This window comes from Myotis nattereri, assembly GCF_964212035.1.
Source record: "Myotis nattereri genome assembly, chromosome: 5".
Taxonomy (NCBI): Eukaryota; Metazoa; Chordata; class Mammalia; order Chiroptera; family Vespertilionidae; genus Myotis; species Myotis nattereri.
In genome coordinates this window covers 90,091,659-90,153,500 of record NC_138080.1, presented here as the reverse complement: position 1 = coordinate 90,153,500, position 61,842 = coordinate 90,091,659, and the positions used below count along the sequence as shown (strand labels likewise).

Below are 61,842 nucleotides of genomic sequence, written 5' to 3'. Positions count from 1 at the left end.
TTGACTGGAGCTGAGGAATCCACTTCCAAGCTCGTGTACTGGTTGCTGGCAGACCTCAGTCCACACTGGCTGTTGCTGGAGGCTTTAGTTCCCTGCAACAGAGCTGCTCAAAACCCAGCAGCTTGCTTTTCCCAAGCAAGTGATCCAAAAAAGCACCCAGCACAGGAACTACAGACTTGTATCATCTCAGAAGTGTCCTACTGCTACTTCTGTTGTGTGCTATGGGCCACAACCCTGGTATAATGTGGAAGGAGTGCACACAGGGGTATGAATGCCACCGGGGGCAGATTTGGAGGCTGGCTTGCACGGGTGCGCAAGAGTAACAATACATCCCATTGAACTTCCTTCCCTGTGAGGGCAGGAAGGTTTTCAGATGAGGCACAGACAGCTCCAAGTCTAAAAGAGCTTCCCAGAAATGAACTGTAAGAGGCACCCAAGATGGGAGTGTGGGCAAGACTGGAAATCCCAATCATCCAAACATAATAAAAGAAACCAATTTAGTGCTCATTAAGTAAGCGGGAGATCCAGTGTAACTTCAGGCGAACCACTTCCTCTCTCTGAACCTGTTTTCCCACTTGTACTACTGACTAATCGCTGTGGCCTAATAACAAATACTTACATAGCAACTTATGATGTTCTATGTTCTACCCACATTAACTTTTATTAACTCATTTTGCCTTCACAGCAGCGGACAAAGCTTGTTTGTTAGAGCCCTTGGCACCGTTCCAAGCAGGCTGGGCTCTGTCCCACATCAGTTTCTCCTTCTCAGCCCAAGCTAGAGCCCTAACCATGCGATTAATGTGTTTAGGGAGGACTGGCTTTTTCTCTGAGCCTCTTGTGAAATATGCTTTTCTGTGGGGTAATCAGAATGCTTTGTGATTTGGAACAAAGTAAACTAGAGACTTAACAAGTTAGCGTCATCTCCTTTCCATGATGTTTTCTTTTTGACCTCGGAGAGAAAAAACAGTCTTGATAATTTCTGAGCAAATAAACTCCCAGTGGCTGAATTCGGCCAAACCATGAAATTGATTATCCCCTAGCCCATCAAGGGCCTCCCTGGTGTGTGGCTCCAAACTACCCTTCACATGGCAGTCTACGTACATGTCCCCCCCCCGCCACCACCCCCCCTCCCCGAGTTGGGCCTCAGGCTCTACCTTCAAAATATAGTCAGAATTCCTGGTTCCTGGCACTGTCACCTCAGGCCTGGATCACTGCCGTAATCTCCAGACTAACCCCCTGCTTCTGTTCTTGTCTCTCTGCAGTCCATTCTCAAAACAGTGTCCAGGGTGACCCTTGTTAACTGTCGGTTCAATCATGTCACTGCACTGCTTACAATCTTGTGATGGCTCCCCAGTTCCTTCAGAGCAAATCCAACATCCTTAAAATGCCCTTGAAGATATTACATGAGTGTACCCCCCACCCCTTTACCTCTGAGACTTCGTCACCTATACCTACCTCTCCCCCTTGCTCACTCTTTAATGCCCCCCCCCGCCACCTCCTTGCTGTTCCTCAGTTAAGCCTTAGAGACTTTGCTCAGCCTCTGCCTGAAGGGCTCTTCTGCCCCATCCACGAGGCCCACTCCCCTCCTCCTTCAACTCTTCCCTCAAATCTTTCCTTCTCACAGGCCTAACCTGACCACCCTATTTAAAATTGTGATCTACTTCCCTTCCCTTGATTCTTCTAAAAAAAGGTGCTGCTTAAAAATAAAAATAAAATATTTTCCAGTTACCGTCTTCCATCTGCCAGCAAGTTTCAGAGAGTTGAAGATGGCATTCATCCATCCAACAGATACTTACTGAATGCCTGCTCTGTGCCAAGCACTGAGCGAGGCAAGAATTCAATCTTCTGCTATTTTATTCAGCTCAACAAGCATTATACTGGTGGTCTCCAGGAGCAAGCCTTTGGGTTGGTTGGGGAATTGTGTCAAGATGGAGATCCAGCCAAGTCAGTGAAGACAACCAACTTGACAGGAAGACCTGTGTTTAAACCCTAGCTTCACCTCTCACTTCCTCAGTGGCCTTGGGAAAGTCCTTTCCTTTTCTGGGCATCAGTTCTCCATCTATAATAATGAAAGCGTGATATGCTAATTAGACCAGATAGCCAAATGACCTTCCGGACGTCATTCTGGGACATCCTTCTGGACGAAGCCACGGCAGCGGGGGCTGAGGCAGAGGCAGTTAGGGGTGATCAGGCAGGCGAGTGGTTAGGGGCAATCAGGCAGGCAGGCAGAGTGGTTAGGGGTGATCAGGCAGGCAGGCAAATGATTAGGGGTGATCAGGCAGGCAGGCAAGTGGTTAGGGGTGATCAGGCAGGCAGGCAAATGATTAGGGGTGATCAGGCAGGCAGGCAAGTGGTTAGGGGTGATCAGGCAGGCAGGCAGGTGAGTGGTTAGGAGCCAGCAGTCCTGGATTGCGAGAGGGTGCAGGCCGGGCTGAGGGACCTGCCCCCCTGCACAAGTTTCGTGCACTGAGCCTCTAGTCTTTAAAATAAAGGGAGTGGACTAGGAAATCTCTACGGTTACTTCTGGCTTTACTGTTTCATGATTTTACTCTTATTTCACTAAGAACTATGGTCTCTTGAGTTGGTTGTGAATCTCAAGGGTGAACAGGCAAACAAGCAGGAGGAGAAGAGTAGAATAGTGTATGGCCATGAACTGTCTGTTATGAGTCAGCACTTTTGGGGCCAGAGGTCTTCCTTAAGCACTAGCAGCCATTGGGTAACAGCTGTGGTGGTTAACCCAAGGCCACCCTGTGCATCCTCCAGCCAAAATAGGATGCCCAGCTCATGTCTCTGTATCCTCAGTAGAGCACAGAGCAAGTGTTCCTTGGTGCCACAGAATTGACATTAGCTTCCAGTTAGTCCACTACGCACAGAGAAGGGAGCATGAGAACAAGCTTTGGTTAGGCTTGAGGTACCCTTGAGAAATTCTTATTAAAACCAAGGGGAGAGCATTCCAAGGATGTTGAAACTCATGTGCCCAAATTGACACAATTCCAGCAAACTTCAAGGGCAAATTGAATAGGCTATCCATTAGCGTCTCATTTTCCCTTGCAGCTGCTTTCTTTTCTTTATTTTTTTAATATATTTTTATTTTTATTTCAGAGAGGACGGGAGAGGGAGAGAGAGACAGAAACATCAGTGATGAGAGAGAATCATCATTTGGCTGCTTCCTGCACGCCCCACACTGGGGATTGAGCCTGCAACCCAGGCATGTGCCCCAACGGGAATCGAACTGTGACCTCCTGATTCATAGGTTGATGATCAAACACTGCGCTACATTGGCTGGGCAACTTTCTTTTCTTTTTAAGTGTTGTTAAAAGAGCAACAAGTTTCCTACTTGGCTATGGGTATGAATGAACTGATATGGTGGGCAAAGAACAGCATTTACAGAATTAGAGAACAGAATATGATACTAGGAGTGAGAAAACCTGTGGGCATGTTCCTTTGACTCTCTGGGCCTCATTTTCTCCATCTGAAAAATACAAGGGTTGAACTAGGATCTTTTTAGTGCGTGATGATTGTAAGCCACCTAGTCTACTCCATCAGGATATTATGGCAATAACAAACTCCAACCCATGGCTTATGTTTTTGTAAGCCTGCAAGCACCAGGGAAGCAGGCTGGCACCGCGCACCTTGGGAACCAAGCCAGGCGTCCTCCTGGGTTACTTCTTTCTCCCTCTGAGCCTCAGTTTCCCGCACTGTAGAATAGAGATGATGATAATAATAACTGCCTCTGTGAAAATTGAATAAGATGATATATATAAGGTTTTGACACAGTGTTCTGCACTCAATAAGAGCTCAGTAAATGTTAGCTAATGTTCAGTTCCATTTGTTCTCAATCACCAAGTCAAATGTCAGACAGTGTTGTAACAATACAGCACTAATACAGCGAGAAAAGCATAGAACTGGTGTCAAGTACTGGTAACATGGGCTCATCTTTGCTAGGTCAGTTCCAAGTGGTCACGTTAGCCCTGACAGGTTTGGCTCAGTGGATGGAGCGTCAGCCTGCGGACTGAAGGGTCCCAGGTTTGATTCCGGTCAAGGGCATGTATCTTGGTTGCAGGCACATCCCCAGTGGGGGGTGTGCAGGAGGCAGCTGATTGATGTTTCTCTCTCATTGATGTGTCTAACTATCCTTCTCCCTTCCTCTCTGTAAAAAAATCAATAAAAATATTAAAAAAGTGGTCATGTTACATATCTAAACCTTAGTTTATGCATTATAAAAATGTAAATGACACCTAAGTTCACTCATTAGTATCATTCCATCATTAATCAATACATATTGAACATCCGCCATACAGTAGTCCCCCCTTATCCATGGAGGATACATTCCAAGACCTCCAGTGGATGCCTGAAACCACGGATAATACTGAACCCCATATATACAGTACTGTTTTTTCCTACATATACATACATTTGCATTTACAGTAAGCACTTTATGGCTTCTCTTTAGCATATCTGAACTGCCAGGATCACTATTCTTCCACTTCAAGGTAATTATTAAGTAAAACAAAGGTGACTGCAATACCACAACTGCGATATCAGTTGATCTGATAACCAAGTCTAAGTGACTAATGGGCTGGTAGTGTATTCAGCATGGGTACGATGGACAAAGGGATGATTCACTTCCTGGGGAGATAGAACGGGACGGAATGAGATTATATCGAACTACTTGGAACAGCTCATGTTTTAAAACTTATGAATTGCTTAATTCTAGAATTTTCCGTTTAATATTTTCCGACCAAGGTTGAAACACAGAAAGTGAAGCTGCAGATAAGGGGTCTACTGTGCAGACTTAATCCTAATGCTAAGTACTTGAAACCTGCAAATGAATGAGTTTTGGCCCCTGCGTGGAAGAGCTCACAGTCTAAGAAATTTCAAATTGTTAAACAGCGAAATAGCACCAGATGTTAGACCAAGGTCCTTGAGTGTTGGCTAAGAAAGAATTTAGAGTTAAGACTCAAATATAAGCAAAAGTTTGTTTAGAATGTCACAGAGATAGAAGAAATGAGCCGTGAAAGAAGTGAGCCAGTAGGACTGTGCGGGCTCAGGAAACAAGTTACAGAGGCAAAAGAAGGGACTTGGAGAGTAGGAAAAAGAAAGTGAAGGTAAGCGCCTCGAGGGAAGGAAGCGGGGAGGAAAGGTCCTCCAGAGAGAAAGAGCCGCCCTCGCCGGTTTGGCTCAGTGGATAGAGCTTCGGCGCACAGACTGAGGGGTCCTGGGTTCAATTCAGGTCAAGAGCACGTACCTCGATTAGAGGCTCAATCCCTGCAGCAGACAACCAATCGACGTGTATCCCACACGATGTTTCTCTCTCTCTGTCTCTCCCCCTCCATTCCACTCTCTCTAAAAAAAAAAAGTTTGGAAAAATATCCTTTGGTGAGGATTAACAAAGAGAGAGAGAGAGAGAGCCGAGTCCTCTATTTTAAGGGCTTATCTGGAGGTTGCAGGGGAGGATCTCAATAGAATATTTATCAGCTTCCTAGGTGCGTCTCCTCAGGGTCCCGGTGTCCACTGGTTGGCTGGTACGAGGTAGGAGGTCATTGAGTCCTTGCCGCTGGTCTTGATGTCAGCCATGGTGTCACCCCGCCTGGCCTTGTTGCTTTTTCAGGCCTGGAGCTGAAACACAACCGAGGCCTATTTGTTACCTCCAGCAGTGGTTCTCAACCTTCCTGATGCCGCGACCCTTTCATACAGTTCCTCATGTTGTGGTGACCCCCAACCATAAAATTATTTTTGTTGCTACTTCATAACTGTAATTTTGCTACTGTTATGAATCGTAATGTAAATATCTGATGTGCAGGATGTCTTTTCAGGGGTCGGAACCCACAGGTTGAGAACCGCTGCCTAGGGCTTCATGCTTAAGGGAGTGGTCCTGCAAGGGCCTGTATAGGAGGCATATGAGGCTATTCTCTGCGCCGCCCCCTTCCTCTTCCAAAGGGGTCAACCACATGACTAGACATGCCAGGGGAGGACGGGCAGGGCAGGGTCTGAACCGCATGACCGGGAGAGGGACGGCCAGGGGGTCTGAACCACACGGTCAGTGATACGCTAGGGTAGGAAAGGTTGCCCTGGGGGTGAGGTCCTTCTAGATACCTGGGGCTTTCGGTGGTACGGGGCCTAGCGTTCCTGCTCCGCTCGTTTGTCTCACTGGCTACTGTACCATTATGAGATGAAGGCTGTGAAAGTCTCCTACAGGCCGGTGACAAGACTATCAGAAGAACGTGCTGGGGTGACTCAGCCTCCGGTTCCCATGGAACTCTATCCCTGAAACCTCCCATCCACCTCTGGATGTGTGCCTGGAAGGTGAGGGCAGGAGAGGCAGCTGTAAATAAAACAAAAGAGCAGCTGCCTTCCTCTGTGCAAGCAACGAAAGGATGGCACTGAGCTTGTCTGGCTTTGATCTGAGGTTCTGTACTTAACCGTAGGCAAGTCTGAGATCCACACAAGCCACTGACGCTCCCTGAACCGCTGAGGGGGGCGGGCCCGCGGCGGGGGAGAAACCGGGGAATCCCTGCTGCGCAGGCGCGTTCGGACTCTCCCGGATGCGTCGGAAACCTGACGTCAAAGTTGACGTAGAAAGACGTAGGGGAGGTGGCGAGGCGAACGCCGGCTCTCGGGTCACGTGACGCGACAGGAGCGTCGTCGGCTCCTCCCTCTCCAAGATGGCGTCCTTGCTGCAATCGGAGCGGGTCCTCTACCTCGTCCAGGGAGAAAAGAAGGTTCGGGCCCCTCTCTCGCAGCTTTACTTCTGCCGCTACTGCAGCGAGCTGCGGTCGCTGGAATGTGTGTCTCACGAGGTAACGCCGTCGTCCCAGGAAGAAGATGGGGAGGGCGGAGGGGGAGGGGGAGGGGGAGAGGCCTTCATATTAGTCACCGCGGCGGGCGGGGAAGTCCCACCGGTCGGAGGCGGATACCATTTTCCTACCTTGCTGATTGGGCTGTTTTCCGTCACTCAGATTTGCCCGAGCTTTAATTTGCTCATAAGTTGTCACTTGGAAAGAAGGGGCGGCCTTGGGTGGGGCTGAGCGGCTCGGCTGGTGGCCGGGCACCCTCTGATTGGACGAACTTGACTTCGGGAAGCCTGGCCGTCTCCTGGGGGTTTGGTGACAGGGTGGGTCCGAGAGAAAAAGGTGTGGGCGTGCTTAGTTCGCGCCACTTGCGGGCTTAGACACTGGCTTTCCACGCTTAATTTGCGTGGAGTGGACGCAGGCATTGGATTCATGCCCCTCCCATCCTGGAAGTTCTGCCTCCACGTTGGCCGGAAACTGGCCCCTGTGTCCGGGCTCAGGCCGAGGCCTGCCTGCCGCAGGGATGGGGCGAGCTGAGCGAAAGCGTTGCGAGTCGGGCAGGCCGTGCAGGAAGCTGGAAGTGTTTCATTAACAGCGCTTCCCCCGGGAGGAGGGTGCTGTCGTCTTTCCCAGCAAATGGGCGCTGGGGTGGGATTGTTAGAAGGTAGAAGACCCCACCCCGTGAAAAATCACCCAGTCCTGCAGCGCAGGGCACATGTCCGTTATTCAGGAAGCTCTGCGGATTCAAAGACGAGAAGACATAAATCCTGCCGTGGAGTAACTCACAGTCTCCCGAAGGAAATGCTAATAGTAATAACAGATACAGTTTATCCAGTACTCTGTGCCATATGCTTTACTTAATCCCCTTTATCTTTCTACAACCCAATGGAGTGGATACCTTTTAAAAAAAAAAGATCATTTTTACAGGTAAAGAAATAGACACATAATGTTAGCGCTAAGTCACACTGGGAGGACCAAGATTTGAAAACGAGTATCCTGACTTAGAACTTCAGTGAAGATCCCTGGACTCTTAAGAAACGCATATGAAAAACATATCCTATACTATAAGCCACTTTACATATTATTATTAATTATTTTGAGGGGGGATATTTTTCACAATATTTTTTTTTTAAATATATTTTATTAATTTTTTATAGAGAGGAAGGGAGAGAGATAGAGAGTTAGAAACATTGATGAGAGAGAAACATCAATCAGCCACCTCCTGCACACTCCCCACTGGGGATGTGCCCGCAACCAAGGTACATGCCCTTGACCGGAATCGAACCTGGGACCTTTCAGTCCGCAGGCCGACGCTCTATCCACTGAGCCAAACCGGTTTCAGCTTTTTCACAATATTAAGAATGGTCAGGCCCAGCTGGTGTTGCTCAGTGGTTAAGTGTCAAACCCGGAGGTCACTGTTTGACTCCCAGTTCATTCCCCGATCAGAGCACATGCCCGGGTTGTGGGTTCAATCCCCAGTGTGGGGCATTCAGGAGGCATCCATTTATATTAAAAATAGATATTTTAAAAGGTCAGGGGAATTATTTAAATAATACAAGAGAAATAAATGCCATTTATGTATAATGTGGTATTGGTTTTTCATGTATTTAACATGGCATTGATTTTTCATGGATTTCTTAACACGTGTGGGGTGTGTGTGTGTGTGTGTGTGTGTGTGTCTGTGTGTATGTATGTGTATGTACACGCACGCCTGTACCTGTGTGTATCTCCTTAGCAGTTCCTTTCTCATTAGATGCTTCCCTGCTCCAGCTCCACCCTTACAATTTGTTGGGTTAGATTCTCCTTTGGTGGTTACTAGGGAGCTCAGTCTTCATGATCTCCAAGGATGTCTTCAGCTATGACACTCAGTCTGTAACTGCATCTTTTACAGACGGTTGTGTACCTGTGAGATACAGGCCGTTAGGGCTTGGGGAAGGATAATACCCGTGAGCAGTCCAGAAGGTTCTAATGGAGAACCTGGATTGGAGCTGCACATGAAGGGACAAGCATTCTTTGGAAAGGGGACGCAAAGGAATGACTTACAGTTTGCCTTTTATGATGAGTCACGGCAAATATTTGTTAGCAATACTATAGCTTATGTTCTGGAAGGTTATTTGAGCAGCAATTGTATTCATCTTTTCAAAGATGGTCCTGTTTATAGCAGATGATGAAAAGAGAAACCAGTTTCTATAGTATTTATGTTCAAGTGAATCTGTCTTTCCATCTGCAGGTGGCTACAGTTCTAGAATTGTCAAATAGAATCTGCCTACATTTAAGAAAATAATTATTCAGACCTTAAAAAGTACAATGAATTTAATTTGTATACTGTGTTTTTGAGTTAAATACAATAGTTTAGCTTAATAGTTTAATTTGTCGTTTAAATATCTCTAATTGATTGGCTGTAGCTGACTTTGTAAATGATAATTTATACTGCTCTTCAGTGAACATGTATTGCTTCAGTAATGAGAAAACCTTTAAAGTATCTCACAATTTAAGTGTGGTCAAATTACTACAATCCAATAAAGCTAAACCAGGTAGAAGAATAATTGATCACATTTTTACAAATTAGGTTATTTTATTTATTAATCTATTATTTAGGTTATTATAGAGTTCTTCTTTTACATAGGTAATTTTTAACACATCTAATTCATAAAACCCTGATGAAAGGGCACAGGAAAGATCATAAAGGAAAAATAGAAGGTTTACAAAATGTGGATGGTTTGAAAAAACAAAGGTGATTGAGGAATAAAACCTGAGCTGAAAACAATTTAGGTTCTCTGCCAGGTGAGTGATTTCTCACCGTCTGCTTCAGTATGATAATGTACTTCACATTTTACTGCTTGGCAGAGACATACACACAAGCTAAACTGACTTTCCTTTCCTCTGATTTTTTGATTTCTTGTTTCTTTCTAGGTGGACTCTCATTATTGCCCCAGTTGCTTAGAAAATATGCCATCGGCTGAAGCCAAACTAAAAAAGAACAGGTAAGACCAGGATTCATTTTTTGTTTTCTCAATTATTATTATTATTTTTTAAAATATATTTTATTGATTTTTTACAGAGAGGAAGGGAGAGGGTTAGAGAGCCAGAAACATCGATGAGAGAGAAACATCGATCAGCTGCCTCCTGCAAGCCCCCCACTGGGGATGTGCCCGCAACCAAGGTACATGCCCCTGACCGGAATCGAACCCAGGACCCTTGAGTCCGCAGGCCGACGCTCTATCCACTGAGCCAAACCGGTTCTGGCATGTTTTCTCAATTATTTTTGTAACAGCTGGTAAGAAAACACATGGAACTAACTCTTTCTTAACTAGCTCTTTTCATTTTTTTGCATCACCTTTGCCACAGATAAACTATCCTTTAAATAAACTTTCCATTTTAGAACAGTTTTGGATTAAGAATTATTGTGAAGATGATACAGAGAATTCCCTTTTACCCCATACCCAGTGTCCCCTACTGTTAACTTCTTACATTAGAATGGTGTATTTGTCTCAATTACTGAACAATACTGGTACATTATTGTTAAATAAACTCCACATTTTATTCAGATTTACTTAGTTTTTTTCATAATCTCCTTTTTCTGTTCCAGGATCCTATTTAGGATATCCATGTTATGTTTAATGGTTATGTCTCCTTAGGCTCCCATTGTTGTGACATCCTCTTAGACTTTCCTTGGTTTTGATGACCTTAAAAGTTTTGAATAGTGGTCAGATACATTGTAGAATGCCCCTCCGTTGAAATGTGTCTGTTTTTCACATCAGCTAGGGGAATGTATTTTGGGGGAGGAGGATGACTGAGGTAAAGTGTATCTCTCAGCATATCAAGGAAACAGACTTTCAATATGAATCTCAACTGTTGATGTTAACCTTGATTACCTGGCTTTATCTAGTGCATGTCAGGTTTCTCCCATGTAAAGTTACTCCCCTCCTCCCCTCCTTTTCCCTGCTGTACTCTTTAGAAGGAGAACTATCTCAGCCCACACTTAAATAGTAGAAAGTTATGCTCCCCCTCTTGAGGGTTGTCTATATAAATTATTTGGAATTCTTTTGCATGAAAGATATTTCTCCTCTTCTCCACTTATTTAAGTAATCATTTACTTAAAGCAGACCAGCTCCTGGATATTTATTTTATACCTTAGGATAAGTTATAATCCAATACTACTTTTTTTTTTAATTTTTTTAATATATTTTATTGGTTTTTTACAGAGAGGAAGGGAGAGAGATAGAGAGTTAGAAACATCGACGAGAGAGAAACATCGATCAGCTGCCTCCTGCACATCTCCCACTGGGGATGTGCCCGCAACCCAGGCACATGCCCCCGACCGGAATCGAACCCGGGACCCTCCAGTCCGTAGGCCGACGCTCCATCCACTGAGCCAAACCGGTTCCAGCCCAATACTACTTTTTTTTGCTCAAATTTTCTACCTTTGGCTGTTGGTAACTTTTCAGTAGACTATTGTATCCCTTTGACTTAACCCCGGTCATTGTTTGTGGGGGGTTGTTTGTTCATTCATTAGAGCACTTCCTTACTTTCTGGTACTACAAAATACTCTAGGCTCATCGTGTGTACTTTCTGCCTCACTCCTAGAATTAGCCATTTCTCCAAGGAACCCTGGTTCCTTTTATTGGAGAATGAAATTAAAAACCAAGATCTGGCCCAGCTAGTGTGGCTCAGCGGTTGAGCATTGACCCAGAAACAAAGAGGTCACCAGTTCCATTCCCCGTCAGGACACATGCCCAGGTTGTGGGCTCAATCGGGGTGTGCAAGAGGCAGCCGATCGATGATGTTTCTCTCTCATTCATTGATGTTTCTATCCCTCTCCCTTTCTCTCTCTCTAAAAATTAGTAAAAACATATTTTAAAAACAAAAACCAAGATCTGGATAGTAGGCATGCTCGTTGCTCCTGGGAGCCATTTGGTTTTTTGCTTGATGTGAAAGTCCGTTGCCACACTCACACGCCTACGCCTCCGTGGATATGAACCACTATTATTTGTCTTTCTTGTCTCTGAGAAATACCTTCTGATAAGCCAGACAGTTTTGTATCCTGTCCACACATTAATTTTAACATTTAATCCTCAAAAGATCCCTGTGAGGTGGATACGATTATCTTTATTTGAGGATATTATCTAGATGGCAAAATAGCAGAGCTAATTGGAGTGATGACATGGAACTTGAGACCAAGACTAGGACTGGTGGTGAAATCTGGGTAACCTCTGGCTGTGGAACACATCAAAGCAGCAAGGTACAGCGGCCCTGAAGGGGAACTGCTGGCCGAGCACTACGAGAATAGTGCCAGGAAGCCCGAAAATGCAGCACTTCCGAACCATTCCAGTTTGATCACATTGTGTGGTATCTGTTTCAGCTCTCTGGCACAGCAAACAAGAAGTTATTTTCCAAACCGATTTCCCGATCGTTGTATTGTTGCCTCTCAGTTTTTCATTGTGCAATTGGTCTGTTCTAAAGGCATAAGCTCTGACATTTCTGTTTTCCTCAGAACTCTTTGTGGTCTGTACAAGCATGAAATGAGTCTGGAAATAGTTTACTCGAGACTGCTAACACTGATTCTCTCCGTGGAGTAGGATTGGGTCAGGCTCTAATTCTTCAGGAGCTTTTGTGATAATTGCTTTTATTTTTTTATTTATTTTGCTTTTTATTTTTTTTAATAATGAACATATAATACTTTTGAAATTTTAAAACAAAGTTTGTAAGAGTCTCAGGAGTACTTGATTATTTCTTTTTGCATGAGACAATCCTCCCTTACAGTTCTCTCTTGAATTCCTAACACCTGGAACAAGGTCTGATATTGGTAGGTGCTTGGTAACATTTGTGGAGTGAATGAATTGTTGTATTTTTTGTATCATAGATGCGCCAACTGCTTTGACTGTCCTGGCTGCATGCACACCCTCTCCACCCGGGCCACAAGCATCTCCACACAGCTTCCCGATGACCCAGCCAAGACCACCATGAAGAAAGCCTATTACCTGGCCTGTGGATTTTGTCGCTGGACATCTAGAGATGTGGGCATGGCAGACAAATCTGTGGGTGAGTGAGGTAGACGTCAACATGAGATTTTGTGAAATTAGCAGTGCTGTAATTGCCCACAGACTATGTTAACTGGTTTTGTTTTTTTTTTGTTCATTCTCACCGAGGGTATTTTTTTCCATTGATATTTTGAGAGGGGGTCGGGGAGAGAAAGAGAGAAACATCGATGTGAGAGAGACGCATTGATTGGTTGCTTCTTGCTTGTGCCCTCATCAGGGCACAGGGATAAAACCTGCAACCCAGATACATGCCCTTGACCGGGAATTGAACCCGAGACCCTTAGGTTCGCAGACAGACACTAAAAACTGAGCAAACCGGCCAGGGCTATTTAGTTTTCTTAGAGTTTGTCAGATAGCTTTTATAAATCTGACACTTTCTTAGAGTCAAAATATTGATGTTCTTCATAAGAAATAAAAGCTCCTGATGACAAAACACACCATAAGCAAAATTAAACATAAAAGTGACAAATTAAGAAAAGTATTTGGATCATATACAACAGACTAAAGATAAATAACCAAAAATGAGGAATACTTATAAATCAACTCAAGGCCCAATGCACGAAATTCCTGCAAGAATAGGTCTTCTTTCCCCGGTTGCCGGCAAGCACCTGGGACCTGAGCTTCCTTCCAGCCACCGGCAGGCACCCGGGCTTTGCTCCGGCCGCTATGAGGCACCCGGGACCCCGGGCTTCCCTCGCAGCCCCGGCTTCGTCCAGAAGGTTGTCTGGAAGGATGTCCACTCTAATTAGTATATTACACTTTTATTATTATAGATAAGAAAGAGACTTAATAGAAAAGTAGGCAACAGATATGAACAGCAAGTCTCACAGTGGAAATAAAAATGGTCAGTAACCAAAATGTACATACTGAAGGGGCCATAGTAGGATTAAAATGATATTTCTTTGCCCTATACTCTTTTTTTCCAATCCTCACCCGAGGACATGCTCATTTATTTTTAGAGAAAGGAAGAGAGAGTATGAGAGAGCCTCTCATACATGCCCCAACTGGGGACCAAACCCACAACCTAGGTATGTGCCCTGACCGGGAATTGAACCATGACCTCCTAGTTCATTGGTGGGGCAAGACTCTAACCGTTTTTGAAGTCATAACTCACATTCCACCCTTGTATGTTTCCTTCCTCTAAAATTTTATAGACCTTTGTTTTTATCTCTTTGGATATCATTAAATACCTTATACTATTAATATTGTTTATATGTGAATTTTTCAAGTGTTTTCAACTCTAATATGAGTTCTCTGGGAACAAAGACCCTATATTGAATGTATTAATTCTTCATTTAGTTTTCATTGTCTAGTTAGTTAGATTTTTGTTTTCACAACTGTTGAGGCAATGTATTTTTTTAAAAGTCAATAAATATGTAGAAAGATATGTTCAACTTCACTAATAGGGAAATCCAAATTAAAATTCCATTGATTTGATAAAATATGTTATATCTGATAATCAGGTGTTGGCAAGAATATGGGAAAATAGTTTTCATGCACTACCACCTTGAAAAGCAGTTTAACAACATCTATTAAAGCTTTTTTTTTTTATTGTTTTTAGAGAGAGGATGGGAGAGGGATAGAGAGAGAAAACATCAGTGAGAGAGCCATCATCGGTAGGCTACCTCCTACATGCCCCCTACTGGGGATTGAGCCTGCAACCTGGGCATGTGCCCTGAATGGGAATTAGGAATCGAACCGGGGACCTCTTGGTTCATGGGTCCACACTCAACCACTGAGCAACACCAGCCAGGCTACAATTTTAAAATGCTTTTTTTCTTCTGCCCAGCAATTCCATGTCCCAAGTTTCTATACTGGAGCATTCAAACATGTGCTCAAAGATACATCTATGTCTATGTGTATGTATACATGTGTGTATACACACACGCGCGCGCGCGCGTTTATCAGTGAAACAAAAATTATGTGTATATGGACTTAAAACTACCTACAACATTAATTATATACCTGTCCATCATTTGAGCATTTCAGAGTGGAGGTTGCAATTATCTATATTAGGAAACGTCCTTTATTTTTACATTTTCTATACTTCTGGTTAATATCAGAAAGTAGTAGCACTCTTTAGACCGTCAGTTCAAAATCTTGAGTTGCTTTTTAATTTTTATGTAAACAGTAGCATTTCTATCTCTCCATTGTCTCTTTTCTTTCTGAAATTTCATTTAATTATCTGAAAACTTTTTAGACTTGTTAAAAATTCCCGATTTTGAATTTTCATAAAAGATTTTAGCTTACTAACATATGAAGAAGCTCATACCAAGTTCATTATGTCATTTGACATAACTAAAATGAAGGTGGACAATTCCTATACAATTTGGAAGTAAATATGGCTGACATTTCTTTAGATTCAACTCTGTTCTTAAAAATTTAATCTTTGAATCTGTTTACTTTACCTCTTGGTTTAGAATGCTTGAGCTCTTGGTTTTTTTACATTGTACATTAAGTTGATAAAATATTCTACAAAAACAAAAAATGTTACCTAAACAAGTATATCTTAGTTCCTTAAAAATGCTCGAGGGTAGATATTTCCTGAAATGTGATTTATATTAGAACTAGAGGCCTGATGCATGAAATTCATGCAAGAGGCTTGGCCCTCACAGCCCCAGCTTCATCTGGAAGGACGTCTGGAAGGTTGTTCGGCTGCCCAGTCTAATTAGCATATTATGCTTTTGTTACAGACTAGTGGCCTGGTGCACGAAATCCGTGCACGGAGTGGTGTCCCTCAGCCCAGCCTGTACCCTCTCCAATCTGGGACCCCTCGGGGGATGTCTGACTGCCGGAATGTCTCACGGCACTCGGACATCCCTCTCGCAATCTGGGACCACTGGCTCCCAACCACTCTCCTGCCTGCCTGCCTGATCTCCCTTAACCACTCTGCTGCCAGCCTGATCAACACCAATTGCCCATCCCTGCCAGACTGATTGCCCCCAACTGCCCCCCCCCCCTCCGCCGGCCTGATCACCCTCCAGCTGCCCTCCCCTGCTGGCCTGCTTGCACCCAAATGCCCTCTTCTGCTGTCCCTAGCCACCTCTGCCTCGGCCCCGCCACCATGGCTTTGTCCGGAAGGTCTCCCGGTCTAATTAGCATATTATCCTTTTATTAGTATGGTTGATTCCATAGCATCTCTTTAGACTTTGAGTAAATATTTGTGTATATATGTTTTAATTTCAATGTAGCAAGCAAGTTGTTTGGATTTGTTTATGAGTTAAATGTTAAAAAACAAAACAAACCTCAAAGTGGCATAATATATGCCTCAGTGAGTTAAAAGTATTTTTCTGTGTTTGTATTCTGTCTCTTTTTAGCAAATTAAACAAAGTCCACAAATCCAAGTAAATTTTACAGTTTGTTCCTTTGTAAGTGAATGTTTATGCTTTTTAGATTGTGAGTCATTAAGATTAGAGAATTTTTTTTCAGAACGTAAAACCTGTGTTTGCTTCTGGAAATCTCTCTCTTCTAGGGTATCTTGACAGTGATAATTGAGCTCTTGGAGCTCTTAAAAGAGTAGAGATAATTTCATTTTTCCATGTTGTCATTGGTGTCTGAGGAGCTCTGAAACCACTTTAGTTGGAACTGTTTGGTTTGTAAGTAAGTCATTGTGTCAGTAATGTGCAGAGAAAAACTCATAATGACATTGTTATGTCTCCCAAATTGGTGTTTAGAATAAATTACCAGTTCTAAAGAAGCAATTAGGTAGAACATTTAGACTTTTAAAAATACTACATCTAAAACATTTCTTTTAAATAATTCTTTTTCATGATTGCCTTAAATAGGCAACCTTTAAATTATGAATAATGTACTAAAGGCTGTTATTGCTGCCATTTCTTGCAAGGGAGCGTAGTGACACCTTCAGCAAGAGTCCTTTTTGTTTTGAAAAGAGTTATTTTAACTTATACAAATAATGCACATTCATATATTTATCCCCCAGCTTAACAAAATAAATAACCAAAACAGTTTAAACAACTTGTGTTGCCTCCCCTCCCACATCCTCCTTCCCCTGCCTCTTAGAGAGAGGTAGTCATCACGGTCCTGAAGTCAGTGTGTATCGGTGTCCATGCCTGTCTTTATACTTCTCCGCATATGTATGTGGCCACTAGCAAATCATGTTTATCGTGTGAAACAAATGGAAACCTATATGTATCCTGCTACAACTTTTCTCTATCGATAATATATTTTTAATAGTAGTTTGATTTCATGCATGACTTACCACACTTTACTTACTCATTTTCCTCCTAATGGACATTTAGGTTGTTGTCAATGTTTTCCTTTCAACAGAAGTGCTGTTAGAAAATTCCTGTGTGTATTTCTTAAGTAATAAAAGTAAGGATAACTAAACTGCATAACTAAACTGCTGGTCCTGGCCAGTTTGGCTCATGGATAGAGCGTCGGCCTGAGGACTGAAGGGTCCCGGGTTCGGTTCTGGTCAAGGGCACATGCCTGGGTTTTGGGCTTGATCCCCAGTAGGGAGCATGAATGAGGCAGCCTATTCTGTCTCAGCATTGATGTTTCTATCTCTCTCTCCCTCTCCCTTTCTCTCTGAAATCAATAAAAATAAATAAAAAGTATTTAAAAATAAATAAAAAAATAAAACTGCTGGTTTTAAGTTGTATACATCTTTAGCTCTCTAAAATGGTTTACCAGTTTTTCCTCCCCCTAGTAATGTATAAAAGTAGACTAGCCTTTGCTCTAGAATCAGTGGTTCTCAACCTGTGGGTCGTGAACAATGAAAATACATCCTGCATATCAGATATTTACATTACGATTCATAACAGTAGCAAAATTACAGTTATGAAGTAGCAACGAAAATAATTTTATGGTTGGGGGTCACCACAGCATGAGGAACTATATTAAAGGGTCGTGGCATTAGGAAGGTTGAGAACCACTGTGACAGTTCTTATTTGTGTTGCTTTTTTTTTTCAATCCTCACCTGAGGATACCATTGATTTTTTTAGAGAGTGTGGAGGGGAGGAAGAGAGAGAGAGTGGGGGAAAGAGAGAGACAGCGGGAGGGAGAGAGGAAGAGAGAGGGAAACAGAAACATCCATGTGAGAGAGATACATAAGTTGGTTGCCTCCTGCACATGCTCTGACTGGGGCCAGGTATCACCCAGGTATGTGCCCTTTACCGGAAATCGAACCCACGACCCTTTGGTGTGCAGGCTGACGCTCGGTGTAACGCTGAGCTACACGGTCAAGGGTCCTTGGCACTTCTTAGTATTGTTTTTCCGAAAGGATGGTTGTGAAATGGTATCTCATTGTAGTTTATTTTTTCACTTTTTAAAATTAGCTTTATTGAGATATAACTTATGTATAATGAAGCTCACCAATTTTAAGTGTAGACTTCTATGATTTTTGACAAATGTGTATACTCATAGAGCCACCATCACAATCATGTAACAGAAAAATCCCATCACCCAAAAAAGTTTCCGCTTGCCCCTTTGCTGTCAGTTTCTTGCCCTGACCTCCTGGCTCCTGCCCCACTGATAGGCTTCCCACCACTGTAATTTTGCCTGTTCTGGAGGTTTATACAATTGGAGTCTCGTAGTACATAGTCTTTTGTGTCTACTTTCATTAACATAATGCTTTTGAGGTTCACCCATATTTTTGCTTTTTATTGAGTAGTGTATCTGTTGTAGGGTTATACCAGTTTGTTTATTCAATGTCTAGTTGATGGACATTTGGATTTTTTTTCTAGTTTTTGTCTTATGAATAATGCTGCTATGAACATTTGCCTACAAGTCTTAGTGTGGATATGTTTTCATATTTCTTGCGTAAATACTTAGGAGTGGAATTGCTGGATTGTAGGGAGAGTGTACATTTAATGACTAGAAACTGCCAAACTATTTTCCAGAGTGGCTATACCATGTGGACCCTCACCAGCAATGTAAGAGAATTCCAGTTCCTCAACTACCTTTCATATTGTCAGTCTTTTTCATTTTAGCCATTCCAGTGAGTGTGTAGTGATACCTCATTGTGGTTTTACTTTGCATTGTCTTAATGTGCTTTTTTTGCCATCCATATATTTTCTTTGGTGAAATGATTGTACAAATCTTTTGCCTATTTTTTAATGGAATTTTGTCTTTTTATTGAGTTGTAACAGTTGTGTATTCTGGGTACAAGTCCTTTGTTCAGTATATGTTTTGCAAATATTTTCCCTCAGTCTATGGCTTGCTTGCCTTTTATTTTCTTACCAGTATCTTTTGAAGAACACAAATTTCTAATTTTGATGAGGTCTAATTTATCAATTTATTTCATAGCTTGTGCCTTTTGTATCCTAGTGAAGAAACTTAGGCTAACCCAAGGTCACTAAGATTTTCACTGATGTTTTCTTCTATGGAGATTATAGTTTTAGCTCTTACATGTAAGTCTATTGTCCATTTCAGAGTAAGTGTTGTATGTGTTGTGAGGTAAGGCAAAGGTTCATTTTTTTGTAGATGGGTATCCAGTTGTTGCAGCACCATTTGTTGAAAGTATTCATTATGGTTTTACTTTTAACTTTCTGGAATAATCTTTTCCTTTATGATCTGTGCAGTTCGTTTCTTATAAAAGAAATTTTTTTCCAAACCAGGGCCATAAAACAGAAATTGCAGTGTTGCAGATAAGAGCAGGGTCTCTGGAGTCAGACTTTGAATCCTCGCTTTACCACTTACTATCTTTGTGACTTTGGACAAGTTATATAACTTTCAGAGCCTCAATTTCCTCATTTGTAAAATAAGGCTAATAATAAGAGTCCCCACTGCACAACATTATTATGAGAATAAAATGTGCCTGGCTATACATATGTTAGCAGTGGTGGTCGTCATTATCATTGAGCATTCTGGTCTATATCATTTCTAGGACTCATTCTTGGAAGTTCTGTGATTTTATGTTTTTTAAGTTTTGTGGCCTGCAGAATGACCTATTTTTGTGAAAATAAAATTATAAAATTCTTGTTTAATGTTTCTTTATTTTGCAGCTAGTGGTGGTTGGCAGGAACCTGAAAATCCTCACACTCAACGGGTAAGTAAAGGGTCATTAGAGAGAGGATGAAATAAGGAAAGATGGAGAGGAAGACTCAGTATCTTCCATTTTATCAGTGGATATGGCCTATGCTTAGAAGCCCATGACATGTATTTTGGTGTCTATTACACATAGAAAGTGCTTCTCATTGTAAGATATTAAATCACAGTGGCAGTTTTCCCCCCATTAAGTTAATAGAAAAACTTAGGTATAGTTTTAGTTCTGTACTCGAGTGTGAACTAGACAAAGGAAACAATATGCTTTTGTTTTTCACATAACCCACCAACTAAGTTGCGTTTCCATCAGTTCTCAAATACTCTTGGAAGTATCATCAACATATAGACATCTTAGTTCCTGGAAACACCACAAATTTAGAAGATGCCCTTTGACTCAATAATGGTTGCTTATAGAATAATGACTGGAGCATCCTTTAACAGTTCATACAGAATTGATCTCTAACGTATACATTAGAGCTGATTTTTTTTGGCCCTGGAACTAGAATGTGAAAAAGATAATGAAATACTATTGAAATGAAGTATGTACAAACTGCAGATTAAATACAGTTTATAATTATCCACTTACGACATTAGCAAAAATTAGAAATATTGAAAATATCCTGGATGATGGTGTGGGGAATTGGATCTTTTTACATATACTGTTGTAAGTGTAAATTAGTACAAATTTCTTGAGCTCTCAGCAGTATCTACTTTCTGGACTCTGACCTATAGAAATACTTACACTTATGCACAAAAATATATATTCATTCATCACACATTTATCGAGCACTTACTATGTGCCAGGGACTGTCCTGAACAATAAGGATACTTGGTTTCTACCCTCATAGAGCTGAAGTCTAATGGGAAAACAAAATCAATCAAATAATCGTCAGGTACAGGAAAAACTAAGTAACATGAAGAAGAGAAATTGTGCCATGTGGACATTTAATTAGGGGGAATTTCAACTAACTAGGTCTGTGTCTGAGGATGTTTCTAAGATTTGAGGACAGCAGGCACAGAAGGGAAAGAATTGAAGGCAGGGGGACTGCATATGCAAGGAGCTAATAAGTGGAAGAAGGAAAGCAGGTTGTAGACAAGGTGAGTGTGATGAATGGAGCTTAGCATCGAGCTACTGGAGGGAAGTACTTGCTGTCAGACCATGTAGACTGAGGTAAGGAGTCTGAAAAGCCTTTGAAGGTTTTAAGCTAAGACTTGCCAGGATCAGATTAGTATTTCTAAAACATAATTGCTACTGAAGTGAGAGGACAAGTGTGGGTTCCAGGACACCGTTAAGTCCTATCATAGAAAATGGTTAAATACCTAATAAGACATCTGTCCTGTATAATAAGATGCAGCTTTTAAAAAAGAATGAGGCAGATGTATTTGTACTGGATGGGGAGTTTTTGATAATTTCAGTGGAAAAGAATGTTATAAGTTTTTTTCTTATATGAAAAATAAAAAGACCTGTATTTATTTTATACATATAAATGCTGTATGTCTATACATGAATTTTTTTTTAATGTCATACCTGTGCCTGTTAATGTGTAAGAAAGCTATCTAAACTCTAATAATGGATACCTCTGGTGAGGGCAGGGTAGGTTTGGGCACAAGAGATAAAAGAGAAGTTTCACTTATTTTTTGTTTAAATAAGTTTCACTTAATTAAATTTTTCCCAATTAACATAACATTGTTTTTATTAAAATATATTTTAAGAATGAAAATGTGGGTTACAGTGGAGAATATGGAGTATGACATGTTACATTCTTAGAAATAGATGGTCTTGTGGGCATGCAGAAAAAATAGGAGCATTTGTGAGAGGGAGTAAGTAATGAAGTAAAAGAACAGTGAAGAGAGAGCATGACATTTCCAAGCCTTTTCATTGCCCATTTCTTCCCGTTGTTCACCTTGAGGGTTCCATTTCAATTCCGAAATGGATCATGTAAAGAAGATAAATTCTCTTTGAAGAAAAGGGCAAACTTGCCACCTTAATAATTTGTTTTCTCTGTTTATTATGTGTCTAGCAGTGTAGTTGATTAATTTCGTATGTTTCCTGTTAGCTTTTTCATGAAACAAAATACTGAGTCATTGATTGATTTGTTACAGATGAACAAACTGATTGAATATTACCAGCAGCTTGCTCAGAAAGAGAAGGTTGAACGAGATCGCAAGAAACTGGCACGGCGTAGAAACTATATGCCTTTGGCTTTTTCGGTGAGCACTTAGCACAAAAAGGAGTTAGCAGTTCATTGGTCAAGACCTCTGTGACATGAGAACTGTGACTCTTTCAGAAAGTTGCCCTTGTCCCTAGATTCCTGAAGGATGGGTAACAGAAAGGTTATGCTTTTACCACATCATTAGCTCTCTGAGTTTTAAGGACATTTGTGTTTCTCCATCACTCCCCTTTCTCTTCTGATTATTCTCCAAAGAGGCTAGTGTTTAATTCTATAGGCACCACAGAACTGTAACAACTTTGGGATATTATAGAAACTCAGAAGTGGTAGATTTTATTCATATTCCCATATAGCCCACCTTTGACATCCTCATAGTGGTGGTTTTCTGACTCTAGTTGTAATTTGGGGGGCACCTCCCATATTTCTCCAGTATAAAAAAACTCTTGAGTTTTACACAGTGTACTTGTGTGGCTAAATAGATAATAATATATGCAAGTGTAATTTTTGATAGGAAGTATTTATGGAAGTCATTCTTTACTAGTTTGCATGCTACCCATCAGAAGAAAAAGATTAAGATTTGGGGCTTTTATTATTGTCCCCAAGTTTTATTTGCTATCACAGAACAATTTGTTTTCTGTGTGTTTGCTTGGAGCCATGCAGGTTGGCATTTCATAAATACCATTTGTTGAATGGCAATGAATGATGTGTCAAGCACTGTGCTAGACACTTTACACATATTATTTTATTTAATCATCATAATCTTGTGGAATAGATGGTATATTCCAGCCATGGGCAAACTACGGCCCGCGGGCCGGATCCGGCCCATTTGAAATGAATAAAACTAAAAAAACAAAAAAGACCGTACCCTTTATGTAATGATGTTTACTTTGAATTTATATTAGTTCACACAAACACTCCATCCATGCTTTTGTTCCGGCCCTCCGGTCCAGTTTAAGAACCCATTGTGGCCCTCGAGTCAAAAAGTTTGCCCACCCCTGGTATATTCTCATTTTACAGTTGAGGAAGTGTGATCTGTATAGGTTAAGTAACTTGTCATACTGCTTCTGCCTGAGAATTCGTTAAGCTATCAAAATCCTACAAATTGGTAAGGTCTATATAAAAATATCTAGAATTTAATAAAGCATTAAAACTCACAAGGCAGTTCTAGTTGGTTTGGCTCAGCGGATAGAGCATCAGCCTGCAGACTAAAGGGTCCCAGGTTCAATTCCAGTCAACGGCACGTACCTCAGTTGCAGGCTCAATCTCTAGTAGGGGCCGTGCAGGAGGCAGCTGATTGATGATGTTCCTCTCTCATCAATGTTTCTATCTCTCCCTCTCCCTTTCTCTCTGTCTTTAAAAAAAAAAAAAAAAATCAATAAAAATAAAAAAACTCACAAGGCTTTACATTTGCCAAAGACTTAATGAAATCTTAATGAGTTTTTCTGCATAGTCCAGTGGTACAAACAACATATGCACCAGTGTATTTAGGAGAGGGATTTGAATTAAATGCATAATTCTTTCAACTTTCCCACATAACCTGCCTGCTATATGAGTTTGCTTCTATCTTATGCTGCAATTTTTTTTTTGTCTCTGTTGCAACCTGCTGCTATTTTGGGGCCTACAGCAACACACTATTCATGTAGTGGTAAGTTCTCTTTTATAATTCTTGCTAGCCCTGAAGAAGTAGCAGATGATCACTGGTGTTCCAAGAAGACATTCATCATGTGTCTTAGACACTCCACATAGCTCTGTTCTAAACCATCACTTAGATATTTAGATTACTAGTTTAAACAAAAATTCACATTTTGTTCAGTTTACTATATTAATGTATTTTCAGTCTTCATGTTGGTACTTTAATTACCATTTTAAGAACTAGAGGCCTGGTGCACGAAATTTGCACTCGGGTGGAGGGTGGGGTCCCTCAGCCCAGCCTGTGCCCTCTCACAATCCAGGAGCCCTCAGGGGATGTCCGACTGACAGACATCCTTAGCGCTGCCATGGAGACTGGAGAGGCTCCTGCCACCGCTGCTGCACTCGCCTGCCATGAGCCCCGCTTCTGGCTAAGCGGTGCTCCCCCTGTGGGAGCGCACTGACCACCAGGGGGCCGCTCCTGCGTTGAGCATCTGCCCCCTGTTGGTCAGTACGCATCATAGCGACCGGTTGTTCTACCATTCAGTCAGTTTGCATATTAGCTTTTTATTATATAGGTTAAGATGGTGTGGGGGCTACAAATTTCTCTCTTTAAAAGAAGTTGTTTTTGTTTGCTTGTTTTTTGCTTATTTCCCTGAGCTTCTTATGCTGTCCCACTCAAAATTCTTTCTTTTGATAAATAGGCTGTTTAAAGGTGGAACTTCTAATAGGAATTTCTGAACTCTGTTTAGGACAAATATGGTCTTGGAACCAGGCTTCAGCGACCACGAGCTGGTGCAACCATCAGTACCCTGGCTGGACTTTCGTAAGTTTGGACATTAAGTGCCTTTGAGGAGAAAAAGCAGGTATCAAAATGAATATTGAAGGAATGTGATTTTTAAATAAATAAATAACAGTTGCCAGTGGTGAAGAAGATTCTCGTACTTATAAGAGACTTAAACAGAAAGAATATTCTATAATAGAGGAATACTTCAATTTTTGATATCATAGAATTTGAAGATAATCAGGTGGACCCTTGAGAAATGACTACTTTTCCTCTTTTAGCCTTAAAGAAGGAGAGGATCAGAAAGAGATAAAGATTGAGCCAGCTCAAGCTGTAGATGAAGTGGAACCTCTACCTGAAGACTATTATACAAGACCAGTCAATTTAACAGAGGGTAATTTTATACACGATTCTACTTGGTTTATATTTTACAACTTATTCTACTTTTGTTACTCTTATGCCTTGTGACTTGAGATTTTTAATAGCATAGTTGTTATAAGTAAAATGCATCGTCGAAAAGAAAGTAGATATAATAGAAATAAACATTTGAAGAATTTTAAAATGTCCCATTCCTATATGGTAGTTTTTTGAAGAATACTATTCACAAAAGCAGTGTTGTTTTATGTAATTATTTTGTATAAGTCTGATATTGAGCAAGTCCCTAAATTGAGGCTGGTTTCTACCTTTCATGCTAGTAACCACCCTTCAGCAACGCCTCTTACAGCCTGACTTCCAGCCAGTCTGTGCTTCTCAGCTGTATCCTCGTCACAAACATCTTCTGATCAAAAGGTCCCTGCGCTGCCGGGTAAGTAAAGTTGCCATTTGTATCAGGGAAAAGCAAAAATAAAGTCAACGTGATTGGTGTCTGGACAATATAAACATTTCTGGAAGATAGTAAATACAGAGAATGTATAGGTGTCCAGGCACATTTTAAATACTTTCAACATAAATTCAATCCTTACCACTCTGTGAGGTGTAGGTACTATTGTTACCCTTGTTTTACAGATATGGTATCAGAAGGTTAAGTTCATAGTAATAACCCCTAAAAGATTAGTGAAAGAATATTTAGCTATTAGTTTAGTAGAGTAGAAACAAAGAGGACTGATAAAAAATAATCAATTTAAAATAAAGTAACAAAGAAGAAAAATCCAGGCTCTGGGAATCTATAGAAGAAGCAACGGAGTTTCTTCAATAAATAAATTGTAAAAGAAAGAAAACCACAGAAAGGAAACCTTTTATATCAGTCCTATCCAACAGAACTCCCTTTGATGATGAAAGTATTCTGTATCACACAGTCCAGCATGGTTGCCATTAGTCACATGTGGCTACTGAGCACTTGAAATGTGACAGTGCATCTGAGGAACTGAATCTTTCATCTTAAATTCATTTAATTAACCACATGTGAATAGTGGCTACTGTTACCAAATAACACAGCATGAAATCAGAAGAGACCTAAGAGGCATATCAATCACATTGTGTAGACTTTATCTAATTCCTGATTTAAACAACAGAAAAAAAAGAAGGGGACCAGAGAAGAAAGAAAGAAAGAAGAATGAGGAAGGAAAGAAAATTTATGAAACCTTTGGGGAAATTTAAACATTGTATTTTTTTATGCTATTAAAAGAATTGTTCATTTTTTAGGGATAATAAGAGTATTTTTATCCTCACCTGAGGATATGTTTATTGATTTGAGAGAGACAGGAGGGGGGGGTATCATTTTGATAACCCACTCTTCAGAGAAAACCCATAATGAAATGAAAAGAGACCATAGACTGAGAAAAGTAATTTGAAAGGTATATAATTAACAAAGGATTAGTATCTAGAGTATGTAAAGAACTTTATCAAATCAGTAAGGAAATGGTATCTTAGTATAAAAATAACCAGTAGATACTAACATACAAGTCATGGCAGAGGAAATCCCAAAACCCAATAAATAGGAAAGCTACTCAGACTTACACAGTAATCAGAAATGTACATTGAAACTATAGTGAGATACCATTTCATAAATTACCAGGTTGGCAGAAGTTAGCAGTTTGGCAGTATCTATCAAAATGACAAATGCACATACCTATTGATCCACTTTTAAGAAAGTATTCTACATAGACATTTACACATGTGGAAAATGATTGATGTATAAGAATACTTATTGCAGAATACGTGTTTCTATGATTTTGTAGAAGCAAAATCATAGAAACATCAATCTGGGTACAGTTAAAGAAGTAATAGGAATCGTTAAGTAGGATACAGAGGCACTTCTGTATGTGCTGGCGTGGAATTCCAAGACTAAGTGTGTGTGTGGGGGGGGGGGGGTGGAATCAAAGGGTAGAAGAATGGCCCTTGTATGTTATTGTGAAAAAGAAAGTTGATGTATTCATATACTTTTATATGCATAGGCTATTTGTGAAAAAACATATGAGAAACTGGTTGGCTCGGGAGAGGCACAGGGGGACAGGTAATGGGTATCTTTATAGTGTACCTTTTTTATATTGTTAAAACAGTTTTTTTAACCAAGTACATGTAGTACCCATTCAAGATATAAGTAAATAATTGTTACTGTATTTTAAAACATGATATCTGGAATCATAACACTTGCATTTAAATGCTCCAATTCTTACTAGCTCCATGAAGTTGCACAGATTATGTATTTTTCCTCTCCCCCATTTTCATCATCTATGAAATGGGGTCAATAATACACCTACCTCATAAGTTGATGTGATGTTTAAATGTACTTAAACCAAGAATGTATACCTTCTAGGCTAGTAGAGAGGAAATAAAAAGGATTAAAAAGTAATATAAAAGAAAACAAGAAAGAAGAAAAATAAACAAAATCTACATTGTTTAGCACATATAGTAAGTACTCATTATGTTAGTTTTATTACTTCAGTAGTTTGTATTGCAACAATGTAATTTTTGATAGTATGGTTGCTATATCCAGAAGTTCAAAACATCTTTTGTATATGTTGGTTATCTGTAGCACACAGTATTTCAAAACATGTGTTTTTGCAGCAAAACACTAGTAAAACAAAACTCTAGTACAGCAGTCGGCAAATAGCGGCTCGGCAAACTGCGGCTCGCGAGCCACATGCGGCTCTTTGGCCCCTTGAGTGTGGCTCTTCCACAAAATACTGACTTCTGTGCATGTGCCACGAAGTTTCAATCGCACTGTATGTGCATGCCCGCAGGTGGTGTTTTGTGGTATTTTGTGGAAGAGGCACACTCAAGGGGCCAAAGAGCTGCATGTGGCTCGCGAGCCGCAGTTTGCCGACCACGGCTCTAGTAAATGCTATCCTTCTAAACTTAGTAGCTCCCTGGATCAGCAGAATTGTTCTTTTTTTCCTCTGATATATTTTTTACTTTTTTAGAAATGTGAACATAATTTAAGCAAGCCAGAATTTAATCCAACATCTATCAAATTTAAAATCCAGCTGGTTGCTGTGTGAGTATTTTGGGATGGGTATTTTTGGTTACTGTTTTAGGTTGTGTGGATTTTTTTTTTGTTTGTTTGCTTAAAAAAGAAAAGGAAAATGACATCAAAATAATCTTGTTCTGGTCCTGTTTATGTTTTGAATTATACACCATGAAGTTTAAGGCAAATCTATAGACAAAATCTAGGATATGTTTGTATTTGTGACACAGTGATAGTGTGGTCTGGGGCATTGAGGTAGGTGGACTGTTGGGTAGAGAGTCACTCGTCATTCATTACAAATTACAAAGTTTGGAAATGATCTTTTAAAAATTAAAGTAAAAAATAATAATAGAGTATAGTAGATTGAAGAGTACCCTGTAACAATGTTCATTTTATTTAACTATGTTCCAATAATGCTTCACTGAATATGATAAAAGTGACTAAGTTAGTGTTAACTTACTGGGACTTGTTAGTATGAGGGAATTTTTGTGTATGAAAATCACTTGTCAAACAAGAAGAATATTTTGATAAATGAGAAAAATATTGTCTTGACTTTAGGGTGCGAGAGTCTGTCCTAGGGTAAGTAAGGCAGGAAACTCAGAAGCACTAAGGAAAAAATAGACAGCTTTGACCTTAGCAAAAAACAATAACATGAATTGTAAAAACAGAATCGACAAAAACAAAGTCTTGAGACAGTAGAACAGGAAAGAGTATTTGCCACCCTAACTGGTTTGGCTCTGGATAGAGCGTTGGCCAGCGGACTGAAGGGTCCCGGGTTCAATTCTGGTCAAGGGCAAGCCCCAGTAGGGGGCACGGAGGAGTCAACTGATCAATGTTTCCATCTCATTGATGTTTCTCTCTACAAATGTTTCTTCCTCTATGTAAAAGCAATAAAATATATATTTTTTAAATTAAAAAGAAAAGAAAAGAGTATTTGCCATTCTTGACAAGTAAGTTTAATACCGTGGACTGCAGAATTCCTTACAAATTGGAAAGGATTTGAACAGGCAGCTCACAAAAGAGGAATTTGAATGGCCAATAAATACCAAATGGAAAGATGCTGAGACTTGTTAGAAAAACTTTAAAAAAATAAAAAGCATCTGGTGTTTCTGAGAATTTGGGTGAATATTTTCTCATATTGATGGTAGGCTTGTGATTTGCTAGTCTTTTCTGGAGAATGGTTTGGATTAGCAAGACGAAATTACACAGACTTTTAACCCAGCAGTACCATCTCAGGAATCTATTCTGTAGAAACAAAAGTACCAATATTTAAAGATACATTTATAAGGATGTATATTATAACATTTTAATGACAAAAGCTTGAAATAATTTCATTGTCAAGCTGATTAGCCACTATTAAGAAGTAGTTGATTAAATTGAGATACACTGATGCTGTAGAATATTATGCAGCAATTAAAAAGTCAGTGCCAGTCAAAAGGTTGAGAAGAGCTGATCTGGTGAGTTAGGAGGAAAGGCACTAAAAGGGCCTTGTATGGGTTCTGTTACTTACTCTGTTTGTCTAAACTTATTTCCCTCATCTGTGAAATGGGAATACCAGTCCTGCCTCCCTCTAAGGGTTGTGAGAAGAATCATTTGAGCTATTATGTTTGCAAATGCTTTATAAATGTAAATCACCATAAAATATGTTCTATTTTCCTAACTATTATTTAATACATGACTGGTTAGCAAGGAAGAAAACTATAAAAATGGTACATATAAAGTCCCTACACACACCTTTCTTAATTAAGAATTACACACTTTACAGAAATCTTGAATGGCAGGATGTACCTAACATTAATTTCTTAATTAAGTTACTCAGGTAGACCTGATGACCAGCGTGGAAAATACTTAATCTGAAGTTAAAATACCTTATTACCTCTGTTTTAAGGTTCACTTCCCCATAACCACTCCCCCCCCCCCCCCCAATACACACACATTTAGTGTCTGCAATAGATTTTGTCTTATGTTAATTATAGAGGCCCGGTGCATGACATTCGTGTACTTGGGGAAGGGGGTCTCTCAGCCTGGCCTGCGCCCTCTCTCAGTCCGGGATCCCGAGGGATGTCTGCCTGCCGGCTTAGGCCTGCTCCACACAGACATCCCCCAATGGGTCCTTAGTGCTGCCATGGAAGCAAGAGAGGTTCCCGCCACCACCACTGTGCTCACCAGCTGTGATCCCGGCTACTGGCTGAGTGGTGCTCCCCCTGTGGGAGAGCACTGTCTACCAAGGGGCAGCTCCTGTGTTGAGCGTCTGCCCCCTGTGGTCAGTGCACATCATAGTGACTGGTCATTCTGCCATTTGGTCGATTTGCATATTAGCCTTTTATTATATATAGGAAGGATATGCACAATTACTAACATTTATGAGTACTTTGTTCCAAGCACTTTTACGTACATTATTTAATGTATTCTTCATGATAACCTCAAGGCATAGATACTATTGTTCTCCTCATTTTAAAATTGAGGAAACAAAGCAAAAGAGGTAAATATCTTGTCCTGGCCTTTACAGAGAGATATTTTGGTATATAAATATTGAACTTAGATTTGAACCTGGACAGTTTGAGTCCAGAACAAACACATGTGAGTACAATTTTGTGGTCTTATTTTGAAAGGCAGCATAAGATAGTGGGTAAGAGCAAGGACCCTGGAGCTGGATTGCCTGGGTTTGAATCCTGGCCACTTATCAGCAGGTTCCTTCTTTTCCCAAGCCCAGCTGCTTCGTCTTTATAATGGGGGTAATAATAATGCCTATCACATGCAGTTGCAGTGAAGGGTACTGGAGTTCATATTTGAAAAGTACTTAAAAACTTACCTGGCACATAGTAAGTACTATATAAAAGTGTGTGCTAGTGTTTTTATACTCCTGCGATATGGTATTCAGTCATTCTTGGATCCTATAATTAGCTTTTAGATTTATAGAAATGAACTAATAAATTCTCAGAAATATGTATCTTCCATGATACCCACACAACTATCGGCTCTAAAGTAGAAGGATACATAAGATTTTAGAAAGAACTCATTACCAATTTGTTCTAATGTCTTAGGTTCTTACTATAGTGAAGATATGATTCTCTAAAATTCTTTTCATTTGACATGTTCTAATTAACATGAAGAAATCATATCTTTGCTGCACTATCTAAAAAAAAGTAATTTTTTGAGACTCCAGTGACTATTAGTGCATTTTTTTATTCATTCACAGCAATTACATCCCAGAAGTGAGAATCATGTCGATTCCCAACCTCCGCTACATGAAGGTTAGTACTTTGCTTTATTAACAGGAAAAGAAAGAATTCCTTGATTGAAGATGTGTGCATGTGTGGGTAGGTGGCTGTGTATATTTGGCATGGATGCAGTGAGCAAGGGATAAAAGAGAAGAAAGTTTGGAATAATAAAGGGATTGAGATTTTAAAGTTCTTTAGGTGGGATTCTTAACATCTATGAATGTATGCAGAAGGAGCAGTGTGCACATATAGAGAGATGGAAATGGGTGGGGAAAGAGACGTTGAACCCCACCGGCGTCTTCAGCTCTTTTCCATCATCTCGTGTGCGTATGCAGCCGATAACAGGAAGCATCTAGATTTCTTCTATACCACAGCCCCTCTCTACTTGGAGGGCCTTATCTATGCCCTTTCCTCCCCCTATACCCAATTATGAATTGTAGAACATTCTGCAGCAGCCTCTTTACTTTTTCTTTTTTTAAATATGTTTTTATTGATTTCAGAGAGGAAGGGAGAGGGAGAGAGATAGAAAGGTCATTGATGAGAGAATCATTGATCGGCTGCCTCCTGCATACTCCCTACTGGGGCTTGAGCCTGCAACCCCAGCATGTGCCCTCGGCTGGAATTGAACCTGGGACCCTGCAGTCCACAGGCCAACACTCTATCCACTGAGCCAAACCAGCTAGGTCTACAGCAGCCTCTTCAGTTCTTCCCCTTCATGGTGCCCATGAAGACATTTATAAAGTCCCTGTTCATTTTAAACTTTCTTTGCTAATCTCAGAGTACATACAGGTAAACTATGGTTCAAAAAATCTTAAACATCTTACAGTCTTGATGTGCCATTTTTTTGTTATTATATCTGATGAGCCTATGGCTCCCATATTTTATTTATGAGGGCTTCCTTCCTTTTAGTCCTTAAGTGGAGGACTGGGTGGAGCAAGAGTTGTAAACTTTAATCACTTAGATTATATACATTTCTTAGGCTTTCTGGATCAGTAACTTGCCCTTTCTATGGGATCTGTCCCATTTCTTCAGTGAAATAGCAACTCTAGAGAGTATATGGCCTAACATATAAATAATAGAGTAGGAATGAGTGAGCATTTGGAGAATGCAGTGATGGAGAGGTATAGGTGGGTGTTATTTCCGAGAACTGATTGGGAAAGACAGGTGATGATTTTGTGAAATATTTGGTATAGCAGCTAAGAAAGTGGACCTAGGTGGCAGTAGTGGAACATTTCTGAGATGCTTTTCCTATTTCACAGGAGAGCCAGGTTCTCCTGACTCTTACGAATCCAGTGGAGAACCTCACCCATGTGACACTGCTGGAGTACGATGAAGGGGACCCTGATAATACCAACAGCACTGCTAAGGTGGGAGCATTTTGCCTTATTCTGACCCTGATTTTTCCTGGAGTGACCTCATTTGACCTGGCTTAAAGGACTCTGTGCTGTCTCTCATTTTTACATCCAAGTAGTCATCAGTTCTTTTGATTCTACCTCCGAAGATTTTACTTTCTCTGCAGACACACTGCCACTGCCCTGTTTGAAAGATTCGTCACTTCTTACCTGGACTGTAGTAATTTCCTAACTGACCTCACTGTTTTCAGTCCACCCCCACTTCCATTCTAGTCCACCTTCTGTCTTGTCACCAGGATGATCTTTCTAAAATCTAATTTTGATCATGGCATGCTGATTACTTGCTATTCCTCTGACTCTGAGATGAAATTCAAATTCCTTGACATAGCAGAAGAGCTCCTTAATGTCCTCACCTCTCTGTTCTTCAGATGGTTTTCCGCCAGATCCCCAAATCTAACATTCTCCAAATCATACGTATTATTGGTTGAGATCCAGGCAGATCCAATGGGTTGTGAACTGTCCCACTGGAGAATTGCATATGCTATTTGTTTTATCTAGAATGCCTCTCCTGTCCCCACTCTCCTGGCATACATGCCCATACCACTCTTGCAGTGTAATGAATGCTTATTCTGCAAGACTCATAGGAAATAGTACCTCCTTTAAAAGCTGGTATGCCTCCTCTATATGCGTTCTGCCTATATAGAGGATACATAGCACTAACTAAATATTAAATAGTTGATTTTGACTTTCATTGTTAGGTGAATGAATGAAATATGGCCTTTCTCCATTTCGCTATTTGGTGATTCATCTAGTACTTGATATTTTAGATCAAGACCTTTCTCTGTAGGCCATCTATTACTGACTCATAATTCAACGTGATATTTATTAATAGAGATTGGTAGAAAGGATACCTATGTCTGTACTTAGCTGTTATTCAAATAATACTTCTTAGTAGAGAATGTCTTTATCCTATCCCTTTTGTCTTCCTTGCGCTGTATGTATGAGGGCTGTCTTCCTTTTAGTCCTTAAGTGGAGGACTTACGATTTCACTTATTAGCATTACTTCCGAAGAGAGGTGACACACCTCTCTCCTTGTTTCTTTTTATTTTTGTTGGATAACACTAAGCTGTTCCAGTAATGGTAGGAACAGAAGTAACTGCCTGATGCATATACCCTGCTTGTGAATTTGCTGTATTTCTCTCTCTTTACACCCCTCAGCCACATTTGTATCCATAATTAGAAATGTAGTTGACTTTATCTGTTAACCTCTGACATAGCAAAGTTGAAGCCTAGTTACAACAGGAGGATAAGTCTGAAGAATGCTTGTTTTCCATGACCATAAACATCCCCAGCGTCCCCGTTTCAGAAAATACTATGTCGCAACCCGTGTTTCTCCTTTATGTGTTTCTTAAAAAAAAAAACAAAAAAAAAAACCCTAGCTGTTTTGGTTCAGTGGATAGAGCATCAGACTGCGGACTAAAGGGTCCCAGGTTCGATTTTGGTCAAGGACACATGTCGGGGTTGCAGGCTCAATCTCCAGAAGGGGGCGTGCAGGAGGCAGCCAATCAATGATTCTCATCACTGATGTTTCTATCTCTCTCTCCCTCTCCCTTCCTCTCTGAAATCAAAAAAAAAAAAAAAAAAAAAAAAAGTATTAAAAAAAAGATGACCTGTTTCACATACACCACAAAGTTTGAAGACTAATGTAGCAAAGACCCATGTACTTCCATCCCCTTAAGAAATAGAATATTAAAGACTAAATTAAAACCCCTACGTCCTTCCCACTTGAATTTCCCAATGCAGCCACAGTGAAGTAAGCACTCCCTTGGCTTTATCATTCCCTTAAATCTTTTTGTCCTTATATTTTTACTGGAAATGTCTTTGTTTTTAAACAGTGATTTTAAACTTCATGTAAGTGCTATCATACTATGTTTCTTGAGTCTTGATAATTATTTCTAAATATCTGTAATACTTTGCTGTTGAATGAATGTCCTATGACACAGATTTCTTCTAAGGAAGGCCTGTCTCTCTTGTTTTCCAGGTGGTTGTACCGCCCAAGGAACTGGTGCTGGCCGGCAAGGACGCAGCCGCTGAGTACGACGAGCTGGCAGAGCCCCAGGACTTTCAGGATGATCCCGAGTGAGTGATCTTTCTGTGACACCCCGTCTCCCCCACATTGGCTGATACAGGAGGCCTACTTAGAGATCCTAAATATTTTATCTGCATTTAAAAAATAAGTTTTCCTTCTTATAAAAATAATTATTATAGAAATTTTGAAAATGCATATAAACCATGAAGAAGAAAATAAAATCTAACCACCAGAGATAAGCATCATTAACATTTTGGTGTTTGTCCTTCCATCATTGGTATCATGCTGTAAGCACGTTGTTTTAACCTTTGTTTTTTTCACATAAATACATTTTCCCATGTTAAAAACATTTCAAGTACATGGTTTATAATGGTTGTGGACAGAATACAGGTTGCTAACAGAATACACTATCCCTATAGATTTATCATTGGATTTGTCCACCCCTACCCTCACTCTCTCAGTGATCTGATTAGTAGATTTTACTCTCTCATACCTAATAACTGAAAAGTGAAAGACCAAACCTTTTCCTGAAGGGAGTGCATCATCAGCATCCAGTCTGAAGATAGAAATCATGTCAATTATTTGAACAGAGAGGATTTAATATAAAGAATTGTTAACTGGGTAACTTCAAAGGTTAAAAAAAACTCTGAAGTATCCCAGAGATGGCAATTTTATGAAACAGCTACCACCCCAGGGCTGGGGGAACAAAGCGAAATGGTTAAAATTGTTAAAATGTAGAAACTTGAAGGAGGACCCCCGTGGAGCAGAAATTCAGACCTGTGGGGAGGTGAGAGGGGACACGCTTTACAGGTGCTGACATCTCAGGGTGGCAGAAGAGGCATGCACGATGCAGCTGGTTATGCAAGAGTTGGAAAACTGTAGCTGGCTCTTGCCACTTTCTGGGTGAAGGAGCATTGCTGGAGTGATGCCCATGGGAACCGCACACAAACAGCAAGCTCCCAGGGAAGAGCAAGCCCCTCCTTCCTGTAGGCTCTAGTCTCCCTTTAGAGTCGCCCTAACAGGAACCTGACAAGAAGCCAGCTTACAGAGCAGAAATGTGGTTAGCAGAGTCCTGGGTCACAAACCAAGATGTAGAAGGTGGGCCTGGAGCTGAGAAGCAGTAGCTTAACATACTGGCACAGGGAACATTTAAGATTTTGTAACAGAATAATCAGAAGCTCCCTCAGCAAGATATTGGAAAGAAGAGAGAACATAGGATGGGTTGGAAAAATAAAGTGAGAGCAAAGGTAAGATTAGTGTGTACAGTGATTATGGATTAAGTTGAGAAACATCAGGGCAGGTGGTTTGTTTTGTTTTATAGTTCTGTAGAATCCTGGGCTCTACCCCAGAGATTATTTTCAACAGGTTTGGGGGTGGAGGAGGGGGGGTACCAGAAATCTGAAATTTTTTTAAGCTTCCCAGATGGCAGTGCTTGCCTGGGAATTAAGGATAGAAAGACAGACTTTTTCCTTTTTCTATTTTTTTAAAAATATATTTTATTGATTTTTTACAGAGAAGAAGGGAGAGAGATAGAGAGTTAGAAACATCGATGAGAGAGAAACATCGATCAGCTGCCTCCTGCACATCTCCTACTGGGGATGTGCCCGCAACCAACGTACATGCCCTTGACCGGAATCGAACCTGGGACCTTTCAGTCCACAGGCCGACACTCTATCCACTGAGCCAAACCGGTTTCGGCTCCTTTTTCTGTTTTTGACTGAATTTTTTTAAAAAAAAGAATCTGATACAAATCAAAGGTTTATAACTACAATACGAAATGCGTTCTCTGTAATCTTTTGCTTTATGTGGGTCCTTAAGTTACATTCATTAGGTACATAAATTGGTTAAGCCAATGTCAACTTACAGATCATCTGAGATATTAAATTCCAGACAGATTGACAAAATTGAATTAATATATTTCACATTACTATACTTTAAATAACTTTTAGATATCTGGAAAGTAAAGTTATGCAGTACTGTTTAAATATGTAAATGTTTAATTCCAATAACATTTCTGAGAGTGACTGAGTATCATTTGGGCAGTAGCTCAAATTCTGTTCATTACTTTTTGAAGTTATTTTTTTCAGAGAGGAAGTGAGAGGGAGAGAGAGATAGAAACATCAATGATGAGAGAGAATCATTGATTGGCTGCCTCCTGCACACCCCCTACTGGGGATTGAGCCAGCAACCTGGGCATGTGCCCTTAACCTGAATTGAACCTGGGACGCTTCAGTCCGTAGGCCAACGCTCTATCTACTGAGCCAAACCAGCTAAGGGCTGAAGCTAAGTTATTAAATCAAAAACTTCAGGTGCATGTCAGAGAAAACTGAAATGGAAACTTAAACTAGAGAGAATTTTTTCTATTCTAAAAATTCCCAGTTTATAGAAGTTATTTACAAAAACACTGATTTATGGTGTTCCAGAAATTTCTTTAACTCTGAGTTATGACCACTGTTTATTCTATAGAAATATTACCACATATGCACAAAGATGAACGTAAAAAAGGGGTTTCGAGTACCCTTGTTTATAATAGGAACATTGACAACAACCTCAGTGTATGACAGTCATGGCAAATATAGAATAGAATACTAGGAAACTCCGAAGGAGAATGGAGAAGATCTTTATGTACCAATATGGAAAAGCGTTCGTGATAAACAGAGTGAAAAAAAAAAAAGCAAGTTGTAGAATAATGTGTCCCTTTTGTGTTGGTTAAAGCAGAAAATTATAAATACAGAAAAATACCTGGTAGGTTACTGTAAAAACAAAGTGTTTGCAGTTTTTCCCTCATGCAGAAGGAAATAATAAGGGGAAAGGCTTTTACTTTTTACCATTTGAACTTGATTATATTTTACTTTTATAACACTTAAAAAATAAGGAGATCAACATTTTGCTGAAGAAACTCTTCATTGCTGATAAACAGGATGGTGGTTCTATCTTGTCATCAGAGATTTCCTGTGGGGCCATAAAATGACTGTAAGTCTTAGTGGCTTGGCTGACTTGTGACCTGCCTAACGCTGTGCTTATTTCCTCCCATAGCATTATAGCCTTCAGAAAGGCCAACAAAGTGGGCATTTTCATCAAGGTGACCCCACAACGTGAGGAGGGCGAAGTGACCGTGTGCTTTAAGATGAAGCATGATTTTAAAAACCTGGCAGCGCCCATCCGCCCCATCGAAGAGAGTGACCAGGGCACAGAAGTCATCTGGCTCACTCAGCACGTGGAACTCAGCTTGGGCCCACTTCTTCCTTAAAGGTTTCACTGGTGGGCAGAGCCCAAAGGACAGTGTCACCACAAGTCCACGTTAGAACGTGGAAGCTGCTTCACTAGCCCTTGTTATAACAATGTCCCACACACTACTGAGTCCTGTCCTGGGAGGGCGGGCCTAGGCCAGGCATTAGGAACACAGGGCAGCTGCTGTTCCTCTCACTTCTGTTAACACCAGAAAGTCTGTGTCTCCCTCACTGAACCCTGCACGTTGAATACAACAGCATAGCTCCATCTGAGGAAAAGGGGTGGCTGTTCCTCGGGTGGCATTAGAGTTACCACTTGAGAAACTGACACACTATCTCCTGGTCCGATCTCACACAGGATCGTAATCTCACAGACGAACTGAAAATTATAACTGAAAGGTAGGCCTGTTGGCCACAATCTGGCGTTGGTCTCAATGTACCAACTGCTTCCTGCATTCCATTAGAGATAACCTAGCAGTCTGAACATATCTCTTCACTTGCCATCGTGGCCACCATCGTGCCATTGATTTCCATGTGACAGAAAAATGGAATTGTCACATTGTCTTAGTTCTGATGATTGGAAATTCTTAAGGCACTCTCATCTGCTCTCTTCTGAGTGAATATAGGATACTTATTTATTGGTTGCTCTTAAAAAATTTTCCAAGTAGAATATGGAACTTTTTTTTTAAGAAGAAGTTGAGAAGAAGGCACTTACATGTCATATCAGGGGTTGGCAAATTCCATTCACTTTAAATTTTGATGTAATACCCAGGGATTAATGCTTCCACAGGGAGGCAGTCTTGATATGTCTTACTCAACACCCCTTCTCTGCTCTGCCTCTTTAACTCAATAGATTATTCTGAATATCTGGGACCTGGAAAGGGCCCAAAGAAAACTTGGTGGACAAGTTCACTTCTGGAATGCACAAAACATCTTAAAAGGTTAGATCGTAAGCATGATCTCAACTAATGTTCTCTCCGTTGATTTGAAGGGGAGATTAACAGTTACAATCTCTTGAATCCCAAACTGGATATTCAGAAAGAACCTTTCCCCTTCCTGAGTTTGACTTTTATCATATGGTATGTCAAATAAGACCATTTTGATTGTAAAATAGCTCAGCAAGCAGCCCAGAACATTTGCCTAACAGCTCACATTCTGTTTCCATTCTGTATCCTGGAGTTGGGTTGTTAACCTGAATTTCTGTGATGTTTTCTACAATGAAACTTGAGACAGTAGACCACAAGCTGTACCACACTTTCTGTAAACGCATTGTTAGCAAATGGCCAGCAGACTTTTGGTAAAAAGAGAAATTTTCTGTTTACCCTGGTTTTGTTTTTAAGTTCAAGCCTTTAGTTTAGAAGAAAAGGTTAAGATACATAGAAATCTAGGATATAGACAGGACCAAGTATCTTGCCAGCTCCCTGGAAGATAACTACATCTAAGAAGCCTTTGAAAGACACTAAGTGGTACTCTTAAGATCAAGCCAATTTTATAAAACAGTATTCCACAGAGTAATATATATGCTACAGTAAGAAAAAATACCCCTAATATTATGACAATAATAAGTAAGGTTTAGCCTCTTAAAAGTTGGGGCAGGTGTTGTATAATAACAAATTTGCAAACTATAGAAATAGTTTAATTTGTTGTGACCCCCACAGAGTGTCAAATTAATTTTTATTTCACTACCTTACTGTGAAGCCACTGCTCTCATCTGCCAGCGGAGAAAGAGCATCAAAGTAGACAATAGCTTTCTTAGTTTACACATTTGCATAGACTACACACAGTTGTATGTTGTATATTTATGGCATATAGCTGGTATTTTTTCCCAAAAGTAATAAGGTTGAAATAATGGGTCTCATCACCCCCCACCACCCCGTGACACAGAAACACAAAAACACTTTTGATCATTGAAATGTTTTTCTTCATGAGCCAAATGAACTTACAGAATAACAGAGCCATTGATTTGTTTCCTCAAAAAAGTTTTCAGTGCAAGCTGGTATTCTGTGTGAGTAAAAATGGTTCGCCACCGGCAGCTGGTGAACTCAGAATTTTCTTGTTGCTTTTGTATATTAGATTAGATTTTTAAGGCACAGTCAGTGTGCACCGCTGCAGGCGAATTAGATGTCATTAACACTAGAGGCTACACTTTTGGAAACTTAAGGCAAAATTAATTTGGATTTGTGATTTGATTAGCCCACCAACGTTTTCTTTTGTTCAGAATGCTTGTAGGTGTAATGAGCTAAATGTCATGTGTATTTGTGAAGAAACATCCTTTTTGGTCCCTTTTGGGAATGAGGGGCACTCCTTGATCTTTATGAATGGCAGGTTCCTGTTTTGCCTTATTGCTTAATGTAGTGAAATAAAGCAGACGAAGCTTGGATGTCTTTGGTTTGGTTTCATGAAGACTGGAACAGCATGGATCAGTCAGAAGATGGAGGGAGTCCAGAAAGTTGTATGAGAGTCAGTATGGCATGCTTCCTTCGTCCATTTCTTTACGTGAACTAAGCCAAAAACCTCAGATCAAGTTGGTTCAGTGTAACACTGTATGGGTAGATGTTACTTGAGCTCCTTATAAACACATTCAGAACCATTATATAAATGTTATGTTGCTGGTTTCTACCAGGTTCTATCCTTGGTCATTGCTCCCAAAGACATCCTTTCAAATATATAAAATGGCCCAACCCCAACTAGTAGCCACTCAACCTGCTTCATCTGTTTTGCCCTACCCTGTATTTCCTTGTGAGGCTTTTTCCCTCACTGCCACATTGAATGATGTAAACTGCCCTCCCCCCTAAATACATTTCCTATCCCCCTCTGTGGCCCCACCCCCATAGCATTAAGCACCATCCCATTAACTGTGTACTCTGTTTTTTTTTTCTAAGTACTCATACTAGAACATATGCTCCACAGTGCAGGGATTTTTGTCTTTTAAAAAATTACCATATCTGTGAAGCCTAGAACAATGCCTTACAAATAGCAGGCACCCATTATTTGTTGAGTAATACTATCATCCTTTTCTTATTTATATAGCTGTTGATCTTTTATCTTTTTTTCATCTACATATGTCTCTCTGTCATAAGCCAAATATCTTGCTTGCCTTGAGCTTTCTTGTTCTGGTGTTTCCTCTACGAATACTCCTCCCTCTCACTGCACCTTCAAAATTACTTTCCTCCTCCTCCTCTCTCTCTCTTCCATCTAGGTGTGATCTTCACCTGTAGCACCTCTTCCTTGTATGATGGGGTTTTGTATGTGTGTAGCTCCTTTGCTGGATTGCAAACTCCTTCAGGGCCAAATCCAGGCCCCTTTGTCATCTGTTTCTCATGTATTCCATTCAAAGGGCACCCTGGAGCAAACAAAAACTCAGAGCTAGCCAGGCCAGCATGGCTCAGTGGTTGAGCATCGAGCTATGAACCAGGAGATCACGGTTTGATTTCCGATCAGGCACATGCCCAGGTTGCGGGCTGAATCCCCAGTGTGGAGCGTGCAGGAGGCAGCCAATCAATGATTCTCATAATTGATGTTTCTATCTCTCCCTCTCCCTTCCTCTCTGAAGTCAATAAAAATATATTTAAAAATATTTCTGCTTACAAAACAAAAAACTCAGAGCTAAGTCACTTGCTCAATTGTTAATATAGTAGTTTTCCCTTCTTCAGAATTTCAGTTACCTGCAGTCAACCATGGTCCAAAAATATTAAATGGAAAATTCCAGATAGAAACAATTCATAAATTTTAAATTGCATGCCATTCTGAATAGCATGGTAAAACCTCATGCTGTTTCCCACCTGGGACATGAATAATCCCTTTGTCTAACTGTCCAAGCTGTACACACCCATTAGTCATTTAGCTGTCTTGGATATCAGATCCACTACTGGTTTTGCAGCACTTGGGTTCAAATCACCCTTATTTTATTTCATAATGGCCCCTAAGATGCTGGCAATTGGGATATGCCAAGGAGACACCATAAAGTGCTTCCTTGATGTAAAGAGGTATGTATGTATAGGAAAAAACATAGTATATATAGTGTTCAGTACTATAATGGTTTCAGGCATCTGCTGGGGGTCTTGGAAAGTATCCCACACAAATAAGAGGGCACTCCTGTACTTTTATCCTCATTTTCTTATGGTCAGGGCATCTGTAGTGAAATATATTTCACTTTAGGTGTGAGACACCTACATAAGATAATGACTAAGTGTTAAATGAATGTAACATTAAATAATATGGAATCAAATGGTGAGAAAGTTGTTTCCTCTCTTGTCCCCTCAGCCTCCATCCTTCTGGTTAAATCAAGGAAAGTCCAGCAGGTGTGGCTCGGTGGATTGAGCATCATCCCATGCACCAAGGGGTCGCTGGTTCCATTCCCAGTCAGAGCACCTGTTTGGGTTGCAGTTCAATCCCTAGGAGGGGGCATGCAGGAGGTGGCCAATCAGTGTTTCTCATCCATGTTTCTCCCTTTCCCTTCCTCTCTCTAAAATCAAGAAAAACATACTTTTTTAAAAATCAAGGAAAAAGAATCACTCTTATGTTTGTCACATCTAACATATTTTTAATAGGCCTCTGGCTCAGAGCCTTTGGCAGACAACAGTAGTTACTTACTAAAAAATTTTCCTTGTACTTGTTTTTAAGGCTACATCTAAACATGATACTAGCCTGGCTGGCATGGCTCAGTGGTTGCGCATCGAACTATGAACCAGGAGGTCACGGTTCGATTCCCAGTCAGGGCACTGGGTTGTGGGCTTGATCCCCTGTGTGCGGCATGCAGGAAGCGGCCAATCAATGATTCCCTCACATCATTGATGTTTCTGTATCTTCCTCTCCCTTCCTCTCTGAAATCAATAAATACGTTTTTAAAAAACCAAACATATTAATTTTCTGTTTACAGAAGTGATCAAATTTTCCTTTTAAAATAAAAGTGGAGCCCAGCCTGTGTGGCTCAATGGTTGAGCATTGACCTATGAACCAGGAGGTCATGGTTTGATTCCCAGTTGGGGCATGTGCCCTGGTTGCGGGCTTGATCCCCAGTAGGGGGCATTCAGGAGGCAGCCAACTGATGATTCTCATCATTAATGTTTCTATCTCTTCCTTCGTCTCTGAAATCAATAAAAAAAAATATTTTAAAAATAAATAAAAGTGGAACTCAGGAGTTGTGGCAGAGCAGTCAAATACGCTGAATTTTAAGGAGGGGTAGATCCTCCAAAGAGATCAGACATAGAGTGGTTCACCTGTAGCAGAGCATGGGAGGAAGAAGTGTTGAGCACATATGAGCAGGTAAGAGGAAACCAACAAAAAAATGAAAGAATTGTTAAAGGCCAACTCTGGGCTAACATGGCATTTTAAAACCCCAGAGAGCTTCAGACACTAAGGAAACTTGCATGCGTTCACAAGCTCCTCCCATGACCTTCACCAGGTGTTCACAAGAAAGACCCGCAGGGACAGGGAGTGGTGCTGGAACTCTGAGAGCATCCCTTGGTTTGGAGGCATGCAGGAGGGATCTGCTGCCACTTTTCATGAAAAGACATGAAAGCCTGCCTCCTCTCTTTATACCTCCCCTCATAAGGAGCATAAAGGCCTAAGTCATGGGGTGAAACAAATCCTGTCTCCACTGCTGCTGGAACAAGATAAGAAAAAACCCAACTTAGAGAGGGACAGTCCAGACTGAGCCCCAGGATTCTATACCAATTCCATTAAAGGTTTCCTACCACTCACTATAGGAAGGGCCGGCTGCAAATACAAGACGGTTCGGTTGCCACGGAGAGGAGGGGCAGAAATACTAAGAAAAGGCCTGTTTCCAAGACCTGGCCACAAGGGACCTACTTAAGACTGAGACTGAATTAGAACAAAGAACCCCTGGCCCCTCCACCACTAACCACCTAGGAAGCGGCTAGTAACAAATATCAGCTGGTGAGGGTGAGCAAATGCACAGACTTAACCACAATGGTGCAGGTATGCAGGACAGCCGAAAGCTAAGGATGAAATATCAACCCTTAAGAAAAGTTCTTCAGTTCTAACCTAAAGCACAAAATAATGCTGGAGGATATGAAAGCTGTGGTACACTGAAGGCAACCATAGCAACAACAAAACCCAAACCCAGCTCAATTCCTGATTAAATTGACCAAACCCACACAGCCTGACAGAAGAAGAGGCTTGTTCATTTCCAAGCATTACTACTCTTTACGCAGTCTCTAGTGGTATATAAGCATTGACTGGCAATCAAGAAAATAAATGAGATACACAAAAACCAAGCCATTTTTCGACAGTCAAAACTACATACAGATATGATCCAGATGTTAGAACTATTGAACGAAGACCTAAACTCTCATTAACATGTTGAAGAATCTAGTTGAAAATATGGATAATATGTGTGAACAGATTTCAGCAAAGAAGAAGGAATTATAAGAGACAAATTGAAATAAAAAACAGGATCAGAGATGAAGAATATCTTCTATGGGCTCATCAGCAGACTTGTCATAGCTGAAGAATAATCAGAAAACTTGGAGATAGGTCAATAGAAATGATAATGATCCAAACGGATCCCCACCCTCAAAGGGTGAAACAACAACAAAATATTCCAGATCTATGGGACAATCTCAAATGGTCTAATATGTATAATTAGCATTCCAGATGGAAAAGAGACGGCAGGAGAATATTTGAACCAAGGACATCTAAGAATTTTCAAAATATAATGAAAGACAAAAACCACAGATCCAAGAAGCTCAGATAAACCCAAGTGCTTTCTCATACAGGAAAATATATCTTTACCATATGATCAAATAATCTCACTATTAGGTACTTACAACAACCTGTATATGAATGTTTGTAATGGCTTTTATATTCATGGAAATCTGGAACAATTCAAATGTCCATCAACTGGCAAATGGAATTTTTTAACCCCCCTGGTCTACCCATACAATGGAATTCTCAGAAATAAAAAGGAACAAATTATTGAAATGTCTAACAATATTGGTGAATCTCATACAATATCCTAAGAAATAGAAGTTAGACCCATAAAGGCTAAATAGGATTCCATTTATAATATTTTGGAAACGGCAAAACTATACGGACAGAACACAGACCAGTGATTGCCACTGACAGTGTATGTGGGAAGTGGATTGATTTGGGCACAAAGGAATTCTTGGGGTGGAACTAGTCTATATTTGTGGTGAATGTATGTAAAGTTCCCTAACTGTACAATTAGAAGGTAAACTTCTGTACAGAAATTATACTTTAAACTAGAGGCCCGGTGCACAAAAATTTGTGCACTGGGAGGGGGGGGCGAAGGGGGGCTGCCTCAGCCTGGCCTGTGCCCTCTCGCAGTCTGGGACCCCTCAGGAGATAACGACCTGCTGGCTTAGGCCTGCTCCCGGGTGGCAGAGGGCAGGCCCAATCCCTAGGTGCAGCCCCTGGTCGGGCTCAGAGCAGGGCCGATTGGGGAGTTGGGGCACCGCCCCCTGTCATGCACAGAGCAGGGCGGATTGGGAGGTTGCGATGCCACTCTCAGTCACGCTCAGAGTAGGGCCGAATGGGGGGTTGGGGCACCGCCCCGTCACACTCAAGGCAGGGTCGATGGGGAGGTTGTGGCGCCACCCCCTGTCACGCACAGAGCAGGGCCCATCAGGGGGGTTGGGGCTCCGTACCCTGTCACACACAGAGCAGGGCGGATCAGGGGGTTGGGGCGCCGCCACTCTCACACTCAGGGCAGGGCCGATGGGGAGGTTATGGCTCTACCCTGTCACACACAGAGCAGGGCCGATCAGGGGGTTGGGGCGCCACACCCTGTCACACACAGAGCCACAGGGCGATCATGGGGTTGGGGAGCTCCCCCGTATCAGGCACAGAGCAGGGCTGATCAGGAGGTTGGGGCGCCTTCCCCTGTCACGAACAGAGCAGGGTGGATAGGGAGGTTGTGGCCCTGCCCCCTGTCACACACAGAGCCGCAGGGCGATCAGGGGGTTTGAGTGCTGCCCCCTGTCATGCTGATCCCGGTGCCAGGAGGCCTCTCGGCTCCGCTGATCCTGGTGCTGGGAGGCATATTACCCTTTTACTATATAGGATAGAGGCCTGGTGCATGGGTGGGGCTGGCTGGTTGCCCTGAAGGGTGTCCTGGATCAGGGTGGGGGGCCCCACTGGGGTGCCTGGCCAGCCTGAATGAGGGGATGATGGCTGTTTGCAGCTGGTCACACACCCTTCAGGGTGGGGGTCCCCACTGGGGTACCTGGCCAGTCTGGGTGAGGGGCTGAGGGCTGTTTTCAGGCTGGCGGGTGACTGAAGCTCCCAACTGCTCCTTTTTTTCTTTTTTCTTTTTTCTTCTGGGCCAGCTTTAGCTCTGGCTCCAGCTCTGAGGCCTCTGCTGCTGAAAGCAGGTATCTGATTTGTTTGGGTTCTATAATCGAAACAATGTATAACTCCAGCTCTGAGATCCCGGCCGGCTGAAAGCAGGTTTCTGGGGTTTTGTTTAGCTTCTATATTTGTTACAATGTTTCAAACTGCAAGCTCAGAGGCCGGCAAGGCAGGCAGGGAATGTTGGAGTCCTTCATTACTGAAGCAAGCAAGCCTCATGTTCGCTTCCAGCTGCCTGGCTGCCGGTCGCCATCTTGGCTGGCAGTTAATTTGCATATCTTGCTGATTAGCCAATGGGAAGGGTAGGGGTTGTACACTAATTACCATGTTTCTCTTTTGTTAGATAGGATAAACCTCATTTTAAAAAAATTAGGGAATAAATTTTAGGTAGTTTGATGATGGGATATGTAAAAAAATTATGAACGTGGTACCAGAATGCCTGAAATTAGTAAAATACTGGCAGAGTGTTTATAAGTTGTCCCCCAAATGATAAAACAATACCTGTATTGATCTTTAAGACACTTTTCAGAAGTTAGAAAGACAGTACTATTATCTTTGGATTTGTGGCTTCACCATTTACTAGATGAACATGAGCAAGTTGCTTAATCTCTCTCAACCTGTTTCCATTCCTATAAAAGAGGGACAATCATACTTGCCCAGAGGGTAGTGGTTACCAGATAAAATACATGACCTCTAGCTAAATTTGGCTTTCAGATGAGTCATTTTTGGGGTATAAGTGAACATGTTTATACTAAAATGTGGTTCGTTGTTTAACTGAAATTTAAATTTAACTAGACGTTCTGTGTTGCTTGCTAATCCTGGCAACCCTACAGGCAACGGTTCTCAACCTGTGGATCGCAACCTCTGGGGGTCGAATGACCCTTTCAAGGGGTCGCCTAAGGCCATCAGAAACACATATATAATTACATAGTTTTTGTGATTAATCACTATGCTTTAATTATGTTCAACTTGTAACAATGAAATTGGGGGTCACCACAACATGGGGAACTGAATTAAAGGGTCTCGGCATTAGGACGGTTGAGAACCACTGCCTACATGCGTGGTTGTGATCATTTAATAAGACACTGACTGGCACGGCAGGACGTTCGCCCAGCTTTGGCATAAGCGCCCAGTGGGAGCTAACGCTGCTTGAACCCCACCCCCTCACTCATTACTTGCTCCTTTATTCTTTCACTCAACTATTAAATAAACCAGATGTACTTGTGGCTCTTCACCCCAAGCAGGGACCCAGGAGGGAGCTCCAGGGTTTAACACATCAGGACGACGTCCGAGCGGGTGACGTCAAGGCGTACAAGGGCGCACGAGACGCACAAATACGACGTCACAGGCCGGGAACCAGCCCGGGACCTGTCGGGATTGTGGCGGTCCTATCTGCCAACTCGGAAGCGGCGGCTGCCTCCGGACGCTCTCAAGATGGCGACTTCTCTGGGTTCCAACACCTACAACAGGCAGAACTGGGAGGATGCGGTGAGTGTGCCTGCCAGGCGAGGCCGGGAAGGGGCGGCGAGGCCGGGCCTCCCGCCGGCCGGCCCGGCGTGGCTGCGGCGCCGCCGAGGGAACTCCGGGGAGGAGCCAGCGCCGCGGCCTAGCCGGGCTGGGGCGGGAGGCCGGAGGGCGGCCCTCCTGCGGGCGTGGAGGGTCGGGGCGCAGCCAGGGTCCGAGACCAGCCCCCTTTGCATGCCTGCCTCCTCCTCTCTCCGTGCTGCTCGCCTCCCGCCGCCGCCGCCGCCGGAAGGGCAGACGGCGCCCCCTCCCGCGACCCGGCCCGCGCTGGACCTCGGGCTCCTGCCCTGCGCTTCCCCGCCCTCGCTCCTCGTCCCTCCCCCACCCCCGTCTCCCCGTTGCCCGCCGGTGTGGCCGAGATGGCGGGGTCTTCGGAGCCTGGCCCTCAACCAGATTTCCCATTGTCACCAGGACTTCCCCATCCTGTGCCAGACGTGTCTTGGAGAAAACCCGTATATCCGAATGGTGAGTGAGGGTGTGTGAAGCGGGCTTGTTGGCATTCTGTCAACGTGGTGGTCCCTGCACACGGTCCGCGCAGTGCTGCTCCCAGCCGGCGGAAGTAACGGTGCTCCTGTACCAGCCGGGTCCGTGACAGTTTACAGAGGACTGTCATGCTTATTCTGTCGCGCTGAAACGCAGACAGTTCCGTGATGTAGGAGTCATATAATACAGCTTGGGTTTGTTGAGCATTCACCTGGGAGATGGATCTATTAACCAGAAGCCGGGTTTATGTCTGTTCATTTAGCAAGTCATGAGTGGGGCTGGGATTTAAATTCATATGGTCTCACTCCAGGGGCCTCAGCAAGTTCGGAGACACAGGACTGGAAGCTGGGTGTCCTTGCTCCTAAACAAACGCCTCTTGACCACTGCACCGTGTCTGTCTCTTTAATGTCAGGTGCTCCCTGTCATCACAAATAAGGGTTAAATTCGTTACCATTGAATAGTAATCAGGACTGTGTTATTGGGATCCGTCCCAGGTGTTGATAGATTTGTGCAAGATGTTGAATAGCTTATGGGAAGGGAACGTTTACTATATGCAGGATATCCGCACGGTCTGTGCTAGTTACTTTCTGACTAAACTTTGTAAAAGATGGGTTGGCCATGGCTACATCCCTCCTGAATCGGGAACTGTGGGAACAGTTAGGGCAGTGGTTCTCAACCTTCCTGATGCCGCGACCCTTTCATACAGTTCCTCATGTTGTGGTGACCCCCAACCATGAAATTATTTTCGTTGCTACTTCATAACTGTAATGTTGCTACTGTTATGAATCGTAATGTAAATATCCGATATGCAGGATGTATTTTCATTGTTACAAATTGAACATAATTAAAGCATAGTGACTAATCACAAAAACAATATGTAATTATATATTCAATATGTGTTTCCTGATGGTCTTAGGCGACCCCTGTGGAAGGGTTGTTCGACCCCTAAAGGGGCTGCGACCCACAGGTTGAGAACCGCTGAGTTAGGAGGTTTCGTTCTTGGGAGACAGTGGTGAGCCTGAAAGTTGTGGCTGTTTAAAGACATGCTACTTAGTGTTAGATCCATAAGATTCTTAAGAGGTTAGAACTCATAGTCGGTGATTAGAATTTATCCCCCCCCCCCCCCCCCCCCCCCGCAAAACACACACACCCCCTTTAGGATGCCACACACACTTCCTGGGTTGTATTGGGGGAAGAAGCAGACATCTGGTCTTTTTTTTTTTTTCTGGAACTCCAGCTCTTTTCTGTTTGTTTTTTTCTATTTCAGACCAAAGAAAAGTACGGGAAGGAATGCAAAGTAAGTATGTCTGTTAAAGAGTAATTATTTCATTTTATTTTCCTTTTTTCTACCAAATTAGCTTTCAACTTGCTGAGCTTTGAGGTCTTCCAGTAAAAGTCAGTGCTACGCAACTTTCATATATCATTTATGTACTCATTGGCTGTTAACTGTTTAGTGTGTGAGGTAAGAAAATTAGCCCTTCAATATAGGGGTTCTTAACCTGGTGTCTGTGGATGGGCTTTGAACCCCCTGAGATTGTATACCAAGTGTTGATTGTGCACATGAGAATTTTAGCTGCGGAGGAAGATCACAGCTCTCATAAGATTCTCAAAGGAGTATATGACACTCCCCACTCATCCCGAAAAGGATTAAGGGTCACATTATTAATGGGGTGGAGAGGACTGAAAATTCCTCTTTCTGTGCTATGTGAATTTTTTACTACTGGGGCAGAGTGTTGTAAATATGATTGAAATATCAAATGGCATTTAGGCTAGATGATTGCTAAGGTTTCTTGTAAACCCTAGATTTGGGGATCGTTTCTTTGAATCCCCCGTTGTTATTAAGTCTGGATTCATTGTCCAGGTCAGGACTATTCACACTCTGTGGCTCTTATTTTGTGTTAAAGATCTGTGCCAGGCCATTCACAGTGTTTCGCTGGTGCCCCGGAGTCCGCATGCGTTTCAAGAAGACTGAAGTGTGCCAAACGTGTAGTAAATTGAAGAATGTCTGTCAGACTTGCCTCTTGGATCTGGAGTATGGTATGTTTGCCCTGTCCAGTAAATCTGAAAGTATGCAGGTGCCCTAGACAACAAACCGGTCTTTTCACCTCCCATGTCTACCCTACCTCTGTTCTGACCCCAGTTTGGATGTGTGCTGTGGTCTGCTTTTTCTTGTAAGGGGAGAACCATACTAGGCGATCCTAGAGAACTCCTGAACAGCAGTAGGAACGTAGAGAAAAGTTGGGAATTAATTAGAACTAGCCTAAAGCTCCCTTATGTGCATCTGTAGTCAAGGGGAGGTAAAGGCCTTGTTCCTATGGTAGGTAATTTCTTTGCCTTGGGCTTCTTTCTAGATCCAAAGCTTTTTTCCACAGTTCCCACCAGAAGCTCATAGGCTAATCTTGCTTTAGGTTTTTGTCTCAACTGTATTGTTAGGACTGATATGCTGCCACTGTTTCAGAGTAAGTGCTTTTTTTTCTTAATTGAAAGTGACTTGTTTATGAGAAAATACTTTTTCCACAAGAGTTTCTGCTGTACGGTAAAAGGAAAATACAAGTTTATATATGTTAAATTCAGAAAGCTGCTCTGTTTCTCATTCCTGGTCACAGTATGTTATTATTTTTTAATATTTTTATTGATTCCAGAGAGAAAGGTAGAAGGGGGGAGAGAGAGAGAAACATCAATGATGAGACAGAATTATTGATTGGCTGCCTCCTGCACACTCCCTACTGGGGATTGAGCTCACAACCAGGGTATGTGCCCTTGACCAGAATTGAACCTGGGACCCTTTAGTCCCCAGGCCGATGCTCTATCCACTAAGCCAAACCAACTAGGGCCCTGGTCACCTATTTATATGTTTGTTAAGGAGAGGTTCTGGTCCTATAATACAATGACCCCATAAAAGACCATAACTATCCAGACAATCTGTAGGACTAACCTAAAATGAACCACTTTTTGCATTTATTTAAAATATGTTTTTATTGGTTTTTTTGTGTCGGTTTTTTTTGTGTTTTTTTTTTGAGAGCGAGAAAGGAAGGAAGAGAGAGATAGAAACATCGATGAGAGAGAACATTAATCAGCTGCCTCCTGCACCCCCCCTGCTGAGGATTGAGCCCGCAACCTGGGCATTGAACCCGTGATCTCTTAGCTCCTGGGTGGACACTTGGTGCCTGGGGCAATGCTCAGTCCACTGAGACACACCGTCCGGGCTAGATACATTATTAATTTACAAGTCAAATCTGACTATACCCAAAGTTTGTTCATCTAAAAAATTTTCTAAAACATTTGTTTCAGAATCATGCTAGCTCAGGAATTAGGGTAATTTCTTAGAATGCTCCGTAGCAATATTTGCCTGATGGTGCTAAATATTTTCAGTAAAAATATAGTAAAGCCTCTGGTACTGAATAAGAAAGTGGAAAAAGGATGATACTGTATTCTGTGTGTATATTCAGCAATGTTTTTAAATATGCCTGTTTTTTCCTCCTTTCCTTTGTACCAGGCCTGCCCATCCAGGTTCGTGATGCAGGGCTGTCTTTTAAGGATGACATGCCAAAATCAGATGTCAACAAAGAGTACTACACACAGAATATGGAGAGGGAGGTATGCTGCCACTTTCTTGAGGTAGTCTTTTATTTGGTAAAAGAATCCTAGTGGATTGACACAGTTTATATAATTTATCTTTTGAATTTGCCATCCCTGTGTGTAGATTTCTAACTCTGATGGAACACGGCCAGTTGGTATGCTGGGGAAAGCCACATCCACTAGTGACATGCTGCTCAAACTGGCCCGGACCACACCCTACTACAAAAGGAATCGACCCCACATTTGCTCCTTCTGGGTGAAAGGAGAATGTAAGAGAGGAGAGGAATGTCCATATAGGTAAGAGCTGAAGTGCGTTTTCAGTATTTGCTTTCAGATGATTAGTCATCTAAGAAGTGGGAGGTACTAGTTTAAACAATCTCTGCCTTAAAATCTCAAAGTATGTACAACTAGTGTGGTATATCTCATATCTTAAGACTGTTAAATTTAGAAAAGCTTGATTAAATTGTTTTTACATGTAATGGAGCTTTTACTTATAACTGAGCGTTGGGAAGCTAAATTACTGTGCTGTATAACACAGATGTTTACCCTGAGTTGTAAGTCTTCACTATTATGGTCTCACTGGCTTGAATTTCAATGGGTTGATGAGGTCAAATTAAGGCCAGGCATCTAAGGGTGTGTGAGTATGTTTCCGTCAGGACTGCCAAGCATGTGGATTAGGAGCTCTTAACTTGGGGTTGGTTAATCTCACCCCCACCAAAAAATTATTTCGTTTTCTAGGCCTGGGTCCATAGCTTTAATCAGACTCTGAGTGGAATGCAAGACCTCAAATATGTTAAGAACCATTGACCTTGAGAGAGATAATGATGTTTTGGTTACCCTTTGTTTGGGGGTGAATTATGCCAAAAGTATTTCTAAGGAAACTGCCGCCCTAGATGGTCATTTCAGTGGGTTTCAGGAGGCTGGCACGTCCTTGTAATACAGTAAATCACTTGATATCAGCTCTATATCAATAACTTTGTCTTGGTATGACCAGGGTTTTAGTTTAAAAGGCATTTCTGGGTATTTATTTGGGTGTAGCTACTGTTGGGTGATACCTATAAATTGTTTTGTTTCATCTTTATGCATTGTTCTTTCTTGAACTACAGACATGAGAAGCCTACAGATCCAGATGACCCCCTTGCTGATCAGAACATTAAAGACCGATATTATGGAATCAATGACCCTGTGGCAGATAAGCTTCTAAAGCGGGCTTCAACAATGCCTCGTTTGGACCCGCCAGAGGACAAGACTATCACCACACTATATGTTGGTGGTTTGGGCGATACCATTACTGAGACAGATCTAAGGTTTGTGGATATAATTTTATGAGCTCTTTTTGCTTTTAGCTGTCTTGGAATAACTTGTGGGGGGCAATAACAGGCAAGCATGATAATCCTTTAAAAATACATTTTTCTTTAATTAGTTTATAGTCAGTAAATATGCCGACTAGAATTTTTATAAAATTGTTCTTTACGATGCCGGAGTAGTAATGTTCATCAGCAGTGCTTAGTCCATTCTTGCATGTGGTGATAATTACATGAGATTCTATTTGGCCTAATAGCCAAATAGAGTTTTTAGAATAGGGCACACAATCAAGTAGGCTTACTTATGTAGGGGAAGGGAAGTTTTGCCATTATAAGACTCTTATGGTTTACATTGTTGGCTTTTTAAAGAGATTGGCATTTGGTAAATTTGTATGGTTCTCAACTTGTATTTTAGTCAGCTAAATGAGACATCTGGGCAGAGAGTGGAAATACCTCTCCCAAAGAGGGAAAGTGGTAAAGAAACTCCTATAAGTTTATAGGCTGCCTTGGTAGCCTGTCTTCACTACACCCTAAGTGAGCTAGACAGTCTCCAGGGGGTGGCTGGCTCTTTTCCTTCTCTTCCTCTTTTTATAACCTTTTAAAACATTTCTTTAAACATTCTTGGCTCATGGGCCATGGAGGCTATAGTTGACTATCCCCTTATCTAGGGTTTAGGGTCCTTAAGGAACTTACTCAGGCCCCCTTTCCTCCATGGGGAAGATCCTGAGATGTTGAATAAAATTTATTTGTCCATTATTTTTCTTTTCCTCTCAATACGCAGCCTCATAGTACGTAAGGTATTGGGGAAACTACCTGCAGGTAGTTAGGGAGATAACCATGGGGCCATGTACCTTGTGGTGAGTCAGTACAAGAGTGATTAGCCTGCTGTCACCCTCCTGGGAACGTATGTGTTGTTATCATTTTTCTCTGCCTGTATCCCTTCAGAAATCATTTCTACCAGTTTGGAGAGATTCGGACGATCACCGTGGTACAGAGACAGCAATGTGCTTTCATCCAGTTTGCCACAAGGCAGGCCGCTGAAGTGGCTGCGGAGAAGTCCTTTAATAAGCTAATTGTCAATGGCCGTCGACTTAATGTGAAATGGGGAAGGTGAGGATAGACTATTTTAAAATATCTTTGAGATTTTCAAGAAAACTGTTTCATTACCTGGGGCTAGTGAGCTTTTGGTGAATGGGTCAAAAAGAATATTTCCTTACCTATCTAACATTCATACCTGTGGATGTTCAGAGTATCCTGTTTTGGACTGTTATTCTGGGTTTTGGTGTAGTAATCTTTGAGGGTTCATGTGTTTTGTGACCAGTTATTCTAGGCTAAGTATAATGCCAGGGCCTGAAGGTGGATACAAATGAATTAGACCAGATTCTGTCTTCTAGAGGCTAACTGCCCAGTGGGGAAGAAAAACTAATTTAGGTTTGAAAGTGATGAAATGCCCTGAAAGTTCAAAGGGGAACATGTTTCTCACCGGGAGCCACGGAAAAGATTGCTGATAGCAGCAGCAACCCTTATGGAGAGCTTCCTGGGTGCTAATTAGGCTGTGTACTAAATATACATAGGTTGCCTCTTCTAGTCCTTATAATAGTTCCAGCAAGTTACGAACCCAGGTCTTTCTGGCTTCAAAACATTTGGTCGTGCCAAGCTGGCATGGCTCAGTGGTTGAGCATCGACCATGAACCAGGAGGTCATGGTTCGATTCCTGGTTAGGGCACATGCCCAGGTTGTGGGCTAGATCCCCAGTGGGGCGTGCAGGAGGCAGCCGATTAATGGTTCTCATCACTGGTGTTTCTATCTATCCCCCTCCCTTCCTCTCTGAAATCAATCAATATATTTTAGAAAAAAGCAAAACAAAAACCCTTTGATCTTATCCACTGCACTGTGACATTTAAAGGGAAAAAGTGGGGCAAGGAGTGAAGAAAGTCCATTTGACTAGGAAGCCTGAGAAGTAGAGGTGTGAGAGAAGGGGCACAGTGCTGATGTGTATGTCTGTCTCTCAGGTCCCAAGCAGCCCGAGGAAAAGAAAAAGAGAAAGACGGAACCACAGACTCTGGCATCAAGCTGGAGCCTGTTCCAGGCCTGCCGGGAGGTGAGTGCAGGCTTTCTTGCTAGCTATGGATGCTCTGATGATCCCTGAGTGTTGGAGGAGACCCAGGTCTCTGGTTCCGGCAACAGCTCTGTCTCCCCTCAGAACTCCCAAATTTAAAGGCAGTGGAAACAACATTGCACAGTTGTCTTCCCTTCTAACTGTTGGCTCTCTTCTCTCCTCCAGCTCTTCCCCCTCCTCCTGCAGCAGAGGAAGAAGCCTCTGCCAACTACTTCAACCTGCCCCCCAGTGGCCCTCCAGCTGTGGTGAACATCGCCCTGCCGCCACCCCCTGGAATTGCCCCACCCCCACCCCCAGGTAACTTCTACCTTCCTTCTTAGTAAATAAGTCTGACTTAGCCCTAAAAAGTTCTTTTGAAAGTCATGTCTATTGGGCTACATCCTTTGAGTTTGTCTCATAGAATCCTCAAGTAAATCTGATTTGTTAGGATTCCTGATATTTCTTTTTTTTCTGGCCTGCCGAGGAGGGGAAAGTTACCAGTTTTCTAAAGATCTGAGTATATTTAAAATCAGAATAGGAGTTCATCGATTACAGTGACATATGGCCAGTTTGTTCCCTGTTCTAATGTAATCCTGATGCCCTAGAGCACCACTGCTTAAAGTGCAGGCTGTGGACATCCACCAGTTCACAAAGTGTTGTTACCTGTATACCAAGATAAGGAGCTTGTGCCAGAATATAAATGAAAGTCTTGATATAAAAAATTATAAGACAAACTAAACAGTGTGCTTGGTTGTGTAATTAGTTACATTTGGCTCACAGTCTTTACCTTGTTGGTGGCCAGGAGTACACAGTTGAAGAACTGGCAGTTTGTATAGTGCTGCTCTAGAAAATGTCAGTGTGGTTCAGTGGTTAAGTGTCAACCTATGAACCAGGAGGTCACGGTTGGATTCCCAGTCTCAGCACATGCCCGGGTTGCAGGTTTGATCCCCAGTGTGGGGCATGCAGGAAGCAGCTGATCAATGAATGATTCTCTCTCATCATTGATTTTTCTATCTCTCTTCCTCTCCCTTCCTCTCTAAAATCAATAAAGTACATTTTTTTTAAAATGTCAGTGACAGTGTGAACAGTGTAAATCACAGGTGGCCAGTGCCCCTGTGGCAGAATTCCCATACTCTTTGAAGAAAGTCCTGGTTTATAACACTCTCCATTCTAATATAAATCATTGAGTTTAATGATGACAGGGTCTTTCATCATTTGATTCCATCAAATCAGGGTCAGCCTGATTTCTTCCTCACCTCCCAGATCCTGAGGAATCCTGCTTGGCAGGATTGGCATGTTTGATAGCTAGCAGGGGCTCAGATGACATATTATCAGATACCTTGAGTCCTGTGGAATTTTCTGTTAACCTGAACTGAGAGGAATGGATTCTCAAACCGAGGAAGTAATACAGGGAGACATTTCTAAGCAAGTCTTATGAAATGACATTTTCTGAAGCTCCTTGTCATTTGGTTTATGTGCAAGTGGCGTTGACCTTAGAAAGATGCAGAGGTTTGAAAGGAGGTCAGGGGAACTGCAAGTCTAACATATTTGTTCTCCCATCTGCAGGTTTTGGGCCACATATGTTCCACCCAATGGGACCACCTCCTCCTTTCATGAGGGCTCCAGGACCAATCCACTATCCTTCTCAGGACCCTCAGAGAATGGGAGCTCATGCTGGGAAACACAGCAGCCCCTAGCACATTATCACCATTCTGGGGCTCTACAGAAGACAGGGCGCTTAAAAATCCCAGTAAACGAATCTTGGAATAAATATATTTTTCCTTCCTTTGTAGTTTCTATAGTAGCTGAATGTGTTCAGATGTGGGCAGTCAGAAAACAATAGCCATGCTTTGATTGATGGACCTCAAATAAGCTGCCATTGACACATCTGGTTACTATAACGTTACTAATAAAACTTAATGCCTGTTCCCCTTCTATGGGGAGCAAGCAGTGGGGTGAATAGGAATATCCAATGGAGTTTCCATCCCAATTATATGTTCATTTTGTATTATTTTTTGGAGGGGGGGGGGGCATTAACCTGCGGAAAGAATCTTTTGACCGTTTTTATGTCCATTAGGTATTTTCCTTTTTATCATCTAAAAAAAGATTACTAGTACTAATCATTGTAGTGGCATAAATGTGATTTAACACTTCGGAAGTCACACCCTCAGAAAGACAAGTGGAATCCAGCAGGCAGCTCTGCCCAGGTCTCTACTTAACCTCGCCTTCCCTCATTGATGGCTAAAGGAACCTGGCTGATAAGTTGTACTTCCCTACGCTACCAAAAGAGACAACAATAAAAATTACTTTGTATTCCTTTTGGATGGAAACAGATGTCATGAAGCTGTGTATCATTGAAGAAACCTGGTGTCTGGGATGAAATTATTTTAAAGAACTTCCTGTAAAACACTTTAATAGACTGAAACGAAAAGCTTTGGAGTGTGTTTGAATGGAAGACTTGTGACCTCGGCTGGAACTTTGATCTTCAGCATTCACCTTCATGTGTCTCATTTTAATTCCCCGCTCTGGGCAGGGAACTCTGTTTGCTCTTAGGATGTTTGGATATAACTGAATTGTAGACGGTAAAACATAATTTGATGTTGTGTTGTGCTTTATTTTTTTGTTTTTAAAAAATTAAAACGGGTAAATTTTCCAAATGTCATGGGTTTATTTCTAGATTTCTGTTTTCTTTATCCTTTGGTAGATGAACTGGGGTTAATGGAAGTTAAAAACAAGCTATATATAAATGTAAATTTTTGCTTTAGACTTGATTTTTATCTCTGTCCACTCTGATGATAAAAAGGCCCACAGCCAGCAGGTGGTTGATAAATGGTAACTTTAAAATCATTCTCATATTATACAAGTCATTTGAAAAGGAAATGCAAAATTTATGTACAAATCCCTTTTTTCTGAAGGCAAAATTCCATGTCATTTTTATTGAAAATATGTATTTATGGGATGGACATACTCCATATAACACCATTGCTTCACTGGAGAATTTTTGTTTTCCTCTAGAGCAGCGGTTCTCAGCCTGCGGGTCGCGACCCCTTTGGGGGTTGAATGACCCTTTCACAGGGGTCGCCTAAGATCATCGGAAAACACACATAATTACATACTGTTTTTGTGATTAATTACTATGCTTTAATTATGTTCAATTTGTAACAATGAAAATACATCCTGCATATCAGATATTTACGATTCATAACAGTAGCAAAATTACAGTTGTGAAGTAGCAATGAAGATAATTTTATGGTTGGGGGTCACCACAACGTGAGGAATTGTATTAAAGGGCTGCGGCATTAGGAAGGTTGAGAACCACTGCTCTAGAGGGTTTTGCGTTGTTTTTTTAAAAAAGATAAAAATTAGAAACACTTCAAAAATTTGATTTTATTTCTAGGAATATAGGGTACTTTCAAATATTTTGACACCATTTTGGATAGGGTTTTGGGTTTGTGGGTTTTTTTGTTTACTTTTGAGCATATAGAAGATTTTAACTTTTGTGAATAAGATATGAATCATGTAGTGTTTTAATAATTGCCAAATTTGATAGCTATATATATATATATATATATATATGCATAAGTAAATGTATGACTATCCAATCGTATATTGCCTTTTTTTAAAAAAATATATTTTATTGATTTTTACAGAGAGGAAGGGAGAGGGATAGAGAGTTAGAAACATCGATGAGAGAGAAACATCGATCAGCTGCCTCCTGCACATCCCCTACTGGGGATGTGCCCACAACCAAGGTACATGCCCTTGACCGGAATTGAACCTAGGACCCCTCAGTCCGCAGGCCGACGCTCTATCCATTGAGCCGAACCGGTTTCAGCCGTATATTGCCTTTTTGAGAAGGAAGAGATTCTAAATTTTGTGCACTGTCTGGCAATGGATATGTACGTATTTTTTGAAAAGCATAAGGCAGTGTAAATTGAAGTGTAGAATAGTTGCTCAATTAGTGTTTCTTAAGTCAGAATTATGAGCAATTAGATTTTGGCAAAAATAGGTGCTCACCAAACTCCATTTCTTTCTCTTCTAGGGCACACAGCTGGGGGTATACTGGTGAGAAGTAACCTTTGCCATTCCCAGACCTGGTCTGTGAACATCTCACCCAACCCTATGAGATCTCCCCACTCTACCTGCCCCCCCCCCCTTCCCAATCTGCTGGTTAAATGTGCAGGTCCATCTCTGGAAGGTGGCAGTCACAGCGAAGGGAGAGGATTTCCCTGTCACTGCCTTGAGAGCACTGTCATCTGAGGATTCCATTGAGACCTGGTGACTTTTTTGTTACAGCAGCTAGTGTTCCTCTACTGAGATGTCAAACTTGATCATAAAAATTTTTTTAAAAAACTCATTTTTGTTTATACCAAGCAATGGTTGAAACAGAACCTAGAGCCAGATTACCTGATTTCAAATCCTCATTTCAGCACCTCCCGGATGTGTGACCTTGGTCATGTTACTTCTCTCTGTTGAATCAATGCCTCACCTCCTAACCCTTCTGACTACCTGTTATTTTGAGCTGCTCCCCTCATGGAGAAGGCTCAGAAGGAATCGCATCATGACAACTGAAGTGACTGCCCACGGGGCAAAGAGTGATGTGCCAGATTTTTGGAAGGCAAATTATAGTGAGACATTGAACCTGAAGTAAATGGAGGTGAAAGAGGAGAGGGTAGAGTGACCTCTGTCCCCAGGTCTCTGGCTTGATCACTGGTTAAGGTGATGTCGCAGGTTTCTTGGTAAAGGTAATATTTTTCCCTTGCTATGCTTTATTCTTGGAAACCAATAAGCCCAGTCTAATCAGTAGGAGGTGAATTATGACCCTCCTCTGGGTGGGGGGATTATCTATATGTATTTGGAAGTCTAAAATAGTAAGGCTTGTCCCTTTTCCCCCTTTTGAGTCATTTATTTACATCACTGTGGATTCATGGATGTTTATTCTCTGAGGTATAATCCTATTCTGTGAGTTGCCTTTCACTCTCTTGACAGTGTCCTTTGATACACAAAAGTTTTTAATTTTGTGTGTTCATTTTTTAAAAGTGTTTCGTAGGTAATTGAAAATAATGAGTATTCTCTAATTTGCTGGTACAGGATTCTACATTTTTATTTTGTTCAAATTTTCTATATCTTTACTCATCTGTTTGATAACTGGTCAATAATTTAAAAACTCTATTAAATCTTCTATTATGGCCGAAACCGGTTTGGCTCAGTGGATAGAGCATCGGCCTGCGGACTGAAAGGTCCCAGGTTCGATTCCGGTCAAGGGCATGTACCTGGGTTGCGGGCATATCCCCAGTAGGAGATGTGCAGGAGGCAGCTGATCGATGTTTCTCTCTCATCGATGTTTCTAACTCTCTATCTCTCTCCCTTCCTCTCTGTAAAAAATCAATAAAATATATTAAAAAAAAATCTTCTATTATGAATATAGGTTTATCATTATGTAAAGATCCTTATCACAATAATACTTTTTGTCAGAAAGTCTTACTTTGCTAGTAATATGGCTAGAACACATTTCTTTTTAAAAAAATTATTTTCCGCCGAACCGGTTTGGCTCAGTGGATAGAGCGTCGGCCTGCGGACTCAAGGGTCCCAGGTTCGATTCCGGTCAAGGGCATGTACGTTGGTTGCGGGCACATCCCCAGTAGGGGGTGTGCAGGAGGCAGCTGATCGATCTCTCTCATCGATGTTTCTGACTTTCTATCCCTTTCCCTTCTTCTCTGTAAAAAATCAATAAAATATATTAAAAAAAAATTATTTTCCAATTATAGTTGATATATTAGTTTCAGTACAATGCCGGGAGCCAGTCCATCCTTGCTGTTTCAAAGGACCTGGCATATATGGTATACTGTTCTTAAAATGTTTGCTCACCTTCTTGGCACTATGTGTTTTAACCAAGGTCTCCTCTCTGAGAAAGGTTGTTTCCCCAGGTAGGGATTTTCCCCTGAAGTTAGGGAGGGAATAAAACCTCTTAACTAAGTGCCAGGCGGGTAATTAATCACTTTAACTATGAACAATCATGCTTAAGCTACATAATCTTTACTCCCTGGAATGGAGATAAGAAACGCCCTAACCTTTGTAATAGAGATTGATAGGATTGAATCAACTGGTATAAATACAGATGTAACAAGACAGCAAGAGACAGAGAGAGAGACAGAACCTAGGCACAGAACCTACACAGAACGTTCTCTAGAGACAGAAGAACTTTGCTGGAGAGAACATGGCAAAAGATCCTGGACAGAAACTGGCCTCAGAACCTTGAGACAGAACCTAGCGAGAGAACATGGCAAAAGATCCTGGACTGAACCTGACTACAGAAATTGGCAAGAGAACCTGACTAGAACCTGGTGACTGAACCTGGCTGGAGAACCTGGACAGAACCTGGCTGGAGCACCTAACGAGGGAACTTGGCTACAGAACCTGGCTGGAGAACCTGGAGAACCTGGCAGGAGAACCTCTCTATGCTGATAAGCAGAACCTCTCTGGAGATCCAGACCAGAACTTGGCAGGAGATCCTGGCTAGGCTGCTGATCAACTGAACGCTGTCTCCGTGTCATTCCTTCTTCGCCAACTCCGTCCACACCTTTGGGGACCCCTGGACCCACTGGGGTTGGACCCCGGCAGTACAACATAGTGACTAGATCACCTCAATAAGTTTAGTATCCATCTGGCACAATATATAGTTATTACAATAGTATTGAATATATTCTTATGCTGTACCTTATGTTCCCATGATTATTTTTATAACGGCAATTTGTACTTCTTAATCCCTTTCACTTTTTTTGCCCATCCACCCAATCCCCC

At 41.6% G+C, this 61,842-nt stretch overlaps 2 protein-coding genes across 3 annotated transcripts; both read left to right on the top strand.

Annotated features, from left to right (window-relative positions):
* Positions 1-6,631: 6,631 nt before the first annotated feature.
* On the top strand, positions 6,632-40,099 carry DCTN4 (dynactin subunit 4). Of its 2 annotated transcripts, XM_081091021.1 has the most exons (14): positions 6,632-6,800; positions 9,705-9,775; positions 12,655-12,833; positions 19,798-19,841; positions 21,941-22,048; positions 23,633-23,653; positions 24,390-24,463; positions 24,703-24,815; positions 25,117-25,226; positions 27,784-27,857; positions 31,027-31,081; positions 32,308-32,415; positions 34,442-34,539; positions 37,526-40,099. In XM_081091021.1, exons 1-14 carry the CDS (start codon positions 6,666-6,668, stop codon positions 37,737-37,739), a joined length of 1,404 nt encoding a protein of 467 aa, XP_080947147.1. In that variant the 5' UTR covers positions 6,632-6,665; the 3' UTR covers positions 37,740-40,099. The 2 variants fall into 2 exon arrangements, with proteins under 2 accessions (XP_080947147.1, XP_080947148.1); XM_081091022.1 differs by lacking the exon at positions 23,633-23,653.
* Positions 40,100-46,099: 6,000 nt separating this feature from the next.
* RBM22 (RNA binding motif protein 22) lies at positions 46,100-57,703 on the top strand. The gene is made up of 11 exons (XM_081091020.1): positions 46,100-47,541; positions 47,989-48,042; positions 49,328-49,357; positions 49,965-50,097; positions 51,557-51,657; positions 51,764-51,936; positions 52,746-52,946; positions 53,889-54,053; positions 54,956-55,044; positions 55,228-55,359; positions 56,608-57,703. Exons 1-11 carry the CDS (start codon positions 47,488-47,490, stop codon positions 56,736-56,738), a joined length of 1,263 nt encoding a protein of 420 aa, XP_080947146.1. The 5' UTR covers positions 46,100-47,487; the 3' UTR covers positions 56,739-57,703.
* Positions 57,704-61,842: the final 4,139 nt, after the last annotated feature.

Coding starts and splice junctions, on each gene's coding strand:
- DCTN4 (XM_081091021.1), top strand. CDS start 6,666: ATGGCGTCCTTGCTGCAATCGGAGCGGGTCCTCTACCTCGTCCAGGGA. Junction 32,416..34,441: donor ATACCAACAGCACTGCTAAG/GTGGGAGCATTT, acceptor CTTGTTTTCCAG/GTGGTTGTACCGCCCAAGGA. Junction 34,540..37,525: donor GACTTTCAGGATGATCCCGA/GTGAGTGATCTT, acceptor TTCCTCCCATAG/CATTATAGCCTTCAGAAAGG.
- RBM22 (XM_081091020.1), top strand. CDS start 47,488: ATGGCGACTTCTCTGGGTTCCAACACCTACAACAGGCAGAACTGGGAG. Junction 55,045..55,227: donor TGTTCCAGGCCTGCCGGGAG/GTGAGTGCAGGC, acceptor TCTCTCCTCCAG/CTCTTCCCCCTCCTCCTGCA. Junction 55,360..56,607: donor TGCCCCACCCCCACCCCCAG/GTAACTTCTACC, acceptor TCCCATCTGCAG/GTTTTGGGCCACATATGTTC.